Raw genomic sequence first — 72,089 nt, forward strand, 5'->3', positions numbered from 1 at the left:
GTCCTTCAATTTGCATATCCAGTCACTTTATTGAAAGACATCTTGATTTCTTCATGGTTTTAGGGATTATGAATAAAACTAGTATAAACCTTTGCAAGCATGTGTTACTGTGGACGTAGTTTTTAAATCAGTTGAAAAATGCCTAGAAGCATTATGGTAAGGCTATGTTTAGCTTTATAAGAAGCTACCAAACTGTATTCCAAAGTGACTATACCCTTTAGTATTGCCACCAGCAATGCATGTGAGTTCTTGCTGCTCTGTATTTCACCAGAAATTTGTATTGTCAGTTTTTAGATTTGCAGGCATTATAATAACCTATTAATACTGTGCAGTGGTATTTTTTTATGTTTGCATTTCCCTGTTGGCAAATGATGTTTAGCATGTTTTCACTTGTTTACTTTCCATTTGTGTATTTTCTTGGTGATATCTCTTTTTAAACATTTTGCCCATTTTTTAGGTTTTTTCCTTGTGTTTTACAAGTTCTTTGTGCATGTTAGATACATCTCCCTTATCAGATATATATTTTAAAAATATTTTCTCTCAGTTTTTTTTTTTTAATTTTTATAAAGTCCAACTTGTTGGTTTTTCATCCATGGATCATGTTTGACTACTGTATCTAAAAATTCATCACATCCCTCAAGGTCACATATTTTCCCCTGTGTTTTGTTTTTGAAACTTTATCCTTTTGCATATTATAATGATACATTTTGAGTAAACTTTTATTGTTATAAATTAAATAGATACAATAACTGCTTCTGCATAGCTCACACACATACACACGCCCACATGCACATATAACACATATAACGTCTAAAACTGTTATGTTACAATGTCCAGGCTAATGGTAACCACAGGAAATGTTTAATAACATGTTGCAGTAAGTCATAGGAGATCATTTATTTCTGAGGAATGGAGCAAGATATTTTTAAAGACAATTCTCAAAGTTTTACAGCATCCCAGCAAGGAAGTTTATAAACCAAGTCCCTTCTATATTCTTCTCACATAGGAGGGAGGCAAATCTTTTTCCAAATGGGTACAACAGAACATTTACAGAACAGACATGTTTAAATGACCCAAACTGCCTGGAATCTAATTATTTTCAGATACATGACTATAAAATAAGTAAAACAAAAGACAAAGAGCAAATAAATGTTGATGGTGAAATTTTATGTGAACCTTAAGCAAACATCACAGAAAACAAACTAAAAATCCTCTTCCGTTAGTGTACCAATCCTAAAAGGAGGTGTTGATTACACTTATGACTAGTAAGTGTACACAGTACAGACCAGAGTGCGTCACAGGACAGATCAGAGAATATGAAACCAACAGTTTGCTGGAGAGAAAGAAGGGGGAAAACCATTTTTCTTTAGGAAAACTATGGGAAAATAAGGAGTTAACCAACATTAGTTTTAAAACTAAAAGATATGTATGTGGATTTTAGTTTTGCATGTGTGAACTTTGAAGGGAAGTTACTGTGAACAAATTGCTTAGATTTGATTGCTGGCCCTACTACTTAATAGTGGCATAATTTTGAGGAGTGGCTCAGTTTCCCAACCCTAAGATCATGAGTATAACAATAACAGTGCCTCACAACTATAGGGTTATTATGATGATAAGATGATGAAATAAATACAATGGGCTCAGAATAATGCCCTGTACTTAATAAATGCTCAATAAATGTTAGTCTCCCTCATTCCATGTTATAGCAATAATATATGAAATGCTGATATAGGAAATACATAAATATGGTAAAGTATGTATGCAATAGACTTTAATAAAATTATGTATACTACAGTTTTATAATCTGTTAAGCATATATATATTTGTATATTTTTATTTAATATTTATGTACAAATACTTAGATTGCTGGTCTTGTACTCTTTATAAAGTTGATTCTATACAGTGAATTCAGTCACTTTCAACTTATATGTTTATCATTCTATTGATAAAATCATATATCAAGAGGAAAAAATTTAAAAAAACATTTTAAATCACCTGACATTGGAGTATCAAAATTTAGAGAATAAAAATTATTTCCTAGGGGTGGGAAGGGATAAATTTGGGAGTTTGAGATTTGCAAATGTCAGCCACTATATATAAAAATATATTTTAAAACCTCAAATTTCTTCTGTATAGCACAAAGAATTGTATTCAATATCTTGTAATAACCCTTTAGTGAAAAAAAATATGAAAACAAATGTATGTATGTATATGCATGACTGGGACATTGTGCTGTACACCAGAAATTGACACATTGTAACTCACTATACTTCAATTAAAAAAAAAAATTTCCTGAGTGAGCAATATTTATTAGGCCTACTATTACTGAATGTTGTAATAAAAACATTACATTATTTTAGCTAGTGTGAAAAAGTGTTCATGAATTCCATTAAGGACATATTTTATAGACAGATGACTAAATTTTATTGTAATTACTCAAGTTGATTATACTTGCAATCCAGATTCAGCACATAATTATCAACTTTCTGTTTCAGGTTTTATTAAATAGATTTCTTGAAAATGAGGAATAGAACATAAAATCTATAAAAAAAACTTGCTGTACTATGGTCATTTTTCATCCCCTACTGTAGTTTAGCAAACTACACATTCACAGATACATATGAACACGTGTGGGCACACACACGTCTACACACTATTTTGGATTCTGAGGTAGAAATAGGTCAGTTCTAGCAATATGGAGTATGATTAGAATGATCACATAATTTATTACCTAACCTGGAACATTTTGAAAGTGAAAGGTGGCTATATTTATAATTACACAGGGATGACAGGTGTAAAGTAGACTGTCCTATGAGAACCAGAATGTATGGTGATTCTAGCTGGATTATGGGCAGGATAGCTTTCCCATATGCCCAGTGGTTATCAGCCTGCACTAGAATAAACACACTTAATTTGAAACTAGCTGCTAACATTTTGCAGCGGGGTGAATAAATGTATAATACCCTTAATCATAAGTTTTCTCATTTGAACAAAGGGGTTACTATTACCTTCCATAGAACTGTTGTGAGTCTGATGTGAAATTATGCATTAAATAATGTTTCTGTCTCTTAATTAGCACTTAAAATAAGTTAACAGCTGTATTACCACTAGTATGTTAAGGTTAAACAGTTTGTTTTCTAATGATAAACAACATGCATTAGCATATATAGTTTGTTAATAAATATGGTGAATTAAAAATAATAATTGTATTTTAGAAGGTACTTTGAAATGAGATGACTTAGACCATTTATATTTATGTCCCCTTTTCTTTTGTTCTTCCCTGTATTCATCCCTGTATATACTTTCTTCATAGTTTGTAATTTTCCTGAAGATAGGGCCAATGTCCCTATATTTCACATTGACCACTGTATTTTAAGCACAGATAGCATTCATGATATGATACAATATGAAAAAAAAAAAACTTTTGAAAAATAAGGTACAAGATCCTGGGCTACATTTTCATACCCTAGTTGGCCAGAGTGAATCATGGTTTGTGAACCTATGATGAACACAACACTTTTTTTTTTTTAGGATTGCTCAGACAGAAATGCTTGCCTGCAGTCATGTCCTCTTCCTCCCTCCTTTTCTCCCTCTCTCTTTTCCTTCCTTCCCCTCTTCTTTCCCTTATTCTCTCCACCCACTTTCTCTTATTCCCCATCGCAGAACCCCTCTCTCTCTCTGTTTTTTGCCTCAAGGTCCTGTTCCACCCCTTGTTATTATATTAGTACCCTTAGTCTGTAGTCTCCAATTATGTCCTGCTGCCCTACTCTGTCCCTTGAAGTGACAATATAAGGTTGACTTACATTTTTATAATGCTCCCACCTGACACCTATTTTCTCTGTAATCATTAATGTTTCTAAGCATCTTGACTAGGTTTAGCACTTTAGAAAATACACATACTTCCAAATCTTAGGGGATTCTTTGGATATTTATCATATTTTGGAGCAAAACCAGTTTTAACCACTGAAGAGCTCTTCTACTGTAATAAATTAGGTCACTCTTGAAGCTACTCTAAAACTTTGATTAATGTAGTCTTATCATGTGTGTTCTAATTTAACAGAATAGTTTTCATACACATAAAGAAAATCTTGGGCTTTTCTGGGAGATTCCATATAACGTTGGGTTTGTTCTGGATCTCTTACTCATTACTGAAAATGTATAAAGCTTGTTTCAAAATATGTGCAAATATTTTATGGAGAATGGAGAAATACTATTTATAACTTGATCAATATAATTATGAGATGAGATTTCTTCATTAAAGCTACATTAGTTTTACATCTTATCCTCAGTTTTTTACTATGAACAACTAAGTGCTATTAAATTGCCAGTAGAAATCTGTCCTGATGCAGTACACAGGGAAAGCATCAGGTCCCTTGTCTATAATTTTTTTAATAGTCTGGAGAAATAAAAAGTGATTTAAATTTTAAGAAGATCTAAATAATTCTGAATCTACAAATATTTTTACATACATACAAAAATTAATGGTAAATCTCATGATAGCATTTTTGGTAGCTATGCTTTTAGACTTAATTTCTACGTTGCTGTGATACAAATATTAGTAGTATGTTATTAACTCCATTAAAATTATCTCTTTAAAATGAAATAACAGCTAATTTCTACTCTGATTAGTTCACAAAATTTGTAAAAATATAGGTCATTCTTATTAAACATGATATTCAGAAACTTCAACATGGCTGAAGAAACAAATCATTTAGTTTATTAACGAAATGCAAAGGAACCTAAGAGTAAATTTAAATACAGTCATCTGTATATATAAAAATTGTAATAGTAGTGACTCATACAATTGCTTACCACAAAATCCTTGAGTTATAAAGGATCTCCCCACAAATAATCCTCTTCCCATCACACCTCCTTTTAATGAGAACATTTCCAGCTAAAAGTTAACCCCCCCATACATTTTGAGCCACAAAGAGCTGATTTCCTCCCAAGAAATCTCTATTGTTAAACAACAATATCCAAGAAAATTCAATGTTGTATTGACTATAACTGGTAACTTCTACCCACTAGTTTTGTTTCTAGATTTTGTACTGTAAGAAGTAAGTCTTCTCTCTTCTTTATTTGTTGGTTCTTCAAATATTTGAAAGAGCTACTAAATCTTCCAATAAGATTTTTTTTTTTTTAAGAAGGAAGGAAATGATCCCAGTTCTTCTAATTATTCTGGTAATCTTTCCAAAATTTTACTCACTGAAGCAATCACAGTAGATATGGTCTACTGTGCGCAAATTACAGTGAGTTTGTTGTACCATTTTCTTCTGCCGATTATATTTCAGTTAATATACCTTAAAGCTAATGTTATTTCCTATATATTTAGCTTTAGACTGTGAATGCATTTATTTTTACGTGTGTATGTGTATTTGATATGTGTGTATATATGAGGTATGCATTCCAAAGACTCAAAGCCTAAATAGTTACCAAAATTACACTGTTTATTTTTGGAAAGTAAATGGTTTACTCATTACTCTATCAGTCTGCACTATCCCCAGACATTCTACCACTTGTGCTCATATTCCATTACAGTTAAATTATCAAGCAAACTTCTCAAAAAGTCCTTTAAAAGATGCAGCTCAGAGACAAAAGCTGACACGGTAATCAGCACATATATAATACAGCATGAGAGGCTCCTTTGCATTAGCAGCATGAAGGCTCTGTGAATAACAAAACACGAAACTCTCAAGCTGAAAATGTTAAAACTGATAAGGGGGGATCAGTTATTCACTGAACAGAATTATAAAATAATGAGAAAGAAATTTAGAAATACATATTGAAGGAAAGGGGTTGATATAAAAGAAGTATCCTCAGTGCAGAAGTCATGCTTGGTACTTTACTGTAATCTTTGTGTTTTAATTAAGCACCTGATATACAACATTGATTCACAGAATGATTTATATGTTATACTTTGACAGCTATACAATAAAAATTTGATAAAATCACATTTCATAGCAAAGATCTGACTCACCCACTAAAGGGACACATGTTTTGAAAGAACATGAAGAGCTAATTAGCTTTTAGAATCTTGGAGTCATGTTCTCAATTAAATAGATTTATGAATTTGGGTATGTCATTTAACTTCTTTTGGCTCTGTTTGCTCACTTTAAATTGAAGGATTTGGACTAAATAACCTTCAACTTTCCTTCAAACTTAAATAATCTGTGACTGATTAAAAGGGATGGTAAAAGAAATTAAATATTCGATCAAACTGCAGAATGTATGAAATCCTGAGATCACTGCCATTCCACCACCTTCCGTGAGTTTGCAGCCTCTTGAGATCAGAAAACCTTTGTATGGGATTATCTATTCAAGTGGAACCCCTTGGGCTACAATTCTGTGATTCATAATTCATGTCTCCATCCCTAAATCTCCCTCAGTAACCCATGTAGACCCCTGACACCCCAACTTAAATAATCAGTACCCACATCTGACTCTATCTCCACATCCCATGCGAAGTGAGAAGCAGACACTACAAAGGCCTGATGACTACCTTTGTTGCTAGATTCCTGTGACGAGTTCTAAATTGTCTGTGCTGCTCGTGCAAGAGGTGGCAGAAGTCTTCCAACCAAATTTCCAGTGTAACCTAGGGTAATGGCCTCTGGACATGAAACAGATGTCTATTATTGAAAACCTAAAAGCTAAGGCCAAAATGCAAGGTTCTGGTTACTGCTCCCATTCATTTATTTTTCTACAGTTCTTCCTCCTGTCCTTTTTGGTCACATAGTCAACAATCCTCCATCATTTCAAGTTGTTGGTTCCAAAATGTCCCATTATTTACATATACAAGTTTTCCTCGTCTTGAGAAATGTTTTTATCTCTTAATGTTATCTGAAATCTGACAATTTCCCAAGATAAGTTTCCTCCCTCTATTTTTGTGGCCTGATCACTCATTGCTTTTTAGTGCTGAATAATATTCCATTATATGAATGTATGACAATTTGTTTATCCACTTACCTATTGAAGGGCATCTTGGTTGCTTCCAGGTTGTGGCAATTATGAATAAAGTTGCTATAAACATCCATGTGTAGGTTTTTGTATGGACATGAGTTTTGACTAATTTGGATAAATAACAAGGAGTATGATTACTGAATCATATGATAAATGTAGGTTTAGTTTTATAAGAAACTGCCAAAGTAAGGTCAAAAAATGGCTGTTCCATTTGCATTACCAGTAGCAATGAATGAGAGTTCCTGTTGTTCCACAGCATTGCCAGTATTTTGTGTTGTCAGTATGCTAGATTTTGGCCATTGTAATAGGTATAGTACTATCACGTTGTTGTTTTAATTTGCATTTCCTTGATAATATATGAGGTGAAGCATCTTTTCATATGCTTATTGGCCATCTTGTATCTTCTTTGGTGAGATATCTCTTAAGGTTTTTAGTCCACTTTAATTTTTTTTACTGCAAATTTGTTTCTAATTTTTTTCTTTTCCATTATAATTTATTACAAGATACTGAATATAGTTCCCTGTGCTGTACAGTAGGACCTTATAGTTTACCTGTTTTATATATAGTAGTTTGTATATGCTAATCTCAAATTCCTAATTTATCCTTCCCTTTCCCCTTTGGTAACCATCAGTTTCTTTTCTGTGTCTGTGAGTCTATTTGTTTTGTCGATAAGTTCATTTGTATCTTTTTTTTAGATTCCACATGTAAGTGGTAAGTCTTTGAATTACTTCACTTAGTATGATAATCACTAGGTCCATCCATGTGGCTGCAAATAGCATTATTTCATTCTTTTATATGGCTGAGTAATATTCCATTATAATATATGCACACACATATAATACACACACACACCACATGTTCTTTATCCATTCATCTGTCCATGGACATTTAGGTTGCTTCCATGTCTTGTAAATAGTTCTGCTGTGAACGTTGGGGGTGCATGCATTTTTTCAAATTAATTTCAGTCTTTTCTAGATAGATGCCCAGGAGTGGGATTGGTGGATCATATGTAACTCTATTTTTAGTCTTTTAAGGAACCTCCATACTGTTCTCCAATTTACATTCCCACCAATACGGTAGGAGGATTCCCTTTTATCCAGACCCTCTCCAGCATTTATTATTTGCACTTTTTGATGATGGCCATTCTGACTCATGTAAGGTGATATCTCATTGTAGTTTTGATTTGCGTTTCTGTAAACATTAGCATCTGTATGCCATTTTTGGAGAAATATCTGTGTAGATCTTCTGCCCGTTTTTGATTGTGTTGTTTGGTTTTTTGATATAGAGCTGGATGAGTATTTGTCTATTTTGGAAATTAATCCCTTGTGGTTCGCATTGTTTGCAAGTATTTTCTCCCATTCTGTAGACTGTCCTTTCTTTTTGTTTATGGTTTCCTTTGCTATGCAAAATCTTTTATGTTTAATTAGGTCCCATTTGTATATTTTTGCTTTTATTTGTATTACTCTAGGAGACAGGAGATATTTCTGACATTTATGTCAAAGAATATTCTGCCTATGTTTTCCTTTAGGAGTTTTTAAGTTTTTACAGTCTTACATTTAAGTCTTTAATCCATATTGAGTTTATTTTTGTATATGGTATTAAAGACTGTTCTAATTTCATTTTTCCCATGTAGCTGTCCAGTTTTGCCAGCACCACTAATTGAGGAGACTGTCTTTACTCCATTGAATATTCTTGCCTCCTTTGTCATAGGTTAATTGACCTTACGTGTGTGGGTTTATTTCTGGGCTCTCTGTCCTGTTCCATTGATCTGTGTGTCTGTTTTTGTGCCAGTACCATACTGTTTTGATTACTGTAGCTTTGTAGTATAGTCTGAAGTCAGGGAGCATTATTCCTATAGCTCCATTCCTCTTTCTCAAGACTGAGAAAACAATTGGCTTTTGTATGTTAATTTTGTATCCTACAGCCTTGCTATAATTGCTTATTAGTTCCAGGAGTTTTGTGGTCAATTCTTCCAGTTTTCCACATAAACAATCATGCCATTTGCCTTTTCCTCAAATGTTAATTGGGCTCTTTTTTCCCTGTTGTTAAGTTTTGAAAGTTCTTTGTGTATTTTGGATATCAATCCTTTATCAGTTATTTATCTTATAAAGATTTTCTTCCAATTTGTGGCTTATCATTCTTTTAATCCCAGTCCATTTTAAAACCTGCTCTGTGGGTCTTGTTCTTCTCTGGTTCCGAGGTTAAAAGCTCAGCAAGGCCCTATGACTTCCAGAAACAATTTTCTCCTTGGCCACTTCAAGTCACAAAACAACCTTGATGTCATTAGTACGTTGCTCAGATCCATGTAATAATCAACTTTGATTCTTTCTCTAGGGTTGTAGTTTTCCTTCCTTACTGTCCCCTTTATTTTCTGCTGCAGGCTTTTGGGAGAATGGGGAAGACTACTTTTGGCAAAGGTAGGCTAGGCTAGCCACTTCTTTCTTTTCTCACTTAGTATTTCTGATTCATCTCACCAAGCATATATTCTGATCCTTTTAGGAGCTGGAGCATCAAAAGGTCACAATGATTTAGTGTTGGCTTTCTTTAGACTAGATGCTCAAAGTAGGCTTTTCCTTTCCTGACTGTTTTGTCACCCTCTTTCCCTTCCCCTCCTGTTGTGAGCTGAATTGTATCTCCCCACAAAAAATGCTTAGGTTCAGGCCCTAACAGCCAGTAGCTCAAAATGTGACTGTATTTGGAGATAAAGCCTTTAAAGATGTAAGTTAAAATCAGGCCGTTAGGGTGGGATCTAATCCAATCTGACTAATGTCCCTAAAAGAAGAGAAAATCTGGGCACACAAAGACACAGGGATGTTTGCTTACAGAGAAAAGACCATGTTAGGAATAAGAAGCTGGCCATTCACAAGCCAAGGAGAGAGGCCTTACAAGAAACTAACTTGCTGATGTATTGATCTTGGACATGCAGCCTCCAGAAATGTGCAATAATAGTTTATGTTGTTTAAGCCACTCAGTTAGGGTTATTTTGCTGTGGCAGCCCTAGTGAATAACATCCTAGTGACTTACGGTCTCTCATCTTCAGTTGCCTTGATGAATGGATACATCTCTTTCCAGGCATTGGCTGGGTCTTTTTCATTTCCTAGATAACGGGGAATACTCCTTCTGTGTTCTAGGTCAAATTTAATGTGATACCATGGTGGTTTCTCACATGTGGCCTGTACCAATGTGTAGAAAATAGTTATGCTTCTTCTTTTTTTAAATATAAATTCTTAATTTTAGAATAGCTTAGATTTATAGAATTATTGCCAAGATAGTACAGAGTGTTCCTGTATACTCCACACCCAGTTTCCTTTATAATTAACATTTTATAATATTATGACACATTTATCACAATGAACTAATACTGGTATGTTCTTATCAGGGACCAATTCTGCCACTTTTTCTTGTCAATTATTAAAGAAGCTTTTCTACTTTTTTCAAGCTATAGTCACACACTGATTTACTGTGTCTTTCAAAATACAAGAGGTCCATTAAAAACTCTATGACTGGTCCTATTGGAGCATTTTGTTGAGGTGTCAAATGAGGGTTGATAATCTCTTCAAGACAGTGTATCAAGAGTTCTCCCAAAATCCTCTCCTCTAATCCTCCACTCTCTACCTGCTTATATCCTAATGTTGTTGTTGAGGATTTTAAAAACTTTCAAATAATTAGTTCTTTTCTTCTTCTGAAAGTTCCCCAAGATATCTTCCCATCCCACTCTGGAATGTAGTATCTATTGTTCGTGCTGAGATTTTCTGCTTTCTTATTTATTGTATCAGGACAAACAAATCAAAACACAAAATTATATATTCACAATGGCTAAAATAGAAAAGGTAGAAAATATCAAGAGTGGACAAGATGTAGAGACTGTCTTGCACTGCTGGTGGGAATATATATTAGTACAACTATTTTGGAAACTGACAATACCTACAAAATTTAAATGTATCTTACTATATGATCCAGCAATTACATATCCAACAAAGAATATGTATATATATTTACCAAAAGACATGCACTAGAATAATTGTAGCAGCATTATTTGAAATTGAATTAAACTGGAAACTACCCAAAGGCCAATCAACAGTAGAATGGATAAATTCACACAATGGAATGATACAGAAATGGTAATAAATTTTCTTCAAAATATACATGAATAAATGATTTTCAAAACATACACAGCATTGAATAGGAAAAACATTGCCACAAAAGAATACATATTACACAATTCCATTTACATAAAATAGGGGGGAAAGATGAATCAAATCTTAGAAATTAGGCTAGTGGTTCCCTTTAGGGGAGATGATGACTAGAAGTGAATGTCAGAGGGGGTGTATGTAGCTTTCCTAATTTTCTGTTTCTTAATCTGGTGCTGGTTCCACAGACAGGTTCAGTTTGTGGAAATACACCCAGATGTTTATTTATGTGCATTTTTCTGCATGTCCATTATGATCACCCCCAAAGTTTACAAATAACTGAAAAATACCACCCTATTACATCATAGGATGTCACAGTCACTGATCCTCCAGGTTGCTTCTAGGTCATCCTTTTTTCATGCATATGGCCATAGCTCTCTTGTTATTTCATTTTTATTGACTGTAGCAATTTTTACTCTTTATCATTACCTTTTATTTGCTCCTTGTTATATCCTTCCTTGAGCAAAAATTTTGAACTTTTATTCTCTGGTTCCTATTATACCCAACTCCTATCATTATACAGAAACAGATTTTTAAAACTCGACTGCTAATGCATCTAATTATTTAGACCCTTCATTGTCTCAAAATCTCAACAAGTAACAACTCCATCATTCTCGTGGCTACACTTTTGAACTTACTCAGAATCATTTCACATCAGAATTTTTACTTTCTAATATTCCATTCTCTCAACTCAATATCCTCTCCTCATTTTACAAATTATATGTATGTTTTATGTGTGTGTGTGTGTATATATATATATATAAAACTCTCTACACTTGGTTATTACATCAAGAATTCTGGCCCCTTAAGCAGTTTAGGTTTTTCATCCAAACTACCAGGATTCTCCTGGGTTTACTGGGAATCTTAAATATTTTTAAAGAGAAATATTTATGGAATTTTGTTGATGTGGCAGTCACTTTCATTACTAATTTACTACATTAACACAAATGAGTCAAACTTGAAAATGGTTGTGTGACATACTGTTTTCCTAGGAAGGTTTTTTTTCTTGACCTAACCAGCCAAAAATTCCTGTAAAAAAAATAAATGGAGAAAATTTATCAATCTAACAGAAGAAAAAAATTTTTTAAAAAGCAAAGAAAAAGATTGATAAAAATAAAACACAAAATAAGGTAGATAAATTTAACCAGAAGTTTAGTACTACAATATTAATATCATAAAAATAGAACTCAAGCAGAAAGCTGTAATAGGACTAAAGGAATCTTATGAATGGATAAAAAGGATCAGTTTTGCTAGGGCTGAGAATAGGATGAGGCAAGTGAGGTTAATGAGGTTAGTCCTGTACGTGCACATTGGATTTTTAAATTTAAAACTGTAGTATTTTATTCATCATAGATTTCTGTATTAATTTTTATTTTGAAATGTTGCGTTAAAATGTAATTTATCTTGATTACTAAGTTTTTTGGCTCGTCTTTAAATTCTGCACCTGAGAGCAGTGCCTCACTCCAATCCTGGATGTGGACCAGGAGGGTACTTGTATGCGTCTGAAAATATAACCTCATGGGATATATTGTAAAAGTGGACAGACTTTAAAGAAAAGAATCTGACATAATCCCACCAACAGGGTGACATTTTTAACCTACCCGCATCAAAAACTGATTGATAAGGTGGGAAAGCTATGAACTACACAACTGATTGTTTTCAGCAGCTCTATGAAGGGCAGCTGCAGTAAAGACTTGGTCCTCGGCACCCCTGGCCGGCTGCCCGCGCTCGGGACGCGCATCCCCAGGAAGCGGGGAGCAGAGGCTAGATTGATCAGTCTGGGGAGGTCAAACCACGCAGGGCAGGTGTCTGTACTCCCCCCGGGAAGCAGCCAGAGGTGCTAGCCCCCGCTGGCGCCTGTGTAGTCCCGCTGCTAGGCGAGTGATGATTCTGAGAATCCACCCTACTCTGCGCGTTGTCCTTATTATACTTAAACGCCGCTTCTTCCCGTCTGTGCTCTCCCAGAGCAGCCGGAGAATCACCGGCTAAAATAAAAAGCTTCCGCATCTCGCCATTAGTACCACGCCAATTGCTAATATACAGAGGCCAGGCGAGCTGTGAACTGTGGTCCTGGTATGGATCAGACTAGAGCCACTGGCTTCTGGTTGCTGCCCCTGGGCACTCCTACCCATCCTGTCTCCTTCTCCCCGTTTCTTCCCTTCTTCCTCCACCCTCCTTCCTCCTGGGTTCGGGTTTAGGTTCTGGCTCTGCACCAAGTCTCCCGCTCCCAGCCTCCCCTGTGCCATGGCTGGCTGCCATGACTGTAGCAGCGCCTCTCAATTTTTGACATACCCTTTCAAACAGTTTCCAGCATGACCTTTAATCGCTGAATCTTTTTTCACTGCACATCTTTGGTCAATTCAATAATGCCATTTTTCTCTGTATACCTTGGCGCTCTCAAACACCACTGGAGAAAATCGTGTTAACTATACAGGTTGTGACTACCACAACTGTGTGTTCTTTAAATGCGACTGGGTCCCCGACACATGCAGCTGGTCAGACTGCTCCAAATATGCTGTGTAACAAACCACCCCAAAGATTTGTGACTTAAAACACCAATTTACTTTTTATCACACATCTGTGTGTCAGATGGGGTGATTCTATCTACTGTATATCTGTGAGTCCAGGTTGGCCTGACAGGTCTCTCACCCTCCTTGGGCGTGAGGGCTGGGTGGAGCACTTTCCTCACAGCTGAAGGAGGCAAACAAGGCAAGTAGTCTAATAATGCAAATGATTTCCAAGTCACTGCTTACATCACATCTGATATCCTTGGGCCAAAGCCAGTCAGATTGCTGAGCTCAAAGCAAGAGTGGAAGAGGATCTTCAAGTTTAAATGGCAAAAGAGGGTGTGAAAAGGTGGGACTTATAATGCAATCTATTAGAATACAGGTTAACAAACCAATACTACTCCATGTCTCTGTTGGGATTAATTTATAATTCCCCCCAATAAATCAGTCTAAACTTGTATTTCATCCCTTAAATCCAACATCTACCACGTATTTTGTTGAAAGATCATTTATGTTCTTATTTGACAGGAAAAAAGGAAAGTCTGTTCGGCATGAATTCCCTTTTCTGTCTTCCTACATTTAGATTTTCTTGTATTTCTTTGTATGCTTTTCTATATCCTTACAATCTCTAAAGGGAAAGCAAGAAAGGATTTTGAAAATATAGTTTAAGGCTACTTTTAAAAAAATCTAGATCCTGGTCTCTCAGTTTAGCATGTTCTCTTTCTTTGTGTCTGTCTGTCTCTCTGTCTCTGCCCGCTCTCCCTCTCTCCCTCCTCTCTCTCTCTCCCTCTCCCTCTCTCTTCTCTCCCTCCCTCCCTCTCCTCTCTCTCTCTCTCTCTCTCTCTCTCTCCCTCTCTCTCTCTCCTCTCTCTCTCTCTCTCTCTCTCTCTCTCTCTCTCTCTCTCTTTAGAGTGTGTGCATGCTCATATGCTTACTTAGAAACATTTCCTTGCCCTGCCTTGTTTACACATGGTGCAGTAAGAGTCTGAGGCCTGGCATTTTTAAAGCAAAATGTGCTAAATCAATTAGCTGGGAAAGGAACACTCAGATATTTGATCCTGAAAGCCAATAGCTTCAAGATACTTCAAGGGGATATGGGAAAGAAGAAAGTTTTCCTTAGTATCTCAGAACCCCTTATCAAATTGCCAAGGTCAGTGGACACTTTTCAGGTTTTATCTTCCTTAACCTCTCTGCAAATGTTTCCTTTCTGAAACCTTGTATGAGTCTTAAATTCCCTATCTTGTATTCTCTGTCACCACCTGGGAAAATATTCTTCAGTATCATTTTTCTCTGCTTGCTCCATGACTGTCTTTTTTTTAAGTAATATTGAAAATCTGTGATGTAATACATTATAACAAGGTTTGTAATATAATTACCCAGGGGGAAAATTTGTTTTTCTTAATTTGATTTCCTTGAGGACCCCCCCATAGTCAACCTCAGGCATCCAATTTTTCTCTTTTACACGTTTCTTAGTTCCCATATTGCCCTCTTATGAATTATGAATGTCCTTGGTATTTATCCTTATTTCACCTGGATAGAAATGTTTCCATGGTGAGGTGAGAAATGCTACAAAATGTGATTTATTTGGCTCCATGTTCTCCAGGGGATTGTTCTACTACTGTGCTTTGGATTATTTTGGATTCCACTGTGAGTTATAATAACAATTTATCTGTGAAATAAGCCATCTTACACCACAGAAGATTGACACAGTTGAGAAATGACTGCCTTCAAAAGAATAAAAAACATACAGGAGCATTGCAAAATCCACGAGGAATTCCTGCTAACTTAGTTAGAAATTCCAGTTACCCTGGGGACAGAAAACTCAAATTTTAGTTGTTTTTCTGGTTGTTGTTGTTCATTTTTTAAAGTAAATCTTTCCCCAGGTGAATACATTTGTATCATTATTTCAGAGGTTTTATAAACTCATAAATATGTTCCTGGGAAGCCCTTGATCCTTAAAACAGTTTTAAGCATTTCTATACATTGTTAATGCTTAGATCTTTGTAGTTTTAATAATTAATTTTGGGCCAAAAAATCCAGGAGGAGGAGAGAAAAATAATTGAGATCATCCAATAGCTAGCTGAAAGGGCAGAGCTGTCTATAATTTAGAGCTGATGGAATCTCTCAGTGAGGAAAGGTGTTGGAAGCATTCAGAGCTACAAGAAATGGTACAAATCAGAGGGTCTAGCCTCAGAATATAGGTGGTCCTGGTTTGACTAGCTCTCTTTCCCCATGCTCTCCTTGTAAATAATGGTCATCTTTATGAAAGACCACTGAAGAGAAAACCAATTTAATAAAAACTAAAATAACAAAAATAACCAAGATTGAAAAGAAAGAGCTTGAGGTCATTGTCAGAGAAAGAAGGACTGGTTCCATGTGTCTGCTCTTGTTCTCTGGCCTGACCTAAACTTACTCACGAGCCCCATGGAGTCTTCAGATGTTTTTCTGCCCCATGTGGAAGTATCGTCTATGTCCTCTGACTACGGGCAGAGGTTAAAACACTACATATCTGAGAGACTGGGGTAAACCATGGCTGGTCATAGGCGTCACTGAGCTCTCTGTCTATTAAGTCCTGAATCGAGTCCTGACTCTTAACAGGGATCAGCTTCCTTCTATATCTGTCTTAATCGTTCCTAGGAGAGAAGTGGGCAGTGGTGAGGATAGAAGAAGAGAACTAAGATAGGGCAGTGAGTCCTCTTCCTGTTCTTTCTCAACTAGACCTGATACCAGGAACACTGGATTTGATTATAGTTCTCTTCCATCCTCACAGGAACTCTGCTCCTGGCACCATCTCCACCACCATTCCTCCCTCCCTCCAAACAGGCTGTTCTCTTGATCACAGGATTCCTGGCATAGGTTGGCCACACCTTTTTTGGAAATGTTATCTCCTTTTCCAGTAGCAGGGAGAGGCATACAGAGAGAGTTTTTCTAGCATCATCCATTTCTGCTTTTACCCTGAAATCTTAGGCTTGATTTCTCCCTTTCGCCACCAATATACTCAACAAGTGGACTTTTAACCTCCGCCTTTTTCTTGCCCTCTGCTTTAAAACATGTTCCAGACAAAAAGAGGACAGGAATGTATGGACCTGATTTGAGTAAAGAAGACTCACCCGTGAATTTGAGAGAGCATCAGATAACATGAAAACAATGTAGAGTCCAAATGAGCTTTGAATGCAGCTGTGAGCTCTCATATTTCCTGTAATTTGTCCAATTAGTATTAACCAATTTTAAAATTATCTTTTTATCTGGATTTTACTCAACTCTTTTATCTTTCTCTTCTCAAGAGGTAGCTTTCATTTATTCACAGAGAATTCATAAAACTGAAGACAATTTCCTATGCTTGTAATTTCTTGGGCGCTTCCTGAGTCATGGATTTTTCTCATGATACCAGCAGTCTCTGGGGAACTGGTATCGTCATCCACCAAAAGCTGCCTGCTCCTTTATCCAGCTTCTCTTCAAATGCCTGAAGGGAAAACTGAGCAGAACATACCCTCCCTCCTGTCACCCTCCTGTCCTCCAACCTCTACCACATCAATAGACTCTGTTTACCTAGATAATCCTAAAGGTTGGATACTTCCAGAAAGACATTAGAGGATATAAAGAAAAAAGGTTGACATTTTGGCTAATTTATGTATATCTTTTATTGCATTGCTTTATTCATTGGAGACAAGAAATGGAAAAAGTGCTGATAGGAGAACTCTAACAGATTGGGTGTTTCTCTTAAGAATTTCCAGCATGCTATTACCAGAGAAGTGAGAATAGAGGCTGGAAAAACATACGAATAAAAAGGAAAGTGCTTCTAGATTTAGCCCTAACAAAAAAGATCCTCTGTGGAATATTTTTGCTCCTAATCTGATCTTTCCCCTCAGGTGCCCTTCACCTTTTCTACTGTAACTCCTCTTTCAGGTGGCAACCCAGTTCCCCTTCTCGGGAAAAACCATCCTTTCCTTCAGGAAGAAAGTTGTTTCTTGGGTTTTTACCTGGATGAGCATTGACATTCCCTTTTTTTCTAACTCATGGGTTCCTGAGAAAGGCAGGCCCTAATCCATATGGGCCCTAGAGGGATCCACAGACCTACCATTTAGGTGAACCAAGCCTGCCTGTAATTCTATGTAATAAGCATATCATATAAAACTAGTGCTGTTTATCACTGGAGACAATACAGTCTGATTCTGCATATGGATATTTCTTTTATTGGTCCCTACTCCCCACCTCTGAATTATTGTGCTTAGTACCATATGGATGTTTCTAATCCCACTTGAGACCTCAGGGCATCACCAAAAATTGTCAAAAGGTTGCTCCTCAACTTAGATTAATTTATTTTCATCTGGTCATACTGTTACATATGATTAGCCTAATCCACCTACAGAATTAACTGTCTCTCTTCCCTGCTTGTCTGTGACCTGAATGAAATCAGGGATTATGCCCGTTTTCTTTATATTTGTAACACTGAGTACAGACAATGCCTAGCAAAATAGATACCCAGTAAGTAATTCGTGGAATTAATAAACACAGGTCTCAGGTCTGAGAGACAAAAGCTATCCTGTAGCTCAGGTTGTCCAACCCAGTTCACCAGGGCTCAGGAGTCTACATGAGGAATGGCGACTAATACCTGCAGTAATAAACTGCATAGATTTGAGGGTAGCAGACCCTTGGCTTAATTATGAGTCCTGTGGTCGTAATAAGAAGCTAATAAGGATTAAAACTCCGGCCAACTCTCAATTTTTGTTTATAACAGAAAGGATACTAACATAATTAAAAGCCTGACACATATGAGCCATTTTCAAGGGTTTTTAAATGTAAAAGAAAGTCAGGAATTAAGTTGGAAGGAATTAATCACTTTCAAATAGATCAATCAGTCTCTTCCTACAAGCATGAAGTTATAGGTCCCCTGAAAAATCACCTGTACTTATCATCCAGCACCAGAAGAAATCTCACCAGGCCTCTTCTGTTACCTTAATTTCAATACTTTTTAACATTGGCTTCATGTATGTGGTTTCCTCCCTATTTCTTCATTTCTTGTTTCTGCCTCACTGCCCAGAACTTTCAGATTCTTTAGTAGCAATTTATTTTCTTTAATCCTGGTTTTTCCACTAGATGATAGTGGCTCTAGGCTTTATTGCCCATGGACCAATCTCATTCCTCTCTCTCATATCAGGCCCCTATTTGCCCTGGGGGGTTTTCAGAATTCATTACCGTTGTTCAGAATCCATTACTAGATTCATGTTTTAGGGATGCTCACTTGTCCCTGCTTTGGGGCCACGCGTTGAAATGCAATTTAAATGTCAGTGGATGAAAAAAAAAAAACAAAACCAAACCCCAAAATAATTTGAGCCAGTTTGACTCATGTGCCACTTGTGCTATTAAGAGTCACTGCTTCCATCAAGCAGTTCCTGGAGAAAACTGGAGACGTGACACACATTTTTGCGAGACACTAAGATCTCTGTTCCTGGAGGGAGTTGTAGGTAGGGAAAGGATAGTAGGATTCTTGACACTATGGGGTTTTTTGTTATTGTTTGTTTCTTTCGTTTGGTTTTGTGGTGTGGGCAGAATGGTAGATCATTTCTTATCTCTTAAAGGGCTGCGTTCTGTATGAGGACACCCCCAAGCTCCCTAGCAGTAAGTACTTTGGATGTTCAAGCCCAGGAAGGGATGCCACCAAGGGAGGCCTTGACAGAAGTGATGAAAGTAGGGGAAGTATGTGAAGGGATGACTATGCAAATAGGTTTGTTGGCAAGAGAATAGGACATTTTACTGGATGCACTCAAATGCTAGTTAAATTAGATTGCAGGGCACCCTGAACATGTAAGGAACTGGAGAAATAGTTTGAAGAAAGCACTGGAAGTCTGAAGATACCATGAGGGGAAAATGGCAATTGGAAATTACTAGACAGTCAACCAAAAATAGAATTTTCAAGAATTATCATGGGATTTAACTAAAGTTTAATGCCATGAATTTAAACATATGCATATTGAAACGATTATGTGAATGTCTACAGCAGTGATGAGAACTGTAAAATAATGTAGAACAGTGGCTGGAGTGTTCGGTGGTTCTCGACAGGGTTGAGGGTACTGGCAGGATCACAGTTGAGTGCTATGCCGTGGGATGTGGGAAGAATGGACAGGAGAGGAAAACAAGTAGGCTATGATCATTTCTATGCCTGGCCCTTAACTTTTATTTCCAACCTTAATGTTTATTCTTCTGGTTCTGTTTTCTAATCATTCCCTGAAATTTGCTGTTAACCACAGTCTTCATGTATGTCCCATAATATAAATGTAGGGCACTAAAACAATTTGCCCGAAGTCTACCACTTTCTTTACTTTTATTAGTGTTACAAATACATTGTAAAATATATGGTACATCTACAGTCCTTACACACAGTAAGTAAAGTATGAAAATATAGTAGCATTATTATGACTTTTAAAAAAAAAGGTTATTGAGAACAGAAAAATTCACTTAAAAAATTTCTAACTTCTGCTGTGGCAGAGAAACAGCTGATAATTCTTTCTGTATGATTTATTCAAATGAAATGTGTTCATCAGTCTGTGTGGCAAGAAAAATATATCCCCACAGCCTATCTTCTGTAGCATAATATCAATAGATAAGAGTTGGTTGTGTTTCCCCCTCCATCCCCACATACATATAATCTTCATAGTCTCAGGATTATCTATATGTTTTGTTTTGTTTTGTGTGTCTTGTTTTGTTTTCAAACCTTAAACATTTTTTGCTGTGAGAGGTACTGAATTTGTATCTTTAAAAGGGTAAGCTATGTTGGGGAAGCAACATTTTTATGTTCAGTAATAGAAAAAGGCCTATGTTGATTCTAAAAAGCAAGTCAAAATTGGCAATTAATTCATCTTTCCATTAAATAGTATCCTTTCACTGGTGATAAAAATTGCTTTGAATCCAAACAGTGTTTATGGAATGTGAACTTTATATAAATAAATTACCGCAGATATTTCCATCATGTTAATGTAATGTGACGAAAGGCTATATTGTTTTAGGGAAAAAAGGTAGCTTTAAGAATTCCTTCTTTCTCTTTTGCTGGAATTAGCAGTCAACCGAGAACAAATGAATGGGAATACTAATGTATGCACCATAAAAATCAGCCTTTGTAAACTTGTTCATGCCAGGTTATCAAGTCAAAGGCTGTGTCCTGATAATTTTATGACTGTTAATAACAGCCCATAGTTATGCATGCCATGATAAACCTGATTAATTTTCATGCTTCAGAGTAAAAATTGATATATTATTGAGGAAGAAGAAATTATTTCCATTAACAGAATTCAGTATTAGCTTTTAATTTTTTTCCTAATTTAGCAGCTTACTATATTTTACAACACATGAAATAGGTCACCACAGATAAAAGAAAAGTGAGCTTATCTCAAGTCTTTTCTTCAACTTGGTCTCAGAAAGCAGAAATGTGTGGCTTTGGATCAGGGCTCTAACAAGTGCAAACAAAAGTGCTTTGGGCAATTTACTTAGACTGTTGAAGTCTCAGATTTTTCACCTTTAAAATGCAGTTACAATGTGTATTGTAAACTGACTATACTTAAAAAAACAGCATGGATAATAAAAAAAGAAAAAAGAAAAGATGCAGTTAATAATAGTTCCTGTTGTAGATGGTTACTGTGAGAATTAGATGAAATTATGAATAAAAAGTACTTAGTTCTGGGCCTGGCATACCATTCAAGATATGTTAGTAATAATTAGTAGCATTTTTATAATTATTATTGAAAGATGTCATACATATTGTTCTTATCATTGGGGAGTAGCTACAAATCTAAAGATAATCGGCCTCATTAAAACAATATATTTAATTCTAACATGCTTGCACAGTTTTATTAAGAATTTGCCTCAAGGAAATTCAGTTTCTCTTATTAGCATTTTCCCATTTGTAGCACATAAAATTACTATTTTATCCATCTGGAATGGTTTGATAATATATCTTGCAACCTTCAATATTTTATGTTACCATTAGTTTCATTAATAAATTTAAGACATTGTATTTCATAACAAATACTAATTTAAAAGCTAAATATTAGGTTAGCTGACTTATAAAGACATTTCAGAATTTGTCTATTTTGAATGTAATTGAACTGAAATGATCCCAATTGTTCCACTTGGTAATGATGTAAGAAAGCTAGTTCTGTCAAAATGTGATTTTATTTGAATATAACTTTAAAGATATATACTGGTAAATGATCAATAAAATGTAACATATTTAGTATTAATGACATACATAAGGGGTTCATGATCCACTTCCCTGCCTACTTTTCCAGGCACATAGCTTGTCACTTTATAGATGAGCCTTATGCTACAATATTCACAAGCTACATCCTGGTCCCAACCTTCAGCTTATTGAAATGCTGGATCTGCCTAAGAAGCCCACTGCCTTCTCCTTTTCCCCTTTCCATCTCTGATGCTTTTTATATTATCTTTCAGGATTCAATTAATCTGTTGTTATCAAAGTAAAAACCATGGACAACATTTCTTCTCCATCACTTCTCAACAGGAAAACAGAGATACGACTGGTGTGTTAACAAGAGAGGTGAACCTCTACTAGAGGTTTCTGTTTCTCTTTTTAAGTCTGTTTTTCTTGGTATTCTAAGATCTTGAGGGGAGGGAATGTGTTTTATTCACTTCAGTAGATATCTCAGTGCTTGGCATAAAGTAAAAACATAATGCATAGCTGTTTTGTAAGCAAATGCATGAATAAGGACAAAAATGAGTGACAGGAGTTTTGAATCTTTACTTCAAGTTACATCTGGCAGGTTTCTAGAACAATAGTAAATCCTTTGAATAAAGTAGCTATTATTGTTTTGAAAAGTCTCATAAACATAAACCAGACTATAGAGGGGTAGAGAAATCCAGTGATGTCAACCAATGAGTTAAATGTTAATAGATTTAAGAAGGAATAACGGATCTCTACCTAGAAGGCAGTGAACCTGGGGGAGGACTGTAGCCAAGGTAAACTGTGGTGTGAACTTAAACCATTTTTTCTTTTTTTGGTGGGGAACGTTCTTGGCTGAAGAGCACAGGCTGTGGATGATTGTCTCCTCAGCACTTGGAAGAGTCATTCTTCTCTGGGCAGGACCTACAGTTATGCTAAAGCCAAGAAGTGGAACAGGTTGCTCAGTCCCAGGCTTGTTGCATAGGCAGCCTATGTGTTTGCTTTCTCAAGCATTAGCAGCAGAGACAGAGGGCTTCTCTGAGGCAGCTCTTCTCTCTGTAATTGTTTTCATAAATAAGGACTATAGCTTGTTTGCATGGCTGCTCATTCTGAGGGCAGGTAAGTATTTCTGTCTCAAGGAAAAGGAGAAGCAAACAAGACTGGGAAAAGTGTTCACTCAGTGGAATTCTTAGAAGTATTAAGGTAATGGATGATATAATGGATGATAGAGCCGTGGTGAATGAGGTACCTCCCACTGCTGGCTGGGAGGAGGTGTGCCAGGGAACAGAATACTCCGGTTACAGTAGAACGACACATAGTTCTGGTCAGGGAGTTATTAGTTTAGTATAACATAAAAACTCAATATTGAGTGTTCCACTGTGTAACTCATGACTGTGATAATGTAATCATACTATCTGGTTATGAGTTTAATTTTTACAAATTGACATAGTTGAGAAAACTTCGGTGGAAATTTGTCCCCCTTTTCCTACCCTCCCAGGCCTACTCTCTCTTCTTCTCTGCCTTAGTAGAACTAATCCTCAGTGACTGTATCAACTTTCGTTGTAGCTGCTAATTCATTTGGCTAATGGGGAGCCTAGTGGGAGATCAGTGGGGAATAAAAGGAAAGTAAAATATGGATATTTTTTCTCCAGAGCTTCTCAGTATTGTGTCGTCTTCGGATGATTTGCCTCCCTCTGCAGTCCTTTCTCAGAGATTATTCTAAGAGTCTTCTGTCCATATCTCTTGAATCTAGAGGTGGTAAAAACCATGCTGTCTCTAGCCCAGGAGGGGCTACAATATACAGGATTGTGTTTTCCATACATCCTCCTTATATCTTTAAAATCTGTCCTTTATTAAACTCTCCATGAGTTAATGTAATTTAAGTTTGAGCCATTTGTTTTTTGAAGGAACCACAATTGATACAAAGATAAATTAGACAAGTTCTCTTTTCTACTGTAGTACAATATATCCATATTGTGCTGATGTGGTCCACATGCAAGGTTATCAGCCAAATACTTGGCCACCCCACATTCTACTGATCTGTCTATCAAAGATATTTTGTGATTCGTTTGCTTCCAGTTAATTTGAGCCTTTTTAAACAAGTTAAATGCATCTTCCTACGTTCAGATGTATAGATTTTAAGATATTCTTCACTCCAAGGACCTATCACAGTGTTTGGAACATACTTAGAACACTGTAAATATTTGTTGAGAGTGTAAATAAGTAAATGTGAGTGAATGAAAGGGTGAATAAGTGAAAAAATGAGTAACTTCAGTCAGTTGTATGTATCAGGCATATGTACATACGCCTGCAATGTTCACAGTAAGTATTTATCTCTAGTTTTTTCATCCACTATTGATGGTGAATAAAGAAGCAAGAAATGTTACATGAAACAGTCCAGAAACACTGCCTTGTGTGTGGAAGCATCCTAAGGTAATTAATCCTGCATGGAGAGGCTTGTGGGGCCCATTAAACTGAGAGTCAATTAGATTGGAGATCACTCAGATGTAAATTACTCACTAGAGACTTTGACTAGGAAAAATGGAGTGAAAAGTTGTTGAATTTCATCGTTCTAACTGCCTTATTAGGCAAACATTGGGGGGAAATTCCTAGAAAAAAGCTTTAGTAAACCTCAAAGGACAAAGAAAGGTAAGTGCTGGCATGATTTATACTCTCTATCGACCTACTAATGTGATTATTACATTAGAGATTTCCTAAATTTTGAATCACACCTGCATTCTTGGATTAGACAGTATTTGGTCATTGTACATCATTTTAAAGCCCTCTGGAGTCTGAATTTGCTAGTATAAGTTTTGATTTTTTCCAAATCTACCTTAAATGTATAGTCTTCATCCTCTGCCTGCCCCTCCCCCTGACCTTTTTATGCTTCCATCTTTGTTTTGTTACCAGCATTATCATATCTTTGTAAAATTTTCATGTTTTTGGCCCTGGTTTACTTTATACGGCATAGGTGTTATATATATTCCTTCATGTGTCAGAAGACATTTAAAGACTCATCTTCTCCTGTTATGTTTCTACAAGTACTACAGAAAAAGTATCATTCTTTTCCACAGTGAATCATCTTTCTTAGGTTCTGCCTCTCTTGGGTTAATGCTAAGGATAGTTGGTGAAGTAAAAATTTAGGTGTTATCTTTGAATTATCCTTTTCTTTGGACCTTCTTATCTAATCTATCAGCAAGTCGGGTCGATGCTACCACCAAAACATATTTCTGGTGTATTCAGTTCTCTTGTCTCCAGCTGCTCTATGTAAGTCACAGTCATATCTGGCATGGATTTCTGAAAAAATTTCTTAAGTAGTTTCATTCTTCCATTCTTGTCTCCCTACAATCCATTCCCTAATATAAATAAGATCATGTCATTCTCATGTTTAATGTACTGTATCATTGTTCTCAGTATTTGCTGCCCCTCCTTGGTGAAATTATACTTCATGCAACTAATTAAGGCAGTGTGTGGCTTGCTCTGGCCAATCTGGGCTAATAAAATGTAAGTGGAAGGAATGTGTGCACTTCTATGCTAAGGCTTCACAAACCTACTCACGGTACATCTCACCAGTTTCCCTCACCCCTGCACAAGCGCACAGATGATCATTTGGTGGAAGCAAGGTCACTTGCACACTGTACGATGTAAGGGACGATAGAAAAAAGTTTAAAATTTCTAGCCTCTAATTTGTAGGCAGAAGCATTGCGTGGGGTTGGAAAAATGAGATGGGGAACCAATTCTGAATTATCTTCCACAGTTACTGAAAAAGAAAAAAAGGTAATATGCGGTAGAATGGTCTGTGGTGCTGCACAAGCTTTGGCTGAGGTGTTGTATGAAGGAAAATGAGGGAAAGAATGTTTTTGCACACCTTAAATTCTACCTATTCCAAGAATAATTTATTCCTCTTACTTTCTCAAACTCATCAGCTATCTATCAATCAGTGTAAGAAAAAGGAGCAAACTATACTTAAAAGTCCTTATCCATCCTCACTACATCTATGTGATATGACTGATGTATTTCGCCCTAGCTTTACTTACTATTTCTTTAAGGGTTAAATAAATACTTGAGATTGAAATTTATTAAAAATTATTTACCAGAGCAGAATAACTGCAAAAGCCAGGGACAATGGGGACAAGTAAGATCTTCTGGATGCTCTGTGTGGTCTGAAGTGTTTTGGATTGTAGGGAGGAATTTTGAGAAGGAACTATGCTACTGTAAGTCATTGAGTGTAAATAATATTTCACTTTATTTTCAGTACCACAATACAATAGTAAGATTGTATCTGAGAATGTTCTGGTTTTTCTGTTGAAAGACTACTATATAAAGACATATTACTTATAGTGATTTATAAAAATAAGACGATACTGGCAACCTCTTTTTAAAACCATAAAAGAAAAACATCATGGTCAGGTCTCTATATCAAACAGGATGAGGTTGGGTAAAATAAAACACGTAAATTAGTACCTTACTAATATTTCACACTTAGTGGCATCCTGCTTCTAGAGAAAATTTTACATAATATTGTAAGTAAAAGATATGTGTCAGTTGCAAGATCCCACCTGCAGTTGCCTCTCCACATGTACAATGTATGTATATGTGCTATATATGTATTTTTTTTGTATATGGTTTTTGTTTTGTGATACAGGGTTGAGTCTTGGAATGAATCAGTATACTTGACTAGAGCTTTGGATATTCCAAGAAATGGTACTCTAAGGGATAAAATATGTATACAGATTATTGTATATATTATTGAAAGTTACAGTAATTTCAGAAATTATTTTAAAATCAAAACATAGATAAAGCCCACAAAGTCATTAAAAGTGGATCTTGAATCTCTCCTACATAAAGCCTAGGCTCTACTCTTCCTTCAATTTATATGTCACTTAAACAATATGTAAGTGACTTGTTTTAAATTTTGATTATCAACATAAAAGTAATAGTTTTGTTTGTGTTCTTTATGGTGGTTTCCATCTTGGGCAATGCTATTCAAATGGTAATTGTCTTTGGCCCTTTTAGCTAGAGAATATGGAAATGAGATAAGTGGCTTCCAGGGTTGCTCCTCCAAAGCTGGAAAATTGGACGAGGAGGTTTCCTAGGAGCTGCTGTGTACCTCTTGTCAGAAAACTATTGTCCAACAGATGAAAGAAGGTATGTACTACTACTGTAAGTTAATGGGCAGCAGTGTGACCTGGACTTCTCAGGCATATTTGTAAGCAGTGATAATTAATTACTTGAATGTCATATTCTTTGTATTGTAAAAAGACTTAGAACAGACTGTGAACTACATAATCTTATAGAAAACTAGTGAATGTAGTATATCCATATTACAGAATACGACCCAGCAATAAAAAAGAGACTACTGACTCATTCGACATAAACGATTCTCAAAAATATTTTAAGTGAAAAGAACCTAAACACAAGACTACATATTGCATAATTTTATTTAAATGCAATTCCTAGAAAACTCCTAAAACTGTGAAGACAGATACCAGATCAGTGTTTTCTTTGGACTGGAGCACGGGAGTGAGGATTGACTTACGCTGACATGAGGAAACCTTTTAGGGCAATGGAAATGTTCTGAAACTGGAACATGATGATAGTTGCACAGCTGTATAAATTTACTAGAACTCACTGTAATGCACAGTTAAAATGAATAATTTTATACCATATAAACAATACCTCATCAAAACTTTTAACTAAATATTAATGGTCAGGGTTTATGCTATAGCTAATCCAAGCAAGAAGTCAACAGGGCAGGGGGAGTTTATTCCTGACATGATGGATACCAGCTGTAGGGATAAAACTGGGGTAACTGTGTGTTTCTTTATTGTATACTAATCTATACAGAGAGCTGAACATAGAAACCTTGGCCCAGGAAAAAAACGCACACAAAAAGCACAGATATAAATCTTACTGTTAAGATTACTCATAACTCATAATTTCACAAATACAGTAAAGAAACTGAACAACTAAACTGGTAATTACATTTACATCAAATAGCTATTAATCTGAAACACCGAGCAGAAGATGCTCACAGTACCCAGAAAGGCACTGGCAAACAAAAACAAAAAATTAGACTTAATAAATATGAACTGATTGTATAAACAAAACAGAGATTCATCATTAGTAAATTCAAATCATTCAAGATTTAACCATCCAAAAAATATACAATTTATAAAAAGAGTCTCTAGGGTAATGGCAGAGTAGCTTGTTAGCACCAACATTCTAACAGGGGGAAATAGAGTAAAAGACATCATAAAGACAAACCTATTTGAAATTTGAAACTACTAGCAAACAACAGAATGTAGGCAGAAACCGGAGAGGCATCTACCATTCAAAAATGAACTGCTGCAGGTGAGTATAGTGTTTATGACTTTTTGGCAGAGCCTCCTTCTATGAGTGGCACAGGCTTACTGGTTTGAGGGCAGAGGACAGAGTTAGGGCTAAAAAGGAGAAAGTTAGGAGGAGACCACAGACAGGACTGGCCCTCAAATCTGCATTGAAAACTCACACAGATAGATACGTTGTTGTCTGCTAATCTGTAAATGCTTGAGGGAACCCCAAAGGTTATGTAGCAATTAGAAGCTGAAGAAACTGTAGAAATTTCAGCGGCTGTCTAATATAAAAAGACAGATTGGAGTTTGGGCCCAGCCAAATTAAGTACATGAGAACAAAATTCACTCTATACGAACATAATAGAATATAGACTGTTTATAAATCTCACTCATAATGTTCAGTACCCAATCAGAAATCACTAGACATATAAAGAAACATAAAAGAATAACCTGTACTCTAGAAAAAAGGCAGTCAATATAAATCAAAACAGAGGGTACCCAGATAGCAAGTATTATAAATATATTCAAGGAATTTTAAATTATATGCATAATTCATTAATATAAATATAATTCTCAAAAATAAAATAAAAAACCAAAGTCATTAGTCTAGGACTGAAATTCCAGTAACTGAAATAAAAAATAGACTGGATGGGCGTAGTAGCAACACATTACATACAGGGAGACAACACTATATATGACTTCTCACCAGAGACAATGGAGGCAGGAATAATAAGGAATATTTTCTTTCAGGCTAAAGAGAAACACCATCAGACCTCCAGGAAAGTACTGAAGTTATCAGAACTAGTAAGTATTTTGGTAGATACAATGTTTAAAGAAATATTAATGCAACATTTTGTGGTGTATAACTTATGTAGATATAACAGTTATGACAATAATAGCATAAAAGACAGGCTTGCAGTGTTCTTACGTTTTGTGTGCTATAAGAGACTGTTAACTCTCAGTAGCTTGTGATAGGTTACATATACAAACTGTGATCTCTAGAACTATCTTTGAGAATAACACAGATACAGGTTTATGGGGTGAAAGAGAAGAGGGTAATAGAACTTTGAGAACTTGGGAGCCACGAGGACATCCTGGGTTTTGCCTTCAAAGTCAAATTTAGAAAATTAATACAGTAACAAGTTCAGGATAACATATCTTTTTTTTTAAGAGTACAAAAGGAGAGACCTGTGTATCTTTGATAGAATAAAACAAATGTGTAAGTTGTTTTACTATAAAATTACTTACTATAAAGTTTGATAGAGATGCTTGCATACAAAGGTAGACGAATATGTTTTTATAACTGAAAGTCTACAGTACAGCAAAGATACATGGTACTATTTTTGACAGTAACTGATGTAGAGATAATAATAGTGCTGTGTGTCATTAAATAGTCCTTAGAAAATCTAATTCCTGAAATTTTACTCCCTATATAATGCCTTTTGTTTATTAATGAGATTTCCTAATATAAAACCTATCAAGTGCTTTAATTCTTGAGACTTAATTTTAACCTATTACTTACTGTCATATTCAGTTTGGGCTGTTGTAACAAAGTGCCATAGATTAGGTGGCTTGTAAACGACAGGAATTTATTTCTCACAGTTCTAGAGACTGGTAGTCCAAGATTAGGGTGATGGCATTGTTGGGTTCTGGTGAGAACCCCTCTTCTGGGTTGTAGACTGCCATCTTACTGTGTCCTCACATGACAGAAAGAGAGTGAGAGGGGCTCTCTGGGGCCCCTTTTATAGAAACGCTAATCCCATTCAGGGGTTAGAGCTCCACCCTAGTGACCATTTAATTAGTTCATTGCACTTGTATGTCAGGATTTAGCTCACAGTCTGGGTCAAGGGCACCTCTTGTGCGACTCAAAATTACCCTACGCATACTACCACTGCAGCATTTACTATATTCTAATTAAAGAGTTGCTTATTTGGCTATATGTTACTTGCATGTTTTAATTATCTATCTTTTTCTCTAGCCTAATTTCTCTAATCTGTCCTCTTTATATATCTCATTACAAAGGAAGCTTTGTAATCCCAGCACCTAGAATCGTAGTCACAGTAGAAAGTTCCTAAAACAGTTTGAATTATTAAGTGAATGTGTATAAACTGGCCCTATTTAGAAAGTAAACATATGTATGTATTCCAGAGTTCTACTTTCATCTGATGGAAAATACTAGAATTGTAGGTATAAAGAACAGAGGAAAATAACCACCTTCTACTTAGCAAATTCAGGTATATTATAACACCGTGAGGAAGGTCAAAAGATTCTTGTATTCTTATGTGACTCTCCTATTATTAGGTTTACTTTTCATAGTAATATAAAGACCTATGAAATATCAGGGTAATTTCTGGACTCTGCTATTTCGTAACTTCTTGGGAAGATAAATGAATCATCTAGCGTTAGTACAGAATTCCCTGCACAGTACCAGGCTGGACTCATGAGTTTTATCTGTCAGTGGACCCATATGAGCAATTCCTCTGTGCTAGGGAGTCCCTCTGGACATAACACCCCAAAGAGTGCGGCTCAAAGAGAACAGCTAAGAATATGGCTGACTATCTCATGAGTTTTCTTTCCAAAATAAAACTAAGGGAATTTTATAGACTCTAAAGGGTTTACCAAAGAAAAAAATGGCTTTTTATGTGAGAGTCAAGAAAAGTCACAAAAACATCTGACATAAGCATATGAGGCAATTGAAAACTGCACCCAAAGGATATTTAATAGCCCCAGGGATTCTTCTCAAGGTAGAAATCTCTGCACACTACAAAGAAGGGAATTTTAATTAAAAAAATGAAAACAAAGTACAAAAACGCAAGGGGCTGACCAGGGTAGTATTATAAAATGGAAAACAAACATACATAATAATAGAATTTGCACCCTAGACTTCTGCTAACTCTTATGTAAATGCCACTCTGAAGTCCTGATCCGGATGCCTCAGATAGTTGATACGGGGATCAAATAAAATTACAAATGTTCCAACATATTGTGAAATTCAAACAACTATACAAATACAATTTAGTCATGGTAAGACTAATCAGACACTTGGTGGCTTCTATTTTTGGTCCTCACTGAGGACAGGAAAGGGATTAGGGAGGTTACTTTAACACAAACCTGAGAAGAGAAGAAAAGTGGGCATTCTGAGGAAAGCTTTGGTACCGATGTTAGTCTCTGCACCTCTTCTGCTGATGCTGTCCCCTCTGCCTACTACTCAAATGCAGTGGACATCAGGAGGTCATCAACAAGCCCAAGGTTTCCTTCCCCCATGTGTAACTCATGCCTTTCCCTCTTCTTAAATTACTCTTGACCCCATTCTTCTCATGGCTCAGCTTTCCTCAGAATCATATTAACCCCTGATTGCCTCGTCACTCAAATCTGGATGACAGTTGTGTTTCCTCAGGGGGTCCATCACCCAGGTATAGGTGATGTTGTCCTTTAATTATGCAGGTTTTTACAAGTAATTTGCAACAGTTTTCATTTGTAAGAAAAAATAAAATTGAAAAGAGGTTGAAAATCGAAAATGTTTCTTAAAACAATTCCAATTATACTGGAAAAACAAACAGATTAATTATAAGCATATATATTATTAGTGCATCATACTACAGTGAAGTGTGAATTTGGGCCCTGAAGGAGACACACCCGATTCACAGTGGGCGATCAACGTGTTAAAACACACCTTTTCGAGGGAGTTTCTCTGAGTGGTCTGTAGAAAGAAGCCGATTGTTTCTAATTTTCTAAATCAGTATCCACTATCTCTTTCATCACCCCCATCCCACTTTCCTCTCCATCTGCTGACAAATAGTCTTATTTACAATACAGAAACTTTAAGTGCATTTTAACTTTTTTCTCCTCCACCTAATATAAACTCTATAATGAATGTATTTAACCTGTTGCCCTGTATAGCCCCAGAAAAACTCATAGTGCCTCTCACATTAAGTGCATCTTAATTTTTTGATACATTATGAAAATGTGGTATCTGGACATATTTGCAATTTCAATTATCTATATATTTGAATGATATATGACTACCTCTATACTCCTTTGTAAAATCAAAGGTCTTAAATATATTGACTATTGTGAGAAATATTTGTATCACATTTATCTTTTAAGACATTTAGTTTTGCTATTCACTTCACTGTGTAAAGAGTAGAGAGGAAGAGGCCAAGATAGTGGAGTAGAAAGACCCAGAGCTCACCTCCTCTCACGAGCACACCAAAATCACAATGATTTGCAGAACAACCGTTGATGAAAAAGACTGGAACCTACCAGAAAAGACCTTCAACTAGAGACATAAAGAAAGAACCACACCAAGATGGGTAAGAGGGATAGACTCGCTATATAATCAAATCCTATATTCTCTGGATGGGTGACCCAGAAACTGAAGAATAATTATAGTTCAGAGATTCTCGTACAGGAGTGAGAGTTCTGAGCCCCATGTCAATTCTCCCCCAGCAACCGGAAGACAAGCCCCCAGAACATTTGGCTTTTAAGGCTAGCGGGGCTTAACTGCAGGAGCCCCACAGGCCTGGAGAAAAGTCTCATCTGTATCAGGACCCAGGGGGGAAAGCAGTAATTTGATAGAAGCCTGGGCCAGACCTACCTGCTGCTCTTAGAGAGTCTCCTGGAAAGGCGGGGTGAAGATATGGCTCACCTTGGGGACATAGTCACTGGTGGCAGATATACTGGGGAACATTCAGCCACATGAACAGTGTTACAGTTGGTGGCTGACAACTTGCCTTATTAGCTCCAAGACCTGGCAGCACCTGACAGCCTGAAGGTGACTGTGCTAGGACCTCAGGCCAGACAACTAACTGGGCAAGAATAAAGCCCCACCGCACAGCCTCACCCATTAGACAGGTTTCCTAAAGACTAAAGAGCCAACAGCTGCCTCTGGACTCATGCCTAGACATGGCCCAGCCCACCAGAGGGCCAAGACCTAGCTCTACCCACCAGCGGACAGACACTGGCCCCTCCCACCAGGAAGTTTACACAAGCCTCTAGACTAGCCTCATCCACGAGGGGGAGACACTAGAGGCAAGAAAACTATGATCTTGCAGTGCAGGCCAGGCTCTACTCTGGGACCAGCTGGGCTCAGGCCCTGCCCACTAGCAGGCCAATGTAACCTTCAGGACACCCCAAATCCCATACCCAACTGTGTCAAGAACCGATCCCCTGCCTCCAATGATCTGAAATGAGCTCTGGGATCCCTGGGCCCTGCAGCCGGACTCCAGGAACCAGCTCTGCTTGACAGTAGTTTGGCACTAACCTCAGGATCTAGCTTTACCTGCCAGTGGGTAGGTAACAGAGTCTTTGGGGCCCTGACTCCACCAGTGATCCAGCACTATCCCTGGGGTTCTCTAGGATTCCACAAACAGCCACCTCATGACCAGGCCCTGCTAAAGAGCAGAGAGCAGCATCCACATAAGGCAGGGCCTGGCATCAAGCCTACTAGACTGCTTACATAGTCAGCCCACCACAATAGAAGGACTCATGCAGCCTTCTTAGGGGGAACCCCTAGAGCATATAGCTTGGGTGATGAGAGGGGGAGTACACTGCTGGGATGCACAGGACATCTCTTACAGAGGGCTACTTCTCCAAGGTCGAGAAATGTAACTAACCTACTACATACATTAAAATATAAGTAGCAAATAGACAAGATGAGGCAACAGAGAACTATGTTCTAGATGAAGGAACAAGATAAAACCCCTGAAGAACAACAAAGTGAAGTGGAGATAGGCAATCTACCTGAGAAAGAGTTCAAAGTAATGATTGTAAAGCTGATCAAAGAACTCGGGAAGAGAACGGATGCACAAAGTGAGAAGTTAGAAGTTTTTTTAGCAAAGAGTTAAATATAAAAGAACAACCAAACAGAGATGAATACAATAACTGAAATGAAAAATACAATGTAAAAATCAATAGTAGACTAAATAATACGGAAAAATGGATCAGTGTGCTGGAACATAAAGTAGTGGAAATCACTGCTGCTGAACAGAAAAAAGAATACAAAGAAATGAGGACAGTTTAAGAGACCTCTGGAACAACATCAAGCACACTAATATTTGCATTATAGGTGTCCCAGAAGGAAAAGAGATAAAGAGATAAAAGAAAATTTTTAAAGAGACAATAACTGAAAACTTCCCTAACCTGGGAAAGGAAACAATCACCCAAGTCCAGGAAGTGCAGACAGCCCCACACAGGATTAACCCAAAGAGGAACACACCAATACACACTGTAATCAAAATGACAAAAATTAAACATATAGAGAATACTAAAACCTGCAAGAGAAAAGTAACAACACACACGAGAACTCACATAAGGCTATTACCTGATTTTCCAGCAGAAACTCCTCAGGCCAGAAGGGAGCTGGATGATATATTTAAAATGGTGAAAGGGAAAAGCCTACACCTACCTAGCAAGGCTCTTACGGATTTGATGGAGAAATCAAAAGATTTAAGATAAGGAAAAGCTAAAAGAATTCAGCAGAATCAAACCAGCTTTACAACAAATGTTAAAGGAACTTCTCTAGGCAAAAAAGAGAAGGTCAGAACAAGAACAAGATAAATACAGAATGAATAAGCTCACTAGAAAATGCAAATATATAGTAAAGGTAGGAAATCATCTACACACAAAAGTAGTAGGGAGGTTAAAAGGCTAAAGTAGTAAAGTCATCTGTGTCCACAAAAAGCAGTTAAGAGATACACAAAACAATTAGATGTAAAAAAAAATGATATCAAAAACAGTAATTGTGAAGGGAAGAGAGTACAATGCAGGGTATTTAAATGCATTTGACATTAAGAGATCAGCAACCTAAAACCATCATGTATATATATATGTATATATATATGTATATATATACACACACTACACACGTATGTATGTATGTATGTGTGTGTATATATATATATACATACACAGATATACACATACATACACACACACACACACACACACACTGTAGACTGCTATACAAAAACCTGAAGGTAACTGCAAACCAAAAACCTGTAATAGATATAAACATAGTCGTAGAATCACAAGGGAACAAAAGAAGAAAAGGAAAAAAGATCTACAGAAAATCCTAAACAATTAACAAAATGGCAATAAGAACATACATATTGATAATTACCTTAAATGCAAATAGAATAAATGCTCCACCCAAAAGATACAGACTGGCTGAATGGATACTAAAACAAGACCCATGTATTTGCTGCCTACAAGAGACTCACTTGAAAGATCTAGAGACACATACAGACTGAAAGTGAGGGAATGGAAAAAGGTATGCCATGCAAATGGAAATCAAAAGAAATCTGGGTTAGCAAGAGTCATATCAGACGAAACAGACTTTAAAATAAAGACTGTTATAAGAGATAAAGAAGGACACAACATAATAATCAAAGGATCAATCCAAAAGAAGATACAACAATTATAAACATATATGCATCTAACATAGGAGCCCCTCAATATATAATTCAACTGTTAACAGACATAAAAGGAGACACAGTGAGAGGGGGGACTTTAACACCAATTACCAATACTCAAGTTAAATCAGTAATTAAAAACTCCCAACAGACAAAAGGCCAGGACCAGATTGCTTCACAGGTCAATTCTGCCAAACATTTAGAGAAGAGTTAAACCTGTCATTCTGAAACTATTCCAAAACATTTCAGAGTAAGGGACAATTCCAAAATCACTCTATGAGGTTACCATCACCCTGATACCAAAGCCAGACAAAAATATCACACACAGAAAATACAGGCCAATATCACTGATGAACATAGATTGAAAAATCCTCAACAAAAACTAGCAAATCAAATCCAACAATACATTTAAAGGATTATATACCATGATCAAGCAAGATTTATTACAGGGATGAAAGGATTTTTCAGTATCTGTAAATCAATAAATGTGATATACCACATTAATTGAAGAATAAAAACCATATAATCATCTCAATAGATACAGGAAAAACTTTTTTTTTTTAATAAAATTCAACATCCATTTATGATTAAAAAAAACCAAAACTCTCCAGAAAGTGGGCATAGAGGGAACATACCTCAACATTATACAGGCCATATATGACAAACCCACAGCTAACATCATACTCAATGGTAAAAAGCTGAAAGCATTTCCTCTAAGATCAGGAACAAGACAAGGATGCCCACTCTTGCCATTTTTATTCAACATAGTTTTGGAAGTCCTAGCCACAGCAATTGGAGAAGAAAAGGAAATGAAAGGAATCCAAATTAGGAAGCAAAAAGTAAAACTGTCACTGTTTGCAGATGACGTGATACTATATACAGAAAATCTCAGATGTGCCACCAGAAAACTACTAGAGCTCACAGTGAGCTCGGTAGAGTTGCAGGATACAAAATTAACACAGAAATCTGTTGCATTTCTATACAATAACAATGTAATATCTGAAAGAGGAATTAAGGAAACTATCCCATTTATCACTCCATCAAAAAGAATAAAATACCTAGAAATATACCTACCTAAAAAGGCAAAAGCCTATATACTCTGAAAACTAAGAGATGCTGATGAAACTCGATGACACAAACAAATGGAAAGATATACTGTGTTCTTGGGTTGAAAGAATTAATACTGTTAAAATGACCATACTATCCAAGGCAATGTGTAGATTCAGTGCAATTCCTATCAAAATACCAAAGTCATTTTTCATAGAACTCTATGAAAAATTTTTAAAAATTATATGGAAACACAAAAGACCTCAAATAGCCAAAATAATCTTGAGGAAGAAGAACAAAGCTGGAGAAATCAAGCTCTCTGACTTCAAACTATACCAAAAAGCCATAGTAATCAAAATAGTAAGGTACTGGCACAAAAACAGACACATAAACCAGTGGAACAGAATAGAAAGCTCAGAAATAAACCCATGCACTTATGGTCAAGCTATTTCAAAGGAGGCAAGAATATACAATGGAGAAAAGACACTCTCTTCAACATGTGGTGCTGGGAAAACTAGAAAGGTACATATAAAAGAATAAAATTACAACATTCTGTAACACCATATACAAAAATAAACTCAAAATGGATTCAAGACCTATTGTAAGACAGGATACTATGAAACTCTTAGAGAAAAACATAGGCAGGACACTCTGACATATATTGCAGCAGTATTTTCTTGGATTAACCTCCTAGAGTAATGGAAATAAAAGCAAAAATAAACAAATGGGACCTAATGAAATGTGAAAGCTTTGTACAGCAAAGGAAATCATAAATAAAATGAAAAGACAACCTACGGAATGAGAGAAAATATTTGTAAACAGTGTGAATGACAAGAGACTAATTTCCAAAATACACAAACAGCTTCTACAGCTCCATATCAGAAAACCCCCAAAGAATTCAATCAAAAAATGGTCAGAAGACCTAAATAAATATTTCTTCAAAAAAGACATACAGATGGCCAATAGGCACATGAAAAGATGCTCGACGTCACTATTAGAAAAATGCAAATCAAAACTACAATGAGGTATCATCTCACACTGATCAGAATGGTCATCATCAAAAATCTATAAATAATAAATGCTGGAGAGTATGGAGAAAAGAGAGCCCTCCTACACAGTTCATGGTAATACAAATCGGTGCAGCCACAAGGGGAACTGTATGGAGCTTCCTTAAAAACACTAAAAATAGACTTACCATATGATTCAGCAGTCACACTCCTGACATACATCTGGAAAAGATGAAAACTCTAATTCGAAAAGATCCATGCACTCCAATGTTCATAGCAGTATTATTTACAGTAGCCAAGACATGGAAGCAACATAAGTGTCCATTGACAGATAAATGGTAAAGAAGATAATATATATAATATATGTATACACACACAGATAATTGAATATTACTCAGCCATAAAGAAGAATGAAATAATGCCATTTGCAGCAACAATGGATGGACCTAGCGATTACCATACTAAGAGAAGTAAGTCAGAGAAAGACAAATATATCACTTATATGTGGAGTCTAAAAAGTGATGCAAATGAACTAATTTACAAAACAGAAACAGACTCACACACATAGAAACCAAAGGGAAACAGTGGGAGTCAGGATAAATTTGGAGTCTGCAATTAGAAGATACAATTTACTAATATAAATAGATAAACAAGGTTCTACTGTATAGCACAGGGAAGTAAATATCTTATAATAACCTATAATGGGAAAGAATCTGAAATAATATATATATATAATAAACGGAATGACTGCTGTACATCTGAAACACTGCCAACCAAGTATACTTCAATTAAAAAAAAAGTACATTTTAAAAATTATTTTTAAAAAAAGTAAGAGAGGAAAGAAAGTGGGTGGGGAAGAATGGGGTATGTGCAGAAGACCATGAAATAGACAACTAGATGCTTTGACATGGGATATGCAAGTTGATTAATATATAATATTGGACAAATTATTTAATTTCTATTAATTATAATTATTAACTATAGTTCATTTAATTTCTATGAATTATAATTTATTCATTGATATATGTCGGATTAGATAATTTCTTCAGTTACTTGAAAAAATAATGCTCTGCTCTCCTAAGAGAGTATTAGAAAAACTAAGCAAAACACCTATTAATTTTGAGTTGTAGAATTAAGTTTGTGTGTGTTTGAAAGTAGTATGATATATATTTAAACACATTATCTGTTTAAGAAAAATATACTTACACTTATGAAGTACATATTCTGCAGATATTTTATTAACTTGAAATGGTGCTGTAAAATTGCAATAAATACATAACATTTCCTCTAGTGATACACTAGGGAAAAATATGTGTCAATAAAAATCACATTGTAGAGCACACAAGTTAATACTACAAGAAGATTTTTTTTAAAGAAGAATAATTGTTTCAAGATGTTTTATTTCTTTATTGTCTTTTTTTTTTTTTCTCTTCTATGGGTTGGTTTGCCTATTCAACCAAGGAAACACATTTAATAGGCTGACATGAAACTAATTTTATTAGTTCAGCCCTCTGTAGGCATTCTCATGCATCGTTAACATTACACATTGCAAAGAACTGCTTTCCTTAAATTGTAGGTATTTGGCTATAAATTTGAGACTGTAGTAAATAATTGTCTAACTGTTGAGTGAACACTTGTACTTTGTGCACTGATGTGTTAGGTGAAGTGTATAATTAGGATACCCATTTTAGTATGGCTTATTGAATCACAAAACACAAAAGGACCATTGGCATCTGAATGACTGTGAGGAGTAGTAAGATTTGATAGAGGTTACAATGACAGATAATATTTCTATTTTATGTTTCAAATTTGGTAAAATTATATCTACATTAAAAAGTCTAAATATCCTGTAGGAACATCGGTTAATATCTAAAATAAGGCAAATATATAATAGTTTAATTAATTAAGACGTTCTCAACTATTGTGATATTTTTCAGAATAACAAAGTTTGTAATCAACCAAGTAGAACAGGCATTTCCATTCTGTGTGTGTATACAGTGCAAGAGATAAAAAAGGAAAATAACGTTTTTTCTTCCTGCTTATATCTATAAGCCTCAGGCTTCTGTAAATAATTCTTCCCGATTCTCCACTGTACTAACCTTAACACCTTCCACAAGGCCTAGCATAATCTGACTCCTGCCCACCTCTTATGTCTCATTTCATGGAATTCATGTCCTCACTCTGCTCCAGCGAAAATTTTTTTTAGTTCCTTGATGAACTAAGTATTTTCTATGTCAGGACTGATTTTTCTCTCCTACTCCAGACCCCACTCTTCTATATCTTATCCCTGAAAGGCCAATCAGAGAAGTCTCATCCTCCTCCCTTATCATCAATGATTCTTGCTTCTGTTCTCCATGTTTTCACATTTTCCTTTCCTCCTGGTGCCCAAACTGGGTTTCATGGAGAGTCAGAGAGAAGTGTCTGCTCCACAGCGCTGTCATTCACTGACTCCTGAGCAATGTGGAAGGTATATTTATGCCCCAGATTGCAAAGACAGAACTTTTGAGTAGTTCTAATAATTTCTGACCCTCAACCTAGAGGACTTCAAATGCAAGTAAATGCCGTATCACTTTCTACATCATCCTTTTATTCCCCACAGATGTATTTGCCCACAGAAAGCACCTCCTCAATCTGTCTCCAAAGCAAAGCTTCTATACGTATCAGTGAAGTGCCCCAGTTTCTAGGGGCTCAATATGGTATTTTCTAGAGTAGCTTAAAAACACTATTATTTTCTCATTTCAGATTTTTATTTAAGTAAACCCACACTGCTTTATGAAGCCAGCATGGACAAAACATTGGAATTGATCTCTGAGTTACGTTTTCCTTTTATATTATCTCGTGTTTACAGTTCCTCTAATAGGATAGAGAAAAAGTATATAACCTGCTTGTGAAATGTGTTCAGAAGATGTTTAATTTATGTAGGGCAAAATTGTCCAAAGAAGGAAGCTTTGGGTCTTCTAAAAAGCCTTAACAAAATGATACCATTTGATTTTTTTTCTTTCTGGACTAGATACATTGACTTAGAACCAGTCCATGTGTTCTTTTTTGATTAGCCCCAGTTTTTGATCTTGAAATTATCTGTTTTTACTTCTCTTAATAGGAGTTCCAGTCTCCTGATGTCTCACTATAGACCTCATATCTGCCTCACTTAGGAAGCATTTCAACTGTCTCATTTTGGTGCTGACAGCTCTTGTAGACACAGCATTGATATGTGGATGAAGATGGATACATGTAATTGGATATTTGTTTTTACTTAACTTTGAATAATAAAATATGAAGGTTATTTCTTGTAATGCACTCTTACTATTAGCTACAAAGCACCTGCATGTGACCAGAGACCAATAAATTGTTACTGTTCTCTACTGAAATTTCAAATTAGAAACAAATTTGAGCAATGAAGCTAGAACTATTTTAAAAGATTTACTGTGATTACTGGGTTGATGAATTTTAAGATGTGGGTATTTGTGAGAGGCTCACTCAAAAGACTGAACCTAAATTGGGCTTAAGGCAAGAAACTGATGTCAACTAAAGAAAGGGGGCAAGAATAACAGTACTTATGTATTATGAAGAACTTGCCATAATGTGTATCATTTTTTTGTTACTTAGCTTTCATTATTCTTTTAGCCTTTTAATTAAACTTTTGCATGAGATAAGTTATTAGCTACAGAATGAGTAAAATATGAAATTATATGGTCATAATTTCTGTGAACTGCCAAAAATTTTGTGATTTCTAAGCCTTAGCCTTATCAATTTTCATTCTGAATTAAAGTATCATGTTCAGGTAATATGCCGAAATCCTATTACAAAAGTCAAACCCTGAAAAGAGCCATTTTAGGTACATTTTGGAAAGGCAATTCATCTGTAGCAAGTATTGGTTAATATAAATTTGCAAAACAACCTGGAAATAAAAAGACTTTCATGTGGGCAATCAGTTCTTATTTAAAGTGGAACAAATATTGTATTTTGACATAAGTTTTACTGCTTATGTATATTATGATTAGAAAAAAATACAGTATGTGTTTGCATTTATTCAAATCATCTTTTATATTCCACAAAACTGTTTGGTATATCTCTTCAAAGAGATTGTGTGTTACTCATCTAGAACTGATTCCTAGAATTTTGATTTTGGGGAGGTTATTATAGTTTATCTATTAGAAAGTCTAACAAATTATGGTTGGTATATGAGAAAGTTTTACATTTTTAAAATAAACTATTGCGCTATAACTTATCTTCAATAAAATGTACCCATTGTGAAGAAATGTCAGATGAACTTAGCAGAGATCACTTGCTTATGTCTGAAGTTCCTCTCTAAAGGTTTCCCCTCTCTGCATCCTCAGCAACTCTCCCCACATTCCATTGTTTCTCTCTCCAGCAATTCTGTTTGTTCTCACTATGCTGGTAATCCAGAAAGTGTCTCCAGATACAAAGCCTGAGGGATCATAAGACTTATTTTGTTTGCTTTCTCAGCGTTCACAGTCCTGCCTGTTATCCAGTGTCTTGAATGTCTCATATATTTAATCCAATATTTTAGTTTATGGTAGGAAAGCTAGTCTGGCACCAATCACTCTCATAAAGATTTGCAAAAGACCATAGCTATCAATTTTTATAAATTTAATTTGTATAAAACACATTAAACTTCCCTGTAGCTTCTAAAGGAACTAAATAATTTAAAAATTAGGTTAAATTGCATTTTAAAGTAAATAATGAAGTCATCCTAAAAATAACATTAAATTTTTTATCTTTAAGAATGAAACATAATAAAAATTTTCAAATATTTTAGTGTCAATACAGTATGGGATCATGTGAATGAGTAACTGGTATTTTCATCTTATTCTGGAGTTTGTATTTTGGCTTAAATGAATTTTGGATTTTTAGTTTTAGACTGGAATTTGTTTTTCTCAATAAAATATTCTAAGAATATCATGAGATATTTAATTTTTCCAATGTCTTATCATCATCTATCAGTATACCTACTTACTTTTTTCCTCTACTAAAGTATTGCTTTACTGAAATATTGTGGTATTCCTGGAATAAATTCTTCTTCATGAAAATGCATTTGTTATTCTTAAATAACAGATTAAGTGCTAGTATTGTATTTTGGATTGTTTGTATCTATATACTGATATATAGTTTTAAAATGACTAGTGGAATTGCCCATTTGACCATCCTTTTAAAAAGTTTATATGGAAATGGAATTATTTATTCTTTGGAAACGTTAAGAAACTACTTTTTTTCTGTTAAAATGACATACAATAAACTCCACAAACATCATACTCAAAGGTGAAAAGCTGAAAGGTTTTTCCTTTAAGATCAGGAACAAAACATTGATGACCACTCTGCCATTTTTACTCAACATGGTAAGGGAAGTCCCAGCCACAGCAATCAGAAAAGAAAAAGAAATAAAATACATCAAAATTGAAGAGGAAGAAAAAACTGTCAGCATTTGCAGATGGCATGATGCTATCTATAGAAAATTCTAAAGACTCCACCAAAAAACTATTAGAACTAATAAATGAATTCAGTAAAGTTGCAGGATACAAAATTAATATACAAAAATCCATTGCATTTCTATACAATAATGCATTACCAGAAAGAGAAATCAAGAAACCATCCCCATTTACAATTACATGAAAAAGAATAAAATGCCTAGGAATAAATCTAACCAAAGAGGATAAAAGACTTGTACTTGGAAAACTAAGACACTGATGAAAGGAACTGAAGATGACACAAACAAATAGAAAGATATACTGTGCTCATGGACTGAAATAATTAATATTATTAAAATGACCATACTACCCCAGGCAATCTATAGATTCAATGCAATCTCTATTAATTTAACCATGGCATTTTTCATAGAAGTAGAGAAAATAATTCTAAAAGTTGTATGGAACCACAAAAGACCCCAAAATAGCCAAAGAAATTTTGAGAAAGAAGAACAAAGCTGGAGTTATCACATTCACTCATTTTAAACTATCTTACAAAGCTACAGTAATCATAACAGTATGGTACGAGTACAAAAACAGATACATACATCAATGGAACATAATAGACAGCCCAGAAGATAAACCCACATTTATCACTAAATTTATGACAAAGGAGGCAAGAATATACAATGGGAAAGAAAATGTTTTCTTGAAAGGTGTTGGGAAAACTGGACAACTACATACAAATCAATCTAGAGCACTGTTTTACACCATAGACAAAAATAAACTCAAAGTGGCTTAAAGTAAATGTAAGACTTGAAAACATAAAATTCCTAGAGGAAAACATAGGCAATATGCTCTCTGACATTGGTCTTAGCAATAGTTTTGTGGATCTGCCTCCTCAGAGAAGTAAACGAAAGCAAAAATAAACAAATGGTACTACATCAACCTAAAAATCTTTTATGCAACAAAAGAAACCATCAATACAACAAAAAGGCAATGTACTGAAAGGGAGAAGGTATTTGCAAATGATTTGTCAGATAAGGGTTGATGTCCAGAATATATAAAGAACTCACACAACTCAATATAAAAAAGCAAACAAACAACCTTATTAAAAAATGAGCAGAAAACTTCAATAGACATTTTTCCAAAGACATACAGATGGCCAACAGGCACAAAAGATGCTTAACACAATAATCACCAGGGGAATGCAAATTAAAACCGCAATGAGCTATCACCTCACACCTGTCAGAATGGCTACAATCAGAAAGACAGAAAATAAGTTCGGTGAGGATGTGGAGAAAAGAGAACTTTCCTGTACTGTTGGTGGGAATGTAAATTAGCACAACCATGATGGGAAACAGTATGGAAGTTCCTCAAAAACTAAAAATAGAACTATGATATGATCCAACAATTCTATTTCTGGGTATTTATCTGAAGAAAATGTAAACACTAATTTAAAAAAATACATACACCCCAGTGTTCACTGCAGCATTATTTATAATAGCTACAATATGGAAGCCCCCTAACAGTCCACTGATAGATGAAAGAGATAAATGGATATACAAGTAGTGAGATATATATAGATATGAATATTACTCTGCCATAACAAATAAAATCTTGGCATTTGTTATAACATGGAGGGACCTAAAGGGTATTATGCTCAGTTAAATAAGTCAAACAGAGAAAGACAAATACCATATGATTTCACTTACATGTGTAATTTAAAAACCAAAACATAAGACAAACAAAACAGAAACAGATTCACAGACACAGAAAACAATCTGGTGTCTGCCAGAGTGGTGGGGGGAATGGCTGAAATAGGGGAATGGTTTAGAGAAACAAACTTCCAGTTATAAAATGTACAAGTCATGGAGATATAATGTACAGCATAGGGAATATAGTCAATAATATTGTAACAACTCTGTATGGTGACAGACGGTTACTAGATATAGTGGTGTATAAAAATAAATGTATAAAAATATTGAATCACTATGTGGCATACCTGAAATTAATATAACATTGAAAGTCAATTATACTTCAGAAAAAATAAAGAAACTCCACATATATATAGTACACAACCGAAGACTTTTAACATATGTAGACACCTGTGAAATCACCACCACAATCAGTACACATGCCATCTCCAACAGTTTCACCTTGTTCATTGGCAAATCCTCATTTTCTCCTCTCCTTCTCTCTTGGCAACCTTCAATTTGCTTTGTGATATTATATGTAGATTACTTCGCATTTTCTAAAGTTATATATAAGTAAAATTACACATTATTTATTTTTTCTGTATAGTTTTTCTAACAGAGCATAGTTATTTTGAGATCCATTCATGTTGTTCATACTTTATTGTTTTCTCTTGCTTAATTATAGTACTCTGTTGTATGGATATTCACAATTTTTTGGACTCCTAAAGCTTGTTTAGAGTTTTTCGCTCTTAATTGAAAGCTGCTATGGATTTGCTTTGTGTCTGTGTAAACGTATGTTTTCATGTCTCCCAGATGAATACTTAAGAGTACAATGCTGTGTCATATTGTGGGTGTAAGTTTAGCTTCTAGATAAAATGCGAAAACTGTTTTGCAAAGTGGTTATGCTGGCTTAGATTCCCAGCAACACTATGTAAGTGTTCCAGTTGCATCAGATCCTTGCTAACACTTGCAAGATGTGTGCAGTGTGTAGGCCTACACAGTAGCACTTCATTTTGGTTTTAATTGCATTTCCCACATGCTGATGAAGTTGAGCGTTTTTCATAGACTTATTCACCATCCCTATATCTTTAATAGTGAAGTATTTGATTTTTTTGTCCGTTTAAAAAGATAATTGAAGATATATTTTAAATACAAGTCCTCTGTTAGATATGTTTAGCCAGTATTTTTTTTCCCAGTCTTATCTTTGTCAGAATATTTTTGAAGAGCAAAAATTATTTTTCTATGAATCCCAATTTATTTAAAATTTCTACATTATAGTTTATGCTTCTGCATCATAAATCCTCTGCCAAAACTATGGTCAGTAATTTTTTTTGTTTTGTTTTCTTCTAGATGTTTTATCATTTTAACTTTCGATATGAACCATTTAAAAATTCATTTTTGTATACGATATGGAATGGACTGAGGAGCCTCCTTTTTTCCCCCCATATGTGGGCCATTCAGTTTTTCCGATACCATTTGTCCTTACTTACCCACTTAAATTGCCTTTCCAAGATATATTTCCTCCTATCTTTGGTTAGTTTCCTCATAGAGACGTATTCCTGGGAGCTCACTCTCTCCATTCTCGCTCTCTCTTCTCTTTGCTGTAAGTAGCTCTGTCCTTTCTCACTCTGCCAGGCAAACTGATGCCATTTTGCCTATCTTAAATTTTAACACTTTTCTTCAACTCAAGGAGACTGCCAGGCTCTATTTGGATTCCCTTTGCCTGCACTGCAGCCCAGGAACTCTCCAAGAAGTAAGCTGAGGCAGTGACAGTACTCACCTGATTTGTTTCTTTCTCACAGGAGTCACGGTTCTGCTCTGCCTCCTGTGCAGTTGTCTGAACATTATTGTACCTCATAATCTGTTCAGTTTTTTTTTTTTTTTTGGAAGAGTCACTGTTACTCCATCATGGCTAAAAGAAAGTGTGACCTAAAAAACTGAATTTATGATCAAAAAGGCTTTGTACCTAATTTGAAGATAATAATTTGACTCTTTAAAATTCTTCCATTGATTACTAGTCAGTTTTGTTTTTTAACCTGAGTCTGATTTTGTAATCAATTTCTTTTTCTAAAGAAAATATTTGAATTTTTTCATATTGATTAGCAAGGAAGTACTGATATTCACTTACTTTTAATTAGCTACCAAATCTCTAGTTAAACTCTCACTCTCATCCTAGTTTTGAGTTTTTGTGTGTTTTATTTTTATACTTATCTTCGATAGATTAAACAGGTGAGAGAGGCTAGCCTTTGCTATTGGTTTTCTCAAAGGTAGAACTCTTAGCTCATTATATTCACTACAATTCTTTTTATTCTTTAACTTCTGCTTTTATCTTATTGAATTTTCCTCCAACTTACTTTTTGCTTGTTTTCCCCTTCTTGATACCTTAAACTGTATGCTGAAATTCAAGTGATTTTTTTTCTTTCTTCTTAAATAATAAGAGCACCCCCTTATTAACTAGACTTATTGTGGTGATTATTTCACAATATACACCAATATTAAATCATTGTGTTGTATACCTGAAACTAATGCAATATGTCAATTATATCTCAATTAAAATTTTTTAGTATCATAAACATAGGCTACTCAGACTAAAAACAAAAGCTTCCCCTGTAGCTGTAACCTTCCTGTTTTCATATTCATTATTGTTATTTTTACTAATTTCTAATCATCTGTGTAAGTACTTTTGATTTACTGTTCAATGAAAGACTTATCTATAAGTGGTATCCTTTTGTTCTTTTTAAAAGTTTTCATAGGCATATTTCCTAACTTCTCAAATGTCATAATTGTAAGATGAACTATCAATTTAATAATGGCTATTTTATAGGAAAAATATTCATAATAAATGCAATTCATAATCAAGGTCTGAATCTAATTCTTTACATCCCCTAATTAAAGCACCATTTAAATCACTTTTGAGAGTTTTATCAGGGCTATGTATGTTATCACGTAAGCATAAGATTTCCCTAAATTATGACACTGAACAGGCAATCTTCTTTACACAAAATACTTTTTTTCATTTCAATGCTATATTTATTAGTATAATATTTCAAAAGACATTTTAAAGTGAAATTTAGGTATTCAAATTAACTTGTTTTAAATCCGTGTGTCTGTATTGTGAATTTAACAACACAAATGTAACTACTACATTGGAAAAGCCAATGCACTCCAGGGTACAATCAAACCAACTTTATTTTTATGCATTCCTTTCATCTATTCAAATCACTCTCTGTAGGAGTATTGTACCTACCTGGTCAATGAAATCTAAGACAAGCTCTGTGCCTTTGTTACCTACTTTTAGGCAATTAAAAAATACTTCTATTGACAAAAATCTTAGTTCAAAAAAAATGCACCCATTCCAGTGTCATCATTATTCACATTTAAAATTAAAGTTTCTCTCTTTTCCTTCCTTAGAAATACTTAAAGCAGGCTCCTTGAAGTGAAAAGGGGTATAGTGGACTTTTCTTTCATGTCCCGTTCTGATGTCTTGGCGGCTCTTTTAAGTTGAATTTGGCTCAAGTGGAGGAGGGAAGAGTAGTTAGGGTCTTACTCTTCCAGATCTGTTGAGATGGTCAGCATTGGCCTCTCTGAGTTTAGCAGATGTTTCAAGTCAACTTGATCTTTGTTGGGTGATGGGTTCTTTAGCACCCAGTCCTTCCTCCACTCACTGTGAGGTGAATCCAGCTCCTCCAACTGGTCGCCTAAGCCATTTTCTCAGCCTCTTGGCACTGGCAGTTCATCTCAGCTTCTTGCTACTGAGGCAGCCTCATCCCTCTGAGAGGTTTTACTGGAAAATGTCTAAGATATTCAGGGTAATTCTCTCTCTTACATGGCTCAGATCTGGCCAGTGGGAAACACCCATGACTGCTTTGCCCCAGTGAACTCTTGACTGTCAAGCTTTTTCTGTTACAGAATTAAGCATCCCCGTGCTGTATTACCCAGAGAGCTAGCCAAGTGAAGTCACCAGCTCCTTAGATTTCTCAGATTCAAATCAGAATTCAGTTCATTTAGGCCCTCATCCCTCCACCCTATGCTTCAGCATAAACATATCAAGGTCTTAGAGTGATCTCTCTGAGCATCTTTTCTCTGACTTTGAGTTAAGAGAAACGTATTCCCCATCCTAGTCCACAGACATTCTTTTCACCTTGGCAGTCCTTTAAAAAGTCCCCTCAGCTTTTCCATGTATTTAATATGCTAGATATAAGTGACTGCTTAAGTCTCACTGAACTAGTTTTTTAGATTCTTCATTATTATTCTTGATTTGGTGACCATGTGCCTCACTTTGGAATTCTGAGAGAAGCTGGTGGATGTTTTCTTGGAGGCATGACTGAAACTGAGACAGAGTCTCATTTTAACATCCAATTATTTTACTATTACTGATACCTATATTGAAGAGACAACCATGTTTAAATTCACTTAGAAACTATGTCTAATTCACAAACACGTAAGGCTTGACCACTACATTATGACTTACTCTTCTGCCAAGCAGCTACAATTTTTTTAAAGTAATCATAAGAGTCACAATTTCAGAAAATTTTAAATGTGAAAATTTATAGTCCTAAGGATTGAGGAAATATGGTCCTTTCAATTTTTACTATGACCCAGTTAGATAATGCAGCCTGAACTCATTTAGAATTTACTGAGGTTTTCTATGTTTCTTTTGCAATAATTTTCCCATTGAGGGATATATAGTAAATTCCAATGATTGTATGCCACATCAAGATTAAGAGAGATGAGGCTGTTCACCAGCCTACTCAGGGAACTGAGGAAATCAATATCTGAACACATCTGTAACCCATCTGAAGGATTAGCAAGCTCTGTTTTAATGAGTGATCAATTCCTGAAACACACTGCGTTAGCAGTGTTCATAATTCAATGCATGTCTTACATATGTCTTAATGATGTCATCTCATAAGTAAACACACGTCTCAATACATATAACATATGTTATATACTTTATAATCACCTAGACATCTCCCTATTTTATTTTTCAAAGAGATGCGTTAAATATTCCCACAGCTACTTAGTGTCAGTAAATTTATTTATATATGCTGAATTTTATTTATATTTGCAAAGCAATGCTATTTGTTAATACTGATTTGTGATTATTAGAATTTCCCTGTAAATCTTGTAAGTTAGCTATAGGTTCTGGATCCTAAGGGGATAGCAGGTTGAAACTGATTGGAGAAATACATATTAACTAAAATTCCTGAACTTGGAACTGACACAATATAGGCTGACATTTGAGTTGCCTACTTTGAAGAGGGAAGAGTGTGTTTAGGGTTGTAGTTTTGGATGGCAACATTAGGTTATCTAGGAAAATGTTATTTTTATAAATGAGTGATATCAGTCTGCTCAGGCTGCCATAAAAAAAAATACCACCAAGGGTGGCTTAAATAACAGAAATTTATTTTTTAATAGTTGCGGAGGCTAGAAGTTCATGGTCAAGGTGTCTGCAGGTTTGGTTTCTCCTGAGGCCTCTCTCTTTGGCTCACAAGTAACTCTTCTCACTGTGTCCTCATATGACCTTTCCTCTGCGTGAACACATTGTTATTTCTCTGTGTATCCAACTTTTCTCTTCTCATAAGGGCATGTGTAAGTTTGGATAAGGGCCCATCCTAATATAGCCTCATTTTAACTTAAGCATCCCTTTAAGAGCCTATCTTCAAATACAGTCACATTCTGAGGTGCTGTAGGTTAGGGCTACAAGGTATGAATTTTTGAGGGGGCATGATTCAGCCCCTAACAATGGGGAAGTGTATGTAGGGGATATACACAGTAGTCACTTACTATTATTGTTTATTCATTATCAGTACAAGACAGTTCTCTTCTAATAACAAGACCATTCTCTCCTGAGTGGAACCATTCCGGGCTTTATTAGGGATTATCTTCATCTCTATAAGAGAGGGTACATATCCTATATCTGGCCCATCAGAATATCAAATAGCCCAGGCTACAATGGTTTGCTCTAGGTGGACACATTACTCAAGCTAAAATGACATGTGGTCATTGTGACTTATTAGCCAAAATCATTAGCAAAGTCTCTCTTAATTTAGAGAGATCAGGTTAGATTAGACTATATACTGTGTTAATCAACAACCACAAAACATTATTGGTAGAATACAAGAGAACTTACTTCATATTCAGACTAAATGTTTAAAAAGAAGTGAGAAAATCTCTTAGGGCGAGTTTTCCATATTATTACTTGTCAGTCTAGGTTGCTTCCTTTCATCAACAACAGACTACTGCTGTGGTTCCCACAATAGGGGAAATAAAAGCTAAAGGGTTGTACACTGGTTAACATGCTTTAAACTGTTGTCATCACTTCTCACAGTCCACTGGCCAGAACTAATCATATAGCTGCACCCAACTGGGCACATATCCAGAGGAAACTCTCATTTGAAAAGCTACATGCACCCTAGTGTTCATAGCAACACTATTTACAATAGCCAAGACATGGAAATGATCTAAATGTCCATCGATAGATGACTGTATAAAGAAATTATGGTATATACAGTGGAATACTACTCAGTAATTAAAAAGAATAAAACAATGCCATTTGCCACACCATGGATGGGCCTGGAGATTGCCATACTAAGTGAAGTAAGCTAGAAAGAGAAAGAAAAATACCGTATGATATCACTTACCTGTGGAATCTAAAAAAAAGAGACAAACTTATTTACAAAACAGAGACATACAGACATAGAAAACAAACTTATGGCTACCAGGCGGGTGGAGTGATAAAGTAGGAGATAGGGATTTGCAGATATTAACTACCATACTTAAAATAAACAACAAGATCCTACTGTATAGCACAGGGAGCTATATTTCATACCTTGAAGTACCCTATAATGAAAAAAATATATGTATGTATAACTAAATCACTATGCTGTACATCAATAATAACAAAATATTGTAAATGATGGATAATGAGTCCACCCTCAGTTGTTCCTGTAAGTCCTGTCCATTATGATCCATATTTAGCAACAATTTTTCAAAGTATTGACAGGTTACTAACACTTTTATATAGTAACTATGAAATCCTTTGGTTTTCTTTTTGTTCAAACTTCGTCAAACATATTATTGCAGTTTTTTGTTTCATTTTAAATGAGAAAGGGCAGTTGGCCGATATGTTGAAGGGTATTTGTTACAGAATAGTTAAAAGAGAATCATTCTTAAAGATCTCCCATTAATCCTGAGGCCCTTAAAGTTACGGGTTCATATAATGACATCAAACTAAGTATAAGAAAACACACAACTATAAAAACAATAGGAAAGTCATTCAAAAATAAAATAATCACATAAAAAGAAATATTCTTAATTCTCTTTCTAAACATTGTAGTCCCTTTGGAAAGAAAAAAAAGGAAAAAGAAAGATGGCTTTATGCTCCTGGATCTCTTTCCTTCCTTGTTAGCAAATACTTTATACATTTATATGCAGTAATTTGCATTTTCCTGTTACTTGTCACTCCAGATCATTCATTTCCCTCAATACAAAGTTCTTATTTGATAATTGTTTTGCAGTATGGATATTATTTTAGTAATTTTGAGCTAATAAGGAGAGTAAAATGCACAAATAAATGAGTCCATGATCATACATGTATTTATGGAAGTCAAAATCATTGAAGTTCTTTCCTCATCTCCGCACTCATCACTGTATTCACTGTTATCTAAGGAACCATGGTTTTATGGTTACAACATGGTGTATGAATTGGTTGTTTCATTGAATAATGGCATGGTATACACTCTTTATATGGTAAATGGATATGAATGTGTATAAAAATTTTGCTGAAGAAGGATAAAAAGATTTCCTACCACAATCCCCAGGACTGTGACTATTATAAGATATCATACTCATAATTATGTTAAATAACATAGAAAAAAGGATTTTTGCAGATGCAATTTAGATTACTAATCAACTGATTTTGTGACTGTGAGAAAGGAAATGATGTAGGTGGACTCAATCTAACCGCAACAGTCATTTAAACCAGAGAATATGCCTCAAACTGGTAGCAGAAGGAGGAAGTCAGAGAGAGACTTGAAGTGTGAAAAGGACTCAGAATCTCATTTCTGGTTTGAAGATGGAGGGGGTTGTGACAGAGCAGAGTCACCCCAGCTGACAGCCAGCAGGGAAATGGAGACTGCAACCTGAATGAGTGTGGAAGTGGATCAAAAATCCTGAAAAACTCTAGCAAACCTGCATATACTTAGATTTATCTAACCACCTCGATGTTAGTCATCCTCTGAAGAGGATGGTCTCTTTTTATCGGGGTTATTTGCCATTCCCTAATATAATTATTTCTTCAAATAGCTATGTGCTGTCTTTTATCTGTGCTCTGTTTGGTGGTATATGTTCAGGATATTGCATAACTTTGGGATATCCTGGAGGGTGACATCTTTCTCTGTTACTCAAAGAAACCTCTCTATTGGATTCTCGGTGGTGAGGAGGACTGCGGAAAGAAGGTGACAGGGGCTTTACACACCTACTTAATTCCAGATTTCTACAACGTGCCTTCTCAGAGGTCCAATTGCTTAAATATTCCTCTTTTTATTATATATTCATTTTTAAGGAAAAATATAACAAAAATATCTTAAACTATTCAGAGGACTTTCCTTCTGTGAAATGGCTTGGATAAACCAGATTTCCCCTGCTCCTTTACAGCCTTTGATTTCACACAGGTGTGTTTATGGGTGCAGCAAGAAAAGGAGATAACTGGGTTTACAGAGGCCTAATGTAGTTGAAAATTCCCCACTCAGTTTCCAAAACCGGTAAGATACAAGAAACTTCGTATTTCAAAAAATTTGGAAGTAGAATTCAGGAGTGGCTGGACTCTACATTCACAACAGGGGAGAAAACAATCCATTCGTAAAGAATTGCAGCCCCCAAGAGCATTTTACCATCCTGCCAGGGCCGGTGGAGACTCAACATGCTGTTTAAACTTTGAATAGCGAATCTCAGTATGTCAACAGGAAATACTCAGGTCACATTCCAGCCTATGCAACAGAAATTAATTTAAAGCAAGATAAAAAAAATTAGGCCACTGATGGTATCTCCCCCACCAATCCCCACCTCAAAATGGGGTAGGGCTCCAAGAACAAGTTTCCACTGTGGTATGAAGACAGTGAAGGCTGGGCATTGAGCGAGGGTGAGTTTGGGGGTTACCGCTGTGGTGGACTTTGGGCTGACTTCCAGTCTGGGCCTGGAAGCAAGAGAGATGCTCCGTAAGCATCTGTCATGTCTCCATTTAATTTCAAATGACAAATGATTTTTCCCCACTGAACAGCTCTCTTGAGGAAATGTCTCTAGTTAACACTTTTTGTCTTTTCTTTTTTGTCTCATATTAGTACAGCCACTCCCATTCTCCTTTGTTCACTGTTTGCATGGTTTATCTTTTCTGACTCTTTTGCTTTCAACCTCTTTTTGTCATTGAATTTAAAGTGTATTCCTGTATAGAGCATACTGGAAATACTTTTAAGAAAAGAATTTCATTCTGCCAATCTCTGCCTTTTATTGGAATTTTTGAATGTCTAATCCATTTACATAGATAAAATTACCGATAAGGTAGTTTAGCCTACTATTTTCCCATTTTCTGTATATTTTATATCTTTTTTGTTTCTCTATTCTCAGTTCCTTTTTGCCAAAAACATATTTTTTAATGCAGCATTTTAATTCCCTTATATTTTCTTTTATATATATTTTTAGTTATTTTCATAGTGGTTGTCTGAGGATTGCAATTAACATTTTAACTTTAAACAGTCTAGATTAATCTTTTTCAACACAGAAACTTTGTTTCCAGCATAGTTTCTCTCCCTGCTTTGTGCTACTATTGTCATTCAAATTACATCTTTATATTTTATAAACCCATGAGCACAGTTTTATGAATATTTGTTTATTCAGTTTTCTTTTAAACCAGGCCAGAGAAGAAAATATTTATAAATGAATACATTTACAGTGTTTTACTGTCTGTCCTCATAGTTGCTTTTACTGATACTATTTATTTCTTCTTGTGGATTTGACTTACTGCCTAGAGTTCTTTTATTTCAGCCTAAAGGACTCTACTGAAATAATTCAAAAATATTTTTTGAGATATAAAGACTAGGTTGTGAATAAAGATTACTTAACTACACAACACATCATTTGCAAAAATGTCACAATTCTAATACTTCAAACTTTTTTTCATCTCTAGTGGGGGAGGTCAAGAATAACAAAGTGAAGGGGACTGGAAACAAAAATTAAAACCTTATCAGTGCCTTCTACTAATTTTTTCCTGTGCATTACAGATTTCTACTCATATGTATTCTAAAGATTTAAGATGCGCTAACATTTCCATTAGGGAAGCTGAAATGAAACAGCTTAACTTTTTTTTTTTCCTCAGGATCTTTGCATATACTCTGTGGATACCCTTAGGAACAGAATAAACACTGATTAAAAAAAATAGCTAGGATTGATCTATACCATAAATTCTTCCAACGTGCATTTAAGTAATCCATCTGTTACCTATTCTGGTCAAGTATTCCAATTCATTCCGTTTCAGGAAAGTCTCTGTTAAGCAGGAGTCTGGGCAAGCATCTGGCTTCGGATGCACTTGCTTGTCCTCTCCAGAGGGATCACGAGGCATAGTGCTTTAAGCAGGTACAGCGTTTCCCTTGAAGCTGCCACAACCTCTGCAAAGCCCATGGATGGGGCAGTTGATAGTCCGTGTTTGACAAAACTGAGACACGCATAACTCCATCTACTTGGTTTCCAAGACTGATACCTGTTAGCTTTGAACATGCCAGCTGAGCAGGCTCCTGCTACCTGCCCTATACGTCTCTTCTCACTCTTCTATAAATACCTGTTTTATGTCCCATTCCCAAAGAGTTCTATTATAAGATCTTTGGAATCTTTTAAGATGTCTCTATTATTTAGAATGCTCTTTTACATGCAGTGTCTGTTTTATTTCACAAAGACCTTGCTATCTGAGAGGTACTGTTATACTTATCTTACTGATCGTCATTCCTCAGCTTAGGGAGATCTAGTGCCATGACCAGGGATACAAAACTGGTCACTTACAGTTGGAAGACAAGTCTTCTGCCTCAAAGCTTAATATGCGTGTGTGTGTTGTGTATTCCTACTGTAGCAGGAATTCTTGACCCTTTTATGTTGCTGCACTCTTTGAACACTGGAGCATTACCCTCTATACTTGAAGGAATTTAAAAAAAGACTGAAAGCAACACTAAACAAGTCAGCATAATTGCCAGGCGATAAGAACCACAGTAAAATGTGTTTCACACTGTCTTTAAAAGCATCTGCATTTACTTACTACTCACTCTGTGGCCTTTTAGCACCACATTGCATTTTAGTGGAACTGTTAACTGTCCTTGTATATTTACAAGACAGTGTTCTTGCCTGCTGTAAAAAAATGGTGTTTGCAACAGACTTACTGTTTCAGCACCCACACACCTCTTACTACTAGCAAGTTATATGCTATCCTGCTCAGTGCCTGATATTACCATTACACACACACACACATTCACATATGTACATAATTTGTTATCCTCTTATCCCCTCTAATATTTTTCACATTGAGAAAAATCTGGTGGTTTACTTTTGAGAGGACAATGACACAATATAGAACCAGGAATATCAGTTAAAAATCTCTGCAGCATGTCATGGTTCAGTTAAAATGTCCTGTGAAAAAGCAATATGAAAATTAAGATAGTTAACGTCACTCCTGAAGTGCATAAATTCTGAGAGTAGGTTTAATGTGATATCTATACCATTAGGGTATTCTGGGCGGAAGAATTTAGTAATTTAATTAGTTACTTCTTCTTTAGCAGCAAAAATGTTATTTCTAGAATTTTTTTCAACTCAACCCTTGATGGATTTCTACTTTAACAGGGAAGACCCTTTCTTTATAATGTATCTTCTAAACTACCTCCATTACCTGCATTCCAGGGACGAGAAATTCTTCCATTTTAAAAATCTTCCACAAGTTAATTTTTAATATGCTGCCCAGTGTTAAATAAAAGGAAAGCCCACAAGTAGAACTTTACTGAAAAATGCTAAGTAGTAATAATAGCAACATTTTACTGGGCACGTTATATGCGATATATAAAACATATGTGTGTGTGTGTATATATATATATATATATATATATATATACTGTTATATGCTCAAGTATATACACTGTTTTAAGTTATTTGTGTACATTGACTCATTTAATTCTCACAGCAGTGCTGTGAGATGAGGATACTTATTATGGCCATTGTCAAGACTGGTAAACTAAGGTGCAGAGGGTTTATGCAACTAACCAAAGTCAAAGAGCTAAAAAGCAATGAAACTGGAGTTTGAATCCAGGTATTAAGAATCCAGGGCCCTGGCATTTAGGCTTTATGAAAAATAATTTTAAAAGGGAAGGAGAAAAAGACAGATGAGAAAAATAATTCAATTTAAGAAATGAAAGTTTGGTTTCCAAACTATAGGATGGTGATTCTATTTTGCTCTCATTGCTACTAGACCTGATTCCATTCCCCTTTCTTTATGAAGAACTGACCTAGAAAATCCATAGTTTAAGAGTCTGAGTCAATAGACTTGTTCATGCAGAAACAAAAACATATCAGTGTCTCTCAAAGACTCCTTCAATATTCGAAGTAGAAATCCAGGCTTACCGTTCTCTCATTCTTACCCATAACACCGTGGGTTAAAGTTACACAGTTATACAGTTAGGGTTTTCTGGGAGGAAGAAATTAGTGATTTACCTGGTTAACTTCTCCTTAGCAGCGTGGAGGGTCTAGCATTAGTTTTTTAGAAGTTAATCACAATGTCTAGCTGGATGATAGCCTACCTACTGAGTTTGTAGTAGGTGGCTGGATCCTGGCTGGGAAATGTGGATACAATGGATCTACTACCTATTTTAAAGTCAGAGAGGTCCTACATGATGCCAGATGTGTACTCGTGTAAATCTCCCACTTATTTCAGGAGGCACTGGGTTTTAAGCTCATTACTGACGTATGTCAGAGCTTGATCAGCTACCTTAGATGAGCTTTTACAGTAAAGCTTTAGTTCTGTAATTTAATAGGGAATAGCTTTCACTTTCATGGCAAGCTACCAAGGTTGATGTGAGCTGTTGAATCTTAGTCAGCAGCGTGGGAGGTAACACTAGCTGTAGTCTTAATGGTTGTTAAAAATTCATGTTTAATAGCTTTGAAAATAGAAATTTAACTTGAAAACTCTATGCAGATACCTGAAATGTGGATGGATGTCTCAACCATAAGGTGAAGAAAAGTACTGACAATTATTCAGTAAATTTACAATGGTAGAGGGCAAAATCATTTATCAGAGCCTAGCATCTTCTCTGAGGTACTAGTGATCATGAGAGGCTGTCAAATCAAATAAAGCAAAATATTTCAGTAGCTTACACATCACTGTAAATTTTGTTGACAAAGTTGTAATTCCTTTAACCCCAAATAATCCTTGGTTCACTGGACCACAAAGGCCCTCTTTAATATTGTTATAATTTATGAGCTGGATCTAAACTTTAAAGCAGTTTCTACTTTTACTAGCAGGAAGAGAACTGAATTACATTTAGGAAATATTTAATTTACGTGACAATCATAATTTTTCCATTGGGACCCTTTCTTCTGTGGCCTATATATTGGGCTGCTTTTAAAATGTCATATTATTTTCATGAAAAGTAGTGGCAACTTTTGCACAGAGGCCATTTTTTATAGTTAAATCTCTGAGCTGTTCTACAGTTTCCCCTCAAGTGCCAAAAGAAATGAGAACACATTTTTATTTTAGGTTTCTTATTAAATGCTTCATTTTCTTGGATAGATAATGTGTTTAAGTCCTTGGTCAGTAGAAATGGTCTCTATAAGTCTAGAATATTTAACCCAAAAGATTGGTTAATATGAAGTCATACATCAAGATAGAGCAGTTTACTTAAAAATTGTTACAAAGTCTGAGTGAGATATTCTTTTCTTTGCAAAAGCTAGTGTTCTGAAATTATTCAGAAAATAATTTATAAAATATATATCTTGAGCTATGTCTAAATGGGAAAAAGATTTGGCCCCCAATTCCATGTGCTACTAAACAGACTAGGTTGGTATATTAAGTATCGTGGCACTTGTTTTATGATAAAAGGATTATAAAAGTGTATTTTAAAATACTCCAAAGGCAAAAATGAATCTCTATGCATAAAGAATTTTTTGCAGGATATCTGATTGCCATTTTTCACTATTATACATACTGAGGGGGTACAATTAAGTACAATAAGAAAATACTTAAAATGAAATAAATACTGCACAGCTAATAAAATGTACATGCATTGAGGTGATATTCAACAGAAAATACTAAGAAATACTAAAAAATATTAAAATTAAATTCACAGTAAAGTGATAACTAAGACTTACTTGTATGTTCACTTGCACACTAAGAGAACATGGACAAATGAAAACAACTTGAATGGCAGGTAAATTGTTCCCTTTCCTTATGAAGAGTTTCACTAATGTTACTGCAGTTTTTATTATGTCCTATGATATAAAGAAAATACATACAAATAATAGGAATCTTTAAATAGTTCTCTCCTACTTGTTATTAGTTGCCTGAGAGGCATGTTTCAGGAGTGACTAAATGTTTAAAAATCAGTATATAGATAAATATTTATCTAGAGACAAATAGATGGATAGACGGATAGAACTGGGAAGAAGCGTAATCCAAACAGCCCTTAACTGTTGAGTTATGTAATTTCCTTTTCCATTGAATTTTATCTTAAAAAATACTGTTACATTTAAATAACATGGAGAAACCATTTTAATCTCAATTTTTAAAACACTATGTTTCATAAGTCATCCTTCATTAACCTAGAAATTTGGAGACAATATATTTTATCTCCCCTCATTTTAAAGTCTTATGAATTATTAAGCAAACAACTGGTAATTAAAATAGTGGTTAAAAGGAAAACTATAAAGTTTAGAAAAAGTCAGAAATATTCTCTAAGTGCCCATGGAAAAATAATTCTGTCATGTACATTTATGGAAATCTTTAAAACTTTTCTAGTGAGAACACAATGTCATGACTTTGATTTAAAGCTCTCAGCTCTGGCAAAAATTAAATTTAAGTTCATTAAACTAAGCACAGTGTGTTAAATACAGATCAACTCATTACTGAGCATCAACTCAATCATTGATGAGAGCTCTCTGAAAGGCCCATCATTATAACATTAAATGTCATTTTATTACTAGACAGTAACTGCCTGATTAAAATCTTAAATGGATGGGGATCATTGAGAAGCCATATTGAAAATATCTTCTAGCTGATTATTAAAGTAAAGTCTGCAGTAAAGGGAAATATTAATGAAAATGACTAATTTCCTTGCTTCAATGTCTTTCATGTGTGTCCTCTTCTTTCCATTTCCACTGATAAAACCCCTACATCAAGACCTAATCTCTTTTATTATTGCAGTAGCTTTTTACCAATCTGGCCTGTCTGCTGTCACACCCCAACTCCCTTCAAGTAATTCAAGATAAAACAACTACAGAAACCTTACCAAAGTCCATTTAAAAAATGTGCCCATTCCCTGCTAAAATCTTTTGATAGAGTTACAATGGTAAGAAAATAATGTTCACTTTTATCCTAGCATTCAAGGCTTCCCTCAATCTTGAACACTGATTATTTTTCTATTTTTAATTCTATGTCTTTTTTCCAGAAATGAATGATGCATAACCATGATGAATTATTTACTTTTCATATGATATGATTAAGGTGATTGTGATCATGATTAATTTATTCTAGTAATAGTTCCAGAATAAAACCGCATGTTTTAAGCGATCTCAAGCTATTGACAAGTGCAATACATTCTGTAATTCAAATTCACTTAATAGGTTTTTGCCTAAATTCATGTATTACATGCCCTAAATTCAGAAAAAAACAATAGTTTTGTATAAGGGAACTGGCATTAGAAACAGAAAGAATTGTTATATATCTAGGTCAAAATCTAGAAAAAAATGTTTCAATTAATATAGCTAAGCTATCTCCTTATTTTCATAGCTTTTTCCCCATCAAGTACTAAATCATTTAAGCATAATATAGTGATTTCTAAAAGCAATTATCTTTTGCATCCCCCAATAATTAATAATTGGCCCAACAGTGCTACCACTTGGGCCCCTTAGCTTAGACAACAGCCATTCCTTCTGCAGCCAATAAACAGAGGTCAACTGAAATATGTTTGGCTGTAATAAGACCTACATTGTCCACAGATCCTAGGAAGCCCTAGAAAAAATTATTCTCCCACAAAATAAATGCAGTTAACAATTAGATAGTAAATGTATTTAATATTTATGAGACCCAGAGAAACTGTTTCCATTTGAGGAGCTATAAAATCTGATAAAAAATCTAATTATTTAGAAGACTAAAAATGTAACATTCTCAGAATGTTTGTCTTTTTTACCCCAGTGTTTTTTATCCTATAGGTGGCTGGGTCATGGACTCCTTTGAGACTGATCAAAGCTGTAAATCTACCTTTCTGACAAATGAACATGGTCAAAAATATTATCAAATAGTTTGAGAGAATTATCAGAACACACTGAAGCACTGGTTTCCAGACTAATTAACACTTTCTTACCTTAACAAAAAATATTTTTCTATAATTATTCATTCAGAAAATATTTATTGAATTTTAGTCTTAGGTATTGAAGGAACAACCATGCATAAGTTAACCTGCATGATTTCAAAAACTTGCATTTTGATAAAACACCCACATGGAAGTAATTTCAACACAGTGTGAAGACTACTGTAAGAGAGGAAAAAATGTTCTTTTGGGGCCTAGAGAAATAAGATACTGATTCCTGAGGAAGATCAAACAGGAAGCAGCATTTGACCTAATTTCTAAAGAATGGCATCAACTGAGGAGAGGGAACAGACTGCTAAAGGTGACCACGTAAGCAGAGCTATGGATCCGTGAAAGGAGAAAGTATGTTCAGGGCATGGGGTCTTTGACAATATTTTTTAATACAAAATAGATTAGATAACATACATTGCAAGTAAAAGTTTACTTGGCTATATTAAATACACACACACACACACACACACACACACACACACACACACACACTCATATACATACTGAATTCCATCGTGGCCTGTTACAGACTATTTGAATGCTATGTGTTTTGACCTTATTTCATTGACTCACTGTATAACTGCCTTTAGTAATTTGTATTTTAATACTATTCACTGGTCTTTAATCTGAGGTTGCTTCAAAAGTGGAGAGGTAAACTCTGCTACTACATTTGCTGTAGAAATATTATCGTGGACACTGTTTACAGTATCATTCCCATTATGAAACTCCACATGTGAAATTTCATTTATAATTTAATTCAAGGAACTTTTTTGTTTTATCTAATGGATATTTGTTTTCTCCTCGGTTAAAACATGTATCTATTGATCATGTTTTCATTTTCATTTGGCTGTTAGGAAGCTCATAGAGAATTTATAGTTTGTAGATGCTTCTGTCTTATTTATATTTTAACTGATTTGGATTCTCTATTTGTGCTTATGTTTTACCTTCATTTTGTTGTATGCATTCTTTCTGTAAGCTTTCATGATCCTTTGAGCCAAGAGATAATGTATAGCAGCTAGGTAGTAAGCAAAGCAAATACTATGAAAACACTGTGCAGTCCATAAATTTCTTGTGTTCAAATTTTTCTCCATTTCTAGCCTTATAAATCCTTTAAAATTCTTATCATATGTCTACACGATTTAGAGATTACAAGCATGTATTTAATATAAATGTTTCCTCTTTAAAAAGTTAGTGGTTATATCTGTCTCTCCAGAGACGCTCCAGAAAAGTGAGGTTAATTTTAACATAGATATTAATTGGTTTATGATCTTCTTTATCCACTACTTTATTTCCATTTCTCATTTTATATGCTGTAAGTTAAATATGCACTTCTCAATTATTTCTGAGGCATCTGTTGCTATGCATGCAGGTACTCAACCCAAATGCTCCTTGTTCTGGTCTATCATATCACTGCAAATAAGCTACTGTCTAACTGGGATAAAAACACATACTTCTGTCTCTTTCAGTCAGAATAATAATTGATGAAAAATCACTTTGAGGGTTTGAATTATTCAGAATGACAAGACAGGTGCTCAAAGTCTTTTCAGTAGATTAACAGAATCAAATGTACATCATGATGTGTATTGTGTAACCCAGAGTAGAAAATTAGAGAATAATAAATTAAATTAAATTAAATTAGAATAGAAAAGAAATAATGAAATGTCTTTCTTCTGCTTATTGTGCCAATCAGAGTAAGAGGAACACTGAAGGGAGGTGCTTAACTGTTAAAAGATATTTTTCTTCATTCACATTGCTTCTAGAAATTTCACCTCTTGTTGTTTTGGGCAACCTGCTCGTCCCACTATGCTTATATCTCTTGCTACAGTTTTTTTTTTTTCCCCAGGGAGACTGCTTATGGTTTAGTGCCTGTGATAAACAGATGGCTTTCACAATGTCACTTTTGGAAAAACTGAGATTTTTATTCTCAAAGTTTTCTGTAAATTAATTCTGCCAAATCTATGGAGATTAAAAAAATCTTTGATTTCTCTTCAAATTAAACATCTCCATATGGTAGGGAAATGATTCACAAAATTCATGACTTGCCATAATGATGTGATAGACACTACTGTGGATAACAACCACATAAATGCATGCTAAAACTAAAAAAGATCAAACATTACCATTATTTGTATCTTAATATTTATCCTTTTGGAAACTATCGTCTGCTTTGGAAAAAGAATAGGCAGCTCCAGGGACCATATGTTCATTTTCCAATTTTACTATGTTAACTTGCTGACATGTAAAGACTCGGGGGAAAAGTCACAATTTTGGATTTATTCACCAGAAAATAAAACAGAGTTTCTTTATTCTTTTTCATAAGTTGTATTTATCCTTTCAGTAAAACTGTATTCTTGTATTTTTTCACCCACTTTGTGCCTTTGTCTCCTTGGTAGCATTTAAATCATTTTCTTGACATTATACTTAAATGACTTATCGGATTGTTCTGTTCTTATGCCTGGTTGGTGAAACCAAGACCCTTGGGCCAATTCAACTATCTGTCTTTATCACTACCCAGTTGATAATGAAACATGCTAATGAAACTCACACCATTGCAAAAATTGATATAATTATCAATTATCTAAACTCACAATGCATTAATAGCTATTCTGCATTTCTTTTGTTCAGCTAACCCTTCTCTAGTTATCTACATATCTTATCAATATCCCACATATCTATCTCAGAAACTCTCTTCCGCAAGATCAGCAGAGCATATCTCTTCCAATTTCATTCAGAAAACAGAAGTGTCAGAGGGGCACTTCTTTACTTTCCCCCATGGAAACAATTACAGCATCCTTTCTCCTGTTTCTCAAATGATGATGGACTAAGAAGCCATCCATCCTTTTTATAAAGATAGCCCTAATAGATGTGATTATGATCCGATAACTTTCTACCCCCTTAGAGAGCTTGTTTTTAAAAAATGTCCCTTAGTTTTTGTATTTTTCATTTCTCCCTGATCAACAGTTCCTTCCTCTTGATCTCTGAATATGTTTAGCTCTCAACTTAATTTTAAAACAAACTCACTTTACTTGACCCCAGATCTTCTTCCAGGTGCCTTCTTGTCACTATCCTCGCATCCAGAGCCATTAAACAAGTCAGTGCTTGCTATATTCACTTCATATCCCATTCACCCATACACTGACTTTGGTTTCTAATATTCCACTGACAATGTTCTCATAGGACTCTAATAAATTCCACACTTCTAGATTCAATAGGTATTTCCCAGATATTAATGATGATTGTGAAGGTTAATTTTACATGTTAACTGAAATTTCCTATGTTAATATGTACCTTGACAGATTTTAATTCTTATAAGATCATTGATTCTGTTTTTTTATCCACTATACCCACAAGTGTATTGCACAGTACTGAGAAGTATTTATTAATGAAAAAATAAGATATTAAGGGTAAATATAGCTTCAGGGTAAGTATTATGCTGGGTAAATATATTAAGAATTGTATTATACAGTACTAAAATATTTATTAATGAACAAATAAGTTATGCAGGGTAAATAAAGCTTCAGACTTATATATTGTAATACTAAGATTCTATTTTGCACAGAAGAATTTACATTGTCTTTTGATTCTAAAGCTACAATACATTCAGATACTAACTAACACTAACAGCAAGTAACATGGATAAAATAAAATTCCAAATAAATGGTATTAGGAAACAAGGATTAAGGAATTACTATACAGTGAATGTAATTAATATTAAAATAGTTTGTTCTGGAATTCTTTAGTAACAATTTTTAGAGGTATACTTTACTTACAGTAAAATGCAGAGCTCTATGAGTTTTGAAAAATAAATACATCAATGTAAATAAGACCACAATTAAGATATATTTCCATCACTTCAGAAAGTTTATTCATGCCCCATTAAAACCACTCTGTAGCAGAGGCAATCAATGTTCTGATTTTTATCACCACAGATTAGTTTTTCCTGATCTTAACTTTTTAAAAATGGTCTCACACATCATGCGTGAGTTTTGTGTCTAATTTCTTTCACTCAGCATATATTTTTTTTGAGATTCATCCATGTTATTGTGTGTATCAATACACTGTTTCTAGTTATTCCAGTATAAGAATATGCCACATACCTCATTATGAACATTTCCATCATTATTTCTAGCTTTTAGTGATTATGAATAAAGCTGCTATGAACATTACTGTGGGGGTCTTTTGTGAATATATGTTTTCATTTCTCTTAAATAAATACCCAAGAGTGAAGTTGGTAAGTCATAGAATATATATGTCTAAATTTATATACCTTGTCATTTCACAATTTATGAGATCCCTAAATGCTTACATCTGCACCAATTATTTGATACCACAAATTTTCAAATTTTAGTCACTCAAGTAGATGCAAAATAATTTCCTATTCTTATTTTTATTTCATTTTGTTAATTCTTTTCAAGTATTTTGTACATTTTATTGGATTAGCTGTCTTTTTATTATCATTTTAATTTGTTGAATTTTCCTGTCTAAGCACATGCACATTAAACATGTGTATATATATATTTTTCCCCTCAGCTAGAAGTCCTTAGTCAGCTATATGTATCATAAATATTTTTGCCAGTCTATATACTGCATTTTTATTTTCTTAATATCTATTGAATAAAATACACTTTAAATTTTTATGAAATAAAATGTAATAATTTAAAACCTTTATGATTAATTCTCTAGTTTTTTGTCTAAGAAATATTTGCCTATTTCTAAATCACAAAGACATTCTTCTGTATTTTCTTCCAGAAGATTTAGCTTTTACATTTAGGTTTATGATCCTACTCAAGTTAATTTTCATGTATAGTAGGAGAGGAGATTATAGTTTATTTTTCCATTTGAACTAGTTATATCAGCTTGATTGGTTCAGAGTACTTTACTATTTCCACTGAACTATATTGGTTTTTTGAACAAAATATATTGATCAAGCAGGCAAGAGTTATATTTGGATTTTTACTGTGTTTCATGATCTATTTGTTTTTGCTATGCTGACATCACACTCTCTTGATAACTGTATAGTAAGCCTTACCATTAAGTCTTAAAATCATGTAGTTTTAAGTCATCCAACATTGTTTTTCTTTTTCAAGATGGTCATGGCTATTTCAGAGCCTTCAAATTTTTATATAAATCTCAGAATCTACTTGTCACTTTGATTAAATCTATTCTTAAGTATTTTATTTTTTCTGCTATTATAAATTATATTTTAAATCAATAAACTTTATTTTTAGATAAGTTTTAGGTTTACAGAAAAATGGAACAGAGATGTATAATTTTATGTATAGAAAATTCTAAAGATGCCACCAAAACAATGTTAGAACTAACAAACGAATTCACTAAATTTCCAGGATAAAATACCAACATTCAGGAATTAGATGCATTTCTATACACTAACAATAGAATATCTGAAAAAGAAATTAAGAAAACAACTCCATTGATAATAGCATCAAAAAGTCTTTTTTAAAAAAACTTAGAAATTAATGTAATCAAGGAGTTGAAAGATCTGTCACTGATAACTATTTGATTTTGACGCAGGAAATTGAAGAAGACACAAATAAATAGAAAAATATCCTGTGTTCATGGATCAGAAGAATTGGTATTGTTAAAATGTCCATACTACACAAAGCCATCTATAGACTCAATGCAATTCCTACCAAGATTCCAATGGCATTTCTTACAGAAATACAGAAAAAAAAAAAATCCCTAAAATTCTTATGGAACCAAAAAAGACCCTTAATAGCCAAAGCAATTGTAAAGAAGAACAAAGCCGGAGGCATCACACTTCCTCATTTCTAATTCTACACAAAAGCTATAACAACAAAGCAGTTGGTGCTGGCATAAAAACAGAACTGAGCGCCCAGAAATGAACCCTCTTATATATGGTCAACTAATGTTGGACAAAGCCATAACACTCAGTGAGAAAAGGATATTCTCTTCAATAAGTATTGGGAAAACTGGACAATCACATGCAAAAACATGAAATTGGATCCCTATCTTACACCACACAAAAAATTAACTCAAATTGGATTAAAGATGTAACCTTAAAACCTGAAACCATAGAACTCCTAGAAGAAAATGCAGGGCAAAAGTTCACTGACCTTGGTCTTTAGCAGTAAATTTTTGGATATGACACCTAGAGCACAAGCAATAAAACCAAAATTAAGTGTACCACATCAAACTCAAACACTTTGACACAGCAAAAGAAACAATCAATGAAATAAGACAGCAACCTGTCAAACTGGAGAAAGTATTTGCAAACTGTATATTGCACAAGCAATAAAACCAAAATTAAGTGTACCACATCAAACTCAAACACTTTGACACAGCAAAAGAAACAATCAATGAAATAAGACAGCAACCTGTCAAACTGGAGAAAGTATTTGCAAACTGTATATTGCATAAGGGTTAATATCCAAAATATAAAAGAAACTGATACAACTCAGTAACTGAGAAGTTATTTTTTGTTTTGTTTTTTAATCCTGGTGAGTATTGCATTTTGTAAAATAATTTTTCTGCTTAAATTGGGATGATTATGTGATTTTCTACTGTATTCAGTTAATATGGTAGATTGCAATAATGAGTTACATGTTACTTTACTGCTTGATTTCAAAATATGTAGGATTTTTCCCTAGAGTTTAAGTGCTTTCTAATTCAATTCCATTGTAATGAGAGAAAGTACTCTGTATGATTCAATGCTTTAATATTCAAAATTTTTTCATGGTCCAGCATATGGTCTATCTTGGTGAATATACCATATTCACTTGAAAGGAACGTGTATTGTACTATTGCTGGTGTAGATTTCTAAATACAGATTAAGTCTAGTTGATTGTGTTTTTACATTTTTCTCTTTTTGATGGTGTTTTGTGAACATTTTTGTGGTTACTGAGATTTAAGTCTTTAGCTATAGATAGCTATTATAAAGCCTTTAAATCTATATTTTGTTTTGCATCATGCAGTTTGAATTAGATGCACACATTCAAAATTGCTTATATAGTTCAATAAAATGCATTTTACAATTATGAAATGTTCCCTCTTTAACTATGGAAATATTTCTTTTTTGATGTTTTCTTCATCTGATATTAATATAACCATTCAAATTTTATATGTTTAGTGTTTACATGAATTTACATAATAAAAGTGCATCCCTTGCCATATATTTGACTTCTTGCTTTGTAATGCAGCCTGATAAGCTCTGTCTTTTAATTGGACTTAGTCTCCTTACATTTAATAAAACTGTTTATGTGATTGGGTTTAAAGCTCCCCTCTCAAATTTGTTTTCTGTTTGCCTGTTTTACTATTTGTCTCTAATCTTTATTTCCTACTTCTTTTAGATGAACTAAGTGGTTATTAGCATTACATTTTATCTTCTGTATTAGTGTTTTTAGCTACAACTGTCTCATTTATTCAGTAGTTGCTCAAGGGATTAAAACATGCACTTAATCACAGTTTATCTTTACTTAACATCATAATGCTTCATGTATAATATAAGAATTTATAGTAATATACCTACATTTACCATCTTCACTGGACTTTTTAAAGACTTACAGAGTAGAAAACTAATCTTTTATATTTACTCACATTTCCAGTGTTCTTCACTTTTTCCTGTAGTTTCAGATTTCCATCTGACATAATTTTCCGTCATTAAAGATCTTCCATTAGCATGCCTTCTCAGGTATATCTGCTGGTAACAAAAATATGAAAATTCATTCCTATCACCATTATTTTAAGAGGATTTTGATTTTGCTGGATACAGAATTCTAGATTTGCAGTTTTATTTTTTTCCTTTAATCTTGGTATACAATTTTTATTCCTAAACTATTTTCCTACTGTCTTTCAAGTAGATAAAACCCAAGATTTTTACCTTGTTTTTACCACTAAGTTGGTGGAATTTGGATTTCAAACTCTTTCTCCTAGCACCTAAGCATCAATCTTTGCTCAGTTCAAGCCAGATGCTTCTAAGTTTCCTGAAGGACAATTTGTACTCAAATTTGGGGGCTCATCTCTTAGTGTTCCCTCATATCTAGGATCACCCTCTCAACTTAAAGATCCTCTGACAGCCCTAGATTCTAATCTGTGACTTCTAATCATAGTAAAACTTCCACACTCAACTTGAGCCATATCACTGGTGTGCCAAAGAGCTAAAGGAAATCATGTACAAAGAATTAAAGGAAACAGAATAATGTCTCATCAAACAGAGAATACCAATAAAAAATAGACATTATCTTCACCTCTCACCTGTCGAATGGCCACTATCAAAAAGATAACAAATAATTGTTGGTGAGGATGTGGAAAAAAGGGAACCTTTGTGCACTGTTGGTGGGGATGTAAATTGGTGCAGCCACTATGGAAAACATATGGAGATTCCTCAAAAAATTTAAAACAGATCTACCATATGACCCAGCAATTTCACTTCTGGGTATTTATCCAAGGCAAACAAAAACATTAATTAGAAAAGATGTATACACCTCTGTGTTCATTGTAGCTTTACTTAAAATAGCCAAGATATGGAAGTAACCTCAATGCCCATCAATAGATGAATAGATTAAAAAGATGTGAGATACATACATACATACATATATATATATATATATATATATATAAAATACATATATATAAAATGGACTATTAATCATAAAAAGATGAGATCTTTCCATCTGCTATAACATGGATGGATCTACAGTGTATTATTCTAAGAGAAATAAGTCAGAGAAAGACAAATACTATATGATTTCACTTATACATGAAATCTGAAAAAAAAAAAAAAAAACAATTTGAACAAACAGAGCAAAGCAGACACAGAGCTATAGATCTAGAGAACAAACAAGTGGTTGCCAGAGAGGAGAGGGTGGGGGGAGGAAAGAAATAGGTGAGGGAGATTAAGGGTTACAAACTTCTAGTTGCAAAATAAGTCATGGGTATGAAATGTACTGTGTGGGAAATACAGTCAGTAACTATGCAATATCTTTCTATGGGAAAGATCATAACTAGACTTACTGTGGTAATTATTTTGAAATGTATAGAAATATTAAATCACTATTCTGTGTGACATCAACTAACATAGTGTTGTGGGTAAATTACACTTCAAAAACAGGCAGACTTACAGAGAAATAAATCAGTTGTGTGAATACTAGAGACAAGGGAAGAGGGGAGGGGAAATTGGAAGAAGTCAAAAAATACACTCTTCCAGTTATAAGATAAATTAAGTAATAGGGATGGATGTAATGTACAACATAATAAATATAATCAACACTGATGTGTGTTATACATGAAAGTTATTAAGAAAATACATCCTAAGAGTTGTCACCACAAGGAAATAAAATATTTTTTAAATATTTAAGAAAATTTTTTCTATTTCATTGTTTTTGGATGGCCACTAAACTTACTGTGATAATTATTTCACAATGGCAGTCAAACTGTTATGTTGTACACCTTAAACTTATATACTACTGTATGCAAACTATTTCTCAATAAAACTGGAAGAAAACAAACAAACAAACAAATTATGGTATACATACAATGAATACAGTGTAGCCTTAAAAAGAGAGAGAGGGAGAGATTGGAATCTGTTTCTTCCTAGAAGGACTTGGCACTGATTGGGTTGTTTTTCAATCACTAAACTAATCCCTAGGGCTAATGGATGAGCTTTGCTGATTGGATTAAGTCAATTTTAGGGCAACCTTTGGAGCTCGATTTGAAATTAATCCCACTCAAATCATGTGGCTGAGAATGGAGGAAGAGTAGTTTTCCAAACAATATTTGGGGAGACAGTACTATAAGCAGAGGAAATGATGCTTAGAAAAGAATGAAATGATCTAAAGCTATAATCAGAGCTCTTCCTCTCTCTCCATGTGGTGGCAAAGGTGTCCTTAGCAGTAACATGTTACATGATGCTTGGTTCATCTCAGACTTTTAATTGATCTTGATTTTATCATGTCATCCTCTTATCAGACTACCCTGTAGCCAAGAATTGGGTTTATGTGATTGACAATCTCATTAGATGGAAAATGACAGTCCTTGATAAGAAGGAAGTGTTGTGAGGTAATTCAAGAAGAAAAAAAAAGAAAAAAAGAAAAAGAAAAAAGTACCTAGAATTAGGCTTTCCTTCTATGTATACAATTAAATATTCTTTTCCCCAATAGTTCCTCTATCTCCTGTAACTAATATTTTACCCCTTGTATAAAAGGAGAGATCTTACTCCCTGTATCTACTTCTGAGTATAGGGTCTCCACGTGATAGGCATTTTCCTTGGCACATTCAGCCAATGTGCATTTGCCCAGTTAGCCTCTTCGCCTGACTCAAGTTCTGTTGTCAGGGATTATCTCTTTTATCCCTTGTCTTCACTGGCCACGGAGAAGACTCTGTTTTTGAGGGATGCTCCACTTAAGCCTATCATTTTTATCTGACATGACTGCAAGAACCAGAAAACTGTATTAGTGTTTGTTTTTCATCTTTGTTTGTTTGTTTTACCAATCTAGGTCTTTGCCTGCTAGGAATTTTTCTAGAAATAGTTCTTAAAACCTGGATATGGGGAAATTTGAATTTTCTTGAATCTAAGAGCTAGTAAATAAACCTAAAGAGGAAGTTGAGTTATGGTCTTCAAATCTGGACCCTGCCTCAGGGCTTTCTGCTTTAACAGTACTTCTGAGAGTTATCCCTCAGCCCCCAGTTAAACCATTTCCACCTGCCACTTACCTCAGAAATGATAGTCTGTAGTCATGAGACCCAGCTAACGGTATTATAATCGCA

General features: G+C 34.8%; 1 long non-coding RNA gene across 1 annotated transcript; it reads left to right on the forward strand.

Moving 5' to 3' along the window:
* Positions 1-26,776: 26,776 nt before the first annotated feature.
* On the forward strand, positions 26,777-42,473 carry LOC116663204. The gene is made up of 3 exons (XR_004319370.1): positions 26,777-26,975; positions 28,913-28,966; positions 40,729-42,473. It is a non-coding gene; the product is annotated as an uncharacterized LOC116663204 (long non-coding RNA).
* Positions 42,474-72,089: the final 29,616 nt, after the last annotated feature.

This window comes from Camelus ferus, chromosome 4 (genome assembly GCF_009834535.1).
Source record: "Camelus ferus isolate YT-003-E chromosome 4, BCGSAC_Cfer_1.0, whole genome shotgun sequence".
Lineage (NCBI taxonomy): Eukaryota > Metazoa > Chordata > Mammalia > Artiodactyla > Camelidae > Camelus > Camelus ferus.